This window comes from Triticum urartu, chromosome 1 (assembly GCF_003073215.2).
Source record: "Triticum urartu cultivar G1812 chromosome 1, Tu2.1, whole genome shotgun sequence".
NCBI lineage: Eukaryota > Viridiplantae > Streptophyta > Magnoliopsida > Poales > Poaceae > Triticum > Triticum urartu.
The window spans coordinates 360,876,731-360,943,416 of NC_053022.1; the positions used below are offsets into that span (position 1 = coordinate 360,876,731).

At 46.9% G+C, this 66,686-nt stretch overlaps 1 protein-coding gene across 1 annotated transcript; it reads right to left on the reverse strand.

Annotated features, from left to right (window-relative positions):
* Positions 1-42,592: 42,592 nt before the first annotated feature.
* LOC125533595 lies at positions 42,593-54,401 on the reverse strand. Its single transcript, XM_048696986.1, has 3 exons — positions 53,964-54,401; positions 52,685-52,759; positions 42,593-42,792 (listed from the first exon to the last, which is right to left on the reverse strand). Exons 1-3 carry the CDS (start codon positions 54,367-54,369, stop codon positions 42,692-42,694), a joined length of 582 nt encoding a protein of 193 aa, XP_048552943.1. The 5' UTR covers positions 54,370-54,401; the 3' UTR covers positions 42,593-42,691.
* Positions 54,402-66,686: the final 12,285 nt, after the last annotated feature.

Consider the following 66,686-nt stretch of genomic DNA (forward strand, 5'->3'; position numbering starts at 1 on the left):
TGAAGCGAGAAAGGCATCCTTTCACCGTCGCGGAAGAACAGGTGTAGATGACGTCGAACTCATCGTCGGTGATGGTTCTAACCTTGTACTCACCGCCGATCATGGAGATTAGGGACGCCATGGATTTGGGAGGAGGGTTAGGATTAGTGGAACTGCCGTAATGTGAATGGACGGGACGACTAGGAGCGAACCGCCGTAGTATTGAAGGACGTGCGGGGACGAGTAGGAGCGAACTGCCAGCGTGCGAACGACAGGGTAGTGGCTTTCCAATCTCCCATGATACGGGCTTCCGAGAGCCCTTGGATCTGAGATCGAATGATTGCATGGCGTGATTCTAGACCTATGGGTGAATATCCTATCCTGGAGGGTTATTCTGCAAATTTTTAGCAACTTAGCATGCGACCGTTTGATCTCAGATCCAAGGGCTGCCAGCAGCCCGTATCATGGTCGCGCCTACCACGACCGTCGCGTCGCTCGCGTGGTCGCGCCCTTAGAGATTTAATACGGTGTGTTAGGCTATTTGATGTTGGCATGTCATACATAGTCATCACTTAGTCACTCATACTACAACAAGGTTGGCTATAAGTGTATTTTTTGTTACTCCTCTCTATCTCTTTCTTCGTACTCAAGGAATAAACGGTGCTAGTAAGCGCGTGTATTTATTGCATTTGCCAAGGAGTGACCTCTTCCAATGAAATGATGTTGCTAAGTTTGCTTCATTTAATTAGCTATAGACTCAAAATTGTCTTTTCACCTAGGTACACGCGCTTAGCACCGTTTCTTCCTTGGGTCACCAAACTAGTCTCTCTCTTCTTGATTAACTTGCCACATCAGACTTTATGCCTATGTGGCAAGCTTAAGCACCTGTAGGAGCAAGTAAAAGTAAGTACAATAGTGCCCTTTACATGGCATTTTTGCATATGTGGAGGAAAGAGAGGCAATGAAAAAGTGGAGAAGTGGGCTCTCATGCAATAGCCAACCTCTACTATATGGTGGAACATTGGGAGAGGCACCTGTATGGAGGTGGTCAGGAATCTGGGAGACTCACGCCGGTCGTAGCGCCGTAGTTAAAATGATAATGGCAAGTCAAATCACGGGGCCCCACCTACCAGCAGTAACTCGCTGTCAAATCACACAGCCCTACGTTTGCAGCAGCTACTCCCTCATCTTCTCGCGTCTCTGTCGAACCGACTAGGCGGAACTGCCCCGTCGCCTACCGCGCGGGAAAATCCCCGCCCTCGACTTTTAAATACAACTACATCCGCTTAAGAATCCAATGATATACTTTTTGTGACATAGTAACTCCTATTTAGTTAGTCAAATGGATGACCTAGAACTACGTGCAGGCCTTATAAACCGAGACGCCTAAAAATAAAAAAACCGAGACGGAGAGGGTAGTTCAGCACGTATCTTTTTAGATCAATATAGTCGGGATTCACCAAGGAGCAAAACCAAGTGGTAGGCTGCTCCTGTCGTGTTGGCGTAGCACCTCAAGCAGGGTCAGTCCGCACACGAAATGGTGACACACTTAATAGGACCCCTTTGGCCGACATGTGGCTCATCCACCATCTTGTTCCACGTGCGATGCACCAAATTACAGTTCGAAGCAGCGGTTGGAATTGGAGGCACCCCGGTCGTAGCGCCGCAGTAGTAGAAAATGAGCGACGAGGGGTCAAATCACAAAGCCCCACCTTTCCCGCATTAAGCTGGACGAACGAAGCAACCATCATTTAACTCTAGGGCGCAAGAGCATAAAGAAAAGAGAAAACAATGATGCGTGTGGCAGCTACCTAGGGCACCCTAGGGTAGGGGTCTCCACTGTAGATCCTTTTTTTTTGAAAGCGCCTCCACTACAAATCGGCTTCTCCCTCGTCCTCTTGAAGAAAACCGATGATGAGTGCTGCGGTAGGGTTTGTAGGAGTACTACGGCGTGCGGGGCCACGTCGTAGTAAACGGGTTCGAGCCGACGCCTTAAATATGTGTGGGCCGCTTGGTTTTACGGGAACAAGGCAGCATTTTGGGTTCGGGGACCAGTGGAGATATAGTACGTACAAAAAATTGTGGACGTAGGTTTGACCGAAAGGCAATGATGCATGGGCCCTGCATTTTGATATACCCAGGGCCGCATGAAATTTGCTACTCTACTCAAAACTACTAGTAAGGTACTCCCTCCGTCCATGAATAAGTGTACTTCTAGCTTTTGTCTTAAGTCAAAGTTTTAAAACTTTGACCAACATTATAGGGAAAAGTAGCAGCATTTATGACACTAAATTAGTATCACTAGATTCGTTTTGAATTGTAATTTCATAATATATCAATTTTATGTCATATATGTTACTACTCTTTTGTATATATTTTGTCAAAATTTTAAAACTTTGACTTAGAACAAAAGCTAGAAGTACACTTATTTGCAGACAGAGGGAGTACACATGTATTGAACGCATGAGATTTCGAAACCAAATTACGAATAAATACACACTATAGCATGTAAAGCTTTGAGTCATATATGCATGATGTAGATGTTCGTTTAGTTCTTATAGTTCATCTCATTCAAAATCAATAAGTTTTATAAAAATGTTAAGATTCATGGGGTTGTGCATTGTACTCCCTCCATTCCAAAATAGATGACCCAACTTTGCACTAACTTTGAGATAGTGCAAAGTTGGGTCATCTATTTTGGAACGGAGGGAGTAAATCATAAAGTAAAAAACAAATAATGGCAATTCATTTAGAAAAAAAAATAATCAATTATGATACAGAAGATTCTAGAACAAAGGAGAAGTGCTTGTGTTTTGAGATTTGTGCATTATGCTTAAGTTCAACCATGGAGTCTTCTAAATTATACATGTGGCAGATCTGGTGGAATGTTGATGATATCCAACGGCCAGTAGTGCTCGGATTTGCCTATCTCTGCACTGTGGGGTTAGCTTCATCCAGCGACCATCTTTCAAAGTTATTGGCACACTATATAGTTCTTGTGCCATAGTTGCATGTTTTGGAAAAAAGCTACTAGTGGGTTGTACTATCTATTTAGGAATAGAAGATGTATACATGGAAGTTGTAGGGAAAGACATGACATGGAGCATCTCAATACCTATGAGTAGGGATTGGAAAAGAGATGTCATTTGGTTCACATCATAGGAACTTTTCTATTGAATCTAGAGATGACATGTATCTCAATTCCTATGAGGAGGGATTAGAAAAGAGATGTAATTTGGTTCATATCATAGGAACTTTTCTATTGAATATACACTAATGTTTATTTTCCTTTGAAATTAAGGGAGTATAGGAATCCATTCATATGAACCAAGTGGCTCTAAAGCTATAGAAATGATATCATGTTTATTTCCTTTGAAATGTGGAGTATATGAATATATTCCTATGAACCAATTGGCTCTAAAGGAAAAAATCCTATAAAAATCATATCATATAGAGTCCCTATGATATTCCTCGACACTAAAGGATGCTTGAAATTGCTGCGGGTGATACAATGGTCTTTCTTTGTAGACTCCTCACCCAACTTTATAGTTACCTCTCGAAGATGAATGAAATGACATATACATGGTATTCTACATGTGCAATTTGGTACACGAAAACTTGGTAAAAGTTTGCGAGGTTCGAATTTTCAATAAAGCTATATGCACTGCATTTCGGAACGGATGGAGCATACAACAGTTGCTAACAATCACGTGGAAGATTTTTGTGTAGGAGGAGTGGCTGTTCTGTTAAATGACATGGAAAAACTGACACTGTCGGATGCCGATCTAACGGTTCTTACGGCGTTCGTCGGGAAAAGGCTTGTGGCGAATGTTTGTCGGATAATGATTTACGGACACATGCATTGAATTGATACGTGCCCCCCTCTCTCTCACGCACATGCACCCTCACGAGTCACGACTCTCCCGAGTCCTCTCGCAGACTCGCACGTCGCACCCACCGTCTATCTGCAGGTAGACGTCATGCACATATGTGCTCTTCACACCCTACCCTCAGAACTTCTAAAAAACAAAAGACGGCGCGCACATTTTATTTTAGCTCACACGTCACACACTTGTACTATTACTCTTGCGGCGAACATTCTTTGGGCATAGTATATTGTACTCTCATGAAGAGAAGCGGTGCACGCACGCACTAGTTCTCTCACACCCACTCGCGGGTACACGTAGGAGCGCATTTTTTTGAAGCTGGTACAACAAAATCACTCCACTATATATAAAAGCAGGAGCCTTAGCGCTTGCTTTACTAGGGTTCCTCTCGTTCACTCTCTCATGCTCTCTAGATCTAAGCAACACATAGGTGGCCACACTCTCTCTCAGCTCACGGCTGGTCACAAATCCGGCCGGACAACCTCAACCGGGGCAGGGGTGTAGGTGCATCGTTCACGCTGTCGTCGGCGGCGAGGGAAGAGACCAACGGCTGCCCGCGCGTCCCGATCATCAGCCGTGCCGTTCTCTCCGAGAGAGCGCCGGCTCCGGAGGGCCTCCGACCCCTTCTTCCTCCCTGCGGTATTGTTGCCAAGATGCGGCCTCCCGACGCCGTCTTCGCGACATGCCGACGACCCTCAGGTATATATTCCTTCGAAACCTGCCTTGCTCTACTGCCCCAGCTCCCTTCGTGTGGATCCTTTTCTACTTCCGTCTGCTGTTCCAAAGCCAGCTAGACTTCTAATATTATTAGAAGTAAAGCTATTTCATACAGTCGACTCAAAGCGTTGGTTCAAACAGGGAAGAAAGTGGGAAAGCTATAGCATGAATCTAGGACTTGGTTCTAAGAGGAAACGGGGGAAAGTAGTAATATCTGTCACTGTTTAAATAAACGTAGTTCTTATTTGCGCAAATAGGGATGTCTGTCTCCATATCGTTTTGGGATGTCTGTCTCCGTATCATTTCTATCCTCGCAATCAAAAGCACACACCTCAGTTTTAGTACAACTGCGCAAAATGAGATGGCTATCCCTCATTGTCGTCGTCTAACCTCCCGTCTTCAAGGTATCCCTACATTGGTAGTAACTAAGGTAGAATGACCAACGCAATCTAAAAGAAGCTGATTCGTACATTTTACTTCCTGATTGCAGTGCACGGACGAGCGAAAACAACTGCATCCTAGTCCGGAATGCACTTTCTACCAGTTCATCCATGGACCGAGGACTAGCTGGCACGGCTGCACGGCGGTTTTCTGGACAGGTGCGCGGACAAGAGGCATTGTGGTCTGCTTATTTCTCCAAATAGCGGTGCTTAAATTTAGTGGAATGCACAAGAATTTCACATGGTTAGTACACTACATTGTTCAGTTCAGCATTCCAGCTGAGACCACAATTATAATTGGTTATTCTGGAATGAGAGACCTAACCCTGAATGGTGGCAACAAGAAAAAACCAGAGTGAACTCTAGGAAATTTAAGCCTGCCAGGAGGCCCTTCGCTCAGAGAGAAGCCTTGCTTGTTTTTCCTGATTTGTAAACCTTCTCACAACTTTGTCTTTTGCTGTGAACTAGTATATGTTTTATATGTTCTATGAATCATTGAGATGTATAAAATTGCTGAACTTATGCTTTTCAAGTTTTTTTATGAAGACGAGTTTAATGTGAGTGTTCCACATGAGCGCTGGACTAGCGTGTGAACGTTTGGAATTTATTACATTGTGGCCTCAATTAACTGCATGAACCACTGTAACAAGATACATAGTCGCTTATATGTCAGACAGCAGATTGTTGATTGTTAGCTGGTCAATAGCCTAGTGTTGAAGCGAGCTGAGCCAATGTGCCGTGTTTTGCACAACTGCTTACAAGTGGGGTAGCGCCAACAGTGTTTACAAGTACTTATGTATACGTCGGTGCACGGTTCTCGAACGAGTGCTCTATTTCATCAAAACACACACTGCTCGTATGATAAACCGTGACAACTTATGTCTTACCATGCCATATTCATGAAAAAACTAGTGAGGACGCATCTGTTTCGGCAACAATTACGATGGTTCTCACATGATTCACGGGCACACAAAAGTAGCAGCAGTTCCCATAGACGGATTGAAACAGAGTACTAGCCCCAGAGGGGTCGATAACAGGCAAGGTTCAGATAGTTAGACACAATCCAAACTACTATTAAACACTAGCTGGGGCAACTATTTCATGCCTTGGTCTAATTTGGGCTGGACACAAGATGGACCTTGCCATGAACATCATCGAGGACGTCCCGCAGCAGCTCAATCCTGTGAACCTTCATGAAGACAACCTTGTGGCCTTGCCACTGATAAACTTGTTTGTGGAGGCATGCCACGTTATCTTCTTGCGTAAGCTTGACAAGAACAGTATTCCGCACAAATGAAGGAGTAGCTTTGAACTTCTTGTGCTTCAGTACACCCTGGACAACACGCCTGACAACAGTGAGGCTGGAATACAACTCTTCATTGGTATAACCGCAAATGGCTTCCAGGATCCAACAGCCTAAGAACTCTGTTTTCCCAGTGCGTATATTCAGGTCGTCCGCCTCATAGCGAGTGACATGTACAACCACACAATCCTTGTCTGCATCAGGGCTCTAATTGAAATAGAAAAAATTCCGAATTACTTTTCAGTATAAGAAACATAAGTTATTTCAACCACTACGTATACCATGGCATCGAAGCTAATAAAATTTTGCATTATTAATCACCACATACTTCCTTTTCTAAAAAAAATCACCACATACTTAGATGAAAAACCACAATCGAGATCGGCAAAGAAGGAAATCACCTTGGGCAGCTCAGCGGGGGGGGGGGGGGACACACATCCTCGAAGGGGGGAAACTGCTCCTGCAGTGCCACGGGGGCTGTAACCTCAAACGGGGCGTTGACCATCTCAGTATCTAGGGTCGCCTCGGTGGTTGCCTCCATCTTCTTGGACCTCTCTGTCTCGTGGGGACCAGCCTCCCGCGTCTGCTCCAATATCGGTAGATCTTTGCCTGGTTCTCCTCGGTCCATCATGAAACTGACGAATACTAGGAGACCACTGAAAGGAAAACACAATCGCAATGACAATGAAACAAAAAAGAGAGTGAGGATCGGTTACTGCTTTGCAAAAGTTCTTTTTTTCCCTCTGAACGAAAATATACCAACATCACGGATCCGCTTACCTTCCCTTCGTTCGGAGAGAAGAACAGTGGCAGATGCAAGTGTTGCCTTTCTTGAAGATGGTGAGGGAGAAGAGGATTCAGCGAAGAGTGAAATGATGGTTGCTTCGTCTGTCAAACTTAGACTGCGGGGAGGTGGGGTTTTGTGATACGACGGCTCGTTACTGCCGCACTACGACCGGGGTGACTCTCCGCCTGCATACTGCCTTCTAATTTGGTGGATGGCATTTGGGCCCGCGCGCTGTATGGCCCGCATGTCGGTGAACTAAAGTATAACGACATTCAGTAGAGGGAGACGTTTCAATGACCTAGGAGGAGCCAGAAGCGGTAGAGTGTCTCCACTGTACTAGTAGTAATTGTTTTTCTGGGTAGCTGTAGAGTGTCTCCACTGTACTAGTAGTAATTGTTTCTCGGGTCCCAAGACCAAACAGCCCATCCACACTAGTAAATAGTAAAACCAATTCAAAAGCCCATATATTTACTGAATGAGATGCGCTACCCACACCCAGCACACCCCCCCCCAAAAAAAACCTGGGTGCTCTTCTTCCTCCTTGCTCCTACAGAAGACCCCAGCACCCCTTCTTCCTCACTCCTACAGAAAACCCCCAGCTCCCCTTCTTCTTCACTCGCACTACAACTAGGCTCGTCATTCGTTACTCTACTCAAATCCGTGAGCGCGACGCGACGCCCTCGAGGAAAATGGAGTTGGCTGACCCCAGCGCCAAGAAGATGAGGCTCCCGCCAGCGGCGACGCCTGTTGTAGATCCCGCACCCGGCAGGGCGGGGAGAAGCGGCGACCCCGCCCCCACCGGATCCCAGGAACCCGTAGAATCTCGGGTGGACCACATCATCGATCTCCCTGACTCCATCCTTGGGGAGATCATCTCGCTTCTCCCCACCAAGGATTGCTGCCGCACCCAAATGCTCTCAATTCGGTGGCGCCCTCTATGGTGTGCCGTTCCCCTTAATCTCGACTATCGCCAGCTATCTCTCTTCAATGATTTTGAAATCCCCAGAGCCATCATCTCCTCCCACCAGGGCTCCGTTCAAAGCCTCTGCATCCCGTCATGCTACCTGAGAAAGCATACCATGCCCTGCATGATGGACGCCTGGCTGGAATCCCCTGAATTCATAGAACTACAGCTGCTTGAGTTCTACTATTCCCGTAGAAATCACATACCACATACCGAACGCCATGAACTTGTGCCCTCAGCACCGATGTCCATCTCTGGGTTTTTGTCCTCTCTCCACACCGCCACCTTTGCGCAGTGCTACCTACCAGACAATCTGGTACTAAACCTTCGACTCCCATTTCTCAAGAAACTTTCACTTTTGCGGGTTCGTATATCGGAGGCCTCATTGCACAGCATCATCCACTCCAGTTGCCCTGCGCTAGAGTGCTTGGTGCTTGTTTTCACAGTTAGAATCGGTTGTCTCCAAATAAAGTCGCCTAACATTATAAGAATTAGAATTTCTTTTGACAGAAGGCAGCTCATCATCCAAGATGCCCCTTCACTTCAAAGGTTGATCCTTGATTCTAGTTATTCACCGTTGCAAATAACCGTCCTCTCTGCGCCTAAACTGGAGACCTTGGGTGTAATACATGATCTCTGTGCTCATTTCAATATGGTGTTTGGCTCCATAGTTCTTCAGGTACTTTATATTATCATCTACACTTGTAACCATAAGCTGCATTTTAAATTTCTGCACATAATTTATATATCATCTTGGAGTACACATTTTGTACTAATATTATGTTCTATGCTCAATGAAGAGTTTCTCCATGGATGGCCTATCAATGGTGCTGGATTCTGTCAAGATCTTATATATCCAAATGAATAGTTTTGATCTGAACAAGATTATTGTCTTGCTGCAATGCTTTCCATGTCTGGAGAAGTTGTATATAAAGGTGATAATTTCACGCACATTGGAAGCCCGCATATAGTGTACTAGAATTAACCGTTCAGCTGTTGCTCTTTCGACACTCTTCTTTTAGACCTTAACTGTTTTCAATCTTCATGTCTATTTAGGCAACAGGACGGGGTAAGAAAGTTATAACCAATCGGTGGATTTGTAAGCATCGGGATTTTCTCACTTCTCATGAGATTCGATTGAAGACAATAACGCTAGAACGATATGTAGCCAACCGTGCAAACACAAGATTTGTCACATTCTTCCTGCTGAATGCGAGTTTCCTATTGTCCATCAGGCTTAAGTTTATCAGCAGCATGGTTTTGACGGATGGGTATGTCGAAGAGCAAAAAAAGGAGTTTCAGGTGGGCAAAAGAGCTTCTGAACGTGTCGGGCTTCTATTTACAACATATTGTGGTCATAATCCAGTAAATTTTACAACCTAGGATGTTCATTCTATGGACCTGACCGATCCATTTGACTGTGACTGCTGAAAACAGTGCTGGAGTTAGATGTTGTTGCCCTTTTCAATCTGGTTTTTTTGTAAACCAGATGAACAATTAACCCTCGTGCTTTTGTACAGTTTGTAAGCTGGAGTTAGATGTTCCTGCCCTTTTCAACTCGGCTGTGACTGTCATATTTTCTTTGAAACAAGGCAAATGGCTTGCCATTCGTTTAATTTAGAGTGAAATATTGTAACAAATCCAAACCAAGGGAAATAACATCACTATCGCCGGCTGCTTGAGCTCACTGTGCATTACAGAAGCCAAGTGATTATCCCCCACCAACACCCACAAACTTATTTCGAACTAGCACATCAAATGGGCTCTAAATTTTCATAGGAAAGGCCGGACATCGGGGGCTCACGCCATTGTTCACGTAGTCAATACACGAGAGAATTACACTACGAGAGGCTGACACCAGGGACCTAGCAAGTCGCGTAGTTTTTTTTGAGGAACAAGCAGTTGTTATTTATACTAGTTTTAGCGACGGATCAGGGTAACAACGGGGCTGTGCGGGGGCTGTGGCCCGTCTAGCGAGGGTTTTATTTATGTTTACCACATCATGAGCCCGGTTGTGTTTTTTCTTGCTAAAAATGGCTAGCCCAGTTCTATTTTTTTTAAAGAAATACCCAAACAAGGCCTACTTGCTTTATCGGCCCTGCTGGGCTGCAAATCTTTGAAGACGAGGAGAGTTTCATTCGGTTTGCCCAGAAATGGGCTGTACATTTTTAAAGCACATCAAACCGGGAATTAGTTTCAATTTTTTTTTCATTACAAGATCTTAAATTCCATTGATTTTTATGCATGGACAATTATTTGGATTTTATATTTATATAAATTATTTTTCAAAATAGTTTGAATGTGAATTGATATTTCTGGATTAAAAACAGTTGACCGCACCGAAATATGCAAAATTTTGTATACTTTTTAACTGTGGCCACAATATGGGGTGTGATGCTAACAAAAAGAAGATGGGCTCCAAAAAAATTCTTAAGAATTAGCAAATGGGCTGTACATTATTAGAAATAATGGCAGATGGGTTGTATGCTGTTTTCCACAGATTTGAGGCTGACTTGTGCGCCTACAACAGGTTGACGCGTATGCTTTCAGAAAAAAAAAGGTTGACGCACATGCAACGCCCTGTCAACTTAGTCAACACACGAGAGCAATGACTGTTGGATGTCCATCCAACGGCTATCGTGCTTCTTCAATCTCTGCTCTTCATGCTCAAGCCGCTCAAACAAGCGCCGGCGGGACTGTCTGCTCCCTCCTCCGCGCAGCCGGCTGTGCTGCTGCGCAGGCGTCACCGCCCGACCGTACTCCCATCGCTGGCCTAGCCATCCCTCTACTCACCCACACCTGCTGTTATTCTCCGGCTACGGTAGACGAACCAGTAAACCCTCGTATAGTCGTACTCCCCTCCGCGTGGGAAACAACTGCCGAGTATTCCCTGGCTCCGTGTCATTCCCTTCCTAGGCCTCGCCGTCGTCCACTGCCCTGGTGCTCTCGGCGCGGCCTAGTCAACATGGTCAATGAACGACATCCATCGGAAGTGGACTGTACGTGGAGAGGCTGACAGCTGGGTCCATGGCCACACGCAAGGAAATGCCTCCTTATTACACGCAAAATAATGATTCCTCCACCTGATAGCTAGGACCCACAGGAAGGGCCTCTGTATTTCGCGAAAAAAACATTCCGCCCGCTGACAGGTCGGACCCACCAGCTATATCTTCGCACGCAAGGAAGTGCCTCCTTATTACGCCCAAAAAAATGAATACCCCCTACTAGCTGGGACCCACCATATTGTTGGGCTGACTTGTCGGCCTACTAAGTTGACAGGGACGGAGATCTTTGTCAACTTCGTCAATACTCCAGTGACCGTATGATGTCCATCCAACGGCCATAGTGCCTCTTCAACCTCTGGTCTTCTTGCTCCAGCCGCCCAAAGCAGCGCCGGTCGTGCCACCTGCTCCTGCCTCCCGTAGCCGGCTGTGCTACCGCGGAGGCCTCACCGCCCCCATACTACTCCCACCACTAGCCAGGCCATCCCTCCACTCACTCACACGCCCTGTTATTCTGCGGCGACGGTAACCTCACACCGCAGCCAAACCAGTGAATGCTCGTACTCCTCTCCGCGTGGGCATCCACTACCGCGTCTTGCACGGCTCTGCGTCGTCCCCTTCCTAGGCCTCGCCGTCGTCCACCGCCGTGGTGCTCTCGGCGCGGCGTGGTCAATGTGGTCAATGACCAACTTCCATCGGAAGAGTACTGTACGTGGAGAGGCTGACAGCGGGTCCACAGCAGCCGCAAGGAAGTGCCTCCTTATTACGCGGAAAATAATTATTCCTCCACCTGACAGCGGGGACCCACCGGACGGGCCACCATTATTTTGCAAAAAAATCATTTCCCCCTGACTGTTGGGACCCACCGGACGGGCCACCGTATTTCGCGAAAAAAACGTTCCCCCCGCTGTCAGCTCGGACCCACCGGAAGTGCCTCCTTATTACGCACAAAAAAATGAATACTCCCCCGGCTAGCTGGGACCCACCTTGCTGGGAGGCTGACTTGTGGGCCTACTAAGTTGACGGGGACAAAGGGTTTGTCAACTTAGTCAATATGAACGATTCTAGCTCCAGTGACCGTACGATGTCCATCCAACGGCCGTAGAGCTTCTTCAACCTCTGGTCTTCTTGCTCCAGCCACCCAAAGTAGCGCCGGTCGTGCCGCATGCTCCTGCCTCCCGTGGCCGGCTGTGCTACCGCAGAGGCCTCACCGCCCCCTACTATTCCCACCGCCGGCCAGGCCCTGCGGCGACGCAGCCTCACACCGCAGCCGAACCAGTGAACCCTCGTAGTCCTCTCCGCGCGGGCTTCCACTGCCGCGTCATCCCCTTCCTAGGCCCCGCCGTCGTCCACCGCCGTGGTGCTCTCCACGCGACGTGGTCAAGGAACGACTTCCATCGGAAGAGTACTATACGTGGAGAGGCTGACAGCTGGGTCCACGGCCACAGCCCAGTTTTTTTGTGATTTGCCAAGCAAGTCGCATTGTCAGGCCTGTTGGGCTGCAAATCTTTCAAGACGAGGAGAGCTTTCATTCGGCTGGCCGAGAAAATGGCCCATCAGTAATGAGAAATGGGTTGTACATTTTTAAAACACATCAAACCAGCAATTAGTTTCAAATATCTTTTTTTTTCATTTCAAGATTTTAAATGACATTAATTTTTATGCGTGGAGAATTTGTTGGATTTTATATTGATATACATTTACTTTTAAAATCAGTTTGAATGTGAGTCGAAATTTCGGGATTAAAAACAGTTCGGACCGCACCGAAATATGCAAAATTTCGTATAATTTTTTCACCGTTGCCACAATATGGGCTGTAATGCTAACAAAAAGAATATGGGCTCCAAATAAAACCTTAAGAATTAGCAAATGGGCTTTAAATTATTAGAAATAATGGCAGATGGGCTGTATGCTGTTTTCCACAGATTTGAGGCTTTCCTAAAAAAAGGTTGACGCACAAGCACTGACTGTTGGATGTCCATCCAACGGCCGTCGTGCTTCTTCAATCTCTGCTCTTTCTGCTCTAGCCGCTCAAACAAGCGCCGGCGGGACTACCTGCTCCACCTCCGCGCGGCCGACTGTGCTGCCGCGTAGGCCTCACCGCCCGACCGTACTCCCATCGCTGGCCTAGCCATCCCTCTACTCACCCACACCTGTTGTTATTCTCCAACGACGGCAGACGAACTAGTAAACCCTCGTACAGTCGTACTCCCCTCCGCATGGGAAACAATTGTCGAGTCTTCCCTGCCTCCGTGTCGTCCCCTTCCTAGGCCTCGCCATCGTCCACCACCCTGGTGCTCTCGGCGCGGCGTGGTCAACGTGGTCAAGGAACGACTTCCATCAGACTTGGACTGTACGTGGAGAGGCTGACAGCTGGGTCCACGGCGGCAGCAAGGAAGTGCCTCCTTATTACACGGAAAATAATGATTCCTCCACCTAACAGCAAGGACCCACCGGACGGGCCACCGTATTTCACGAAAAAAAATGTTTCCCCCCTGACTGCTGGGACCCACCAGCTACACCTTCGCACGCAAGGAAGAGTGTCCGGGCAAAAAAAATGATTCACCCCCCTGACTGCTGGGACCCACCAGCTACATCTTTGCATGCAAGGAAGTGCGTCCGGGCAAAAAAAACCAAAACAATTCGCCCCCCTGACTACTAGGACCCACCAGCCCCCCGACTACTGGGACCCACCAGCTACATCTTCGCACACAAGGAAGTGCGTCCGGGCAAAAAAACGATTCGCCCCCTGACTGCTGGGACCCACCAGCTACATCTTCGCAGGCAAGGAAGTGCCTGACAGTCGGGACCCACCTGGTCGAAGCGTACGTAGCATTGACATTCTGGTCGCGAACCTGTACGTACATACTAGTCGATGAGGCGCGCATGTGTCGTAGTAGAGGCGCGCACGTAGCATGTACATGTACGTACAGCGGCCAGGGTGCAAGAAAGAAAATACGGCCACGTATGTGTACATACGGGTGGGGTCTCGAACGCCTACTCACGCATACGTACGGCGAGGGCTCGTGTACATGGCTGGGTCAGAACGGAGAAACATCGTCGTCGTCGTGTTCATGGGTCGGAACGGAATGCGTGGTCGTGTTCATCGGGAGGGCTTGGACGGAAGAGGCGATGGAAACGAGGCCTGCCGTACCGCACAACGGAGGAAACGGACCTCCTACGGTCGAAACGGGGGTCATATTGATCGAGAGGGGTGTGGCGCACCGCAAAACGGAGGAAACGGACCTCCTACGGTCGGAACGGAGGTCCTGTTGATCGGGAGGGGTGTGGCGTACCGCAAAACGGAGGAAACGGACCTCCTACGGTCGAAACGGGGGTCCTGTTGATCGGGAGGGGTGTGGCGTACCGCAAAATGGTGGAAACGGACTTGTGTTGGAGCGCTACGGTCGAAACGGGGGTCCTGTTCATCGGGAGGGGTGTGGCGTACCGCAAAACGGGACTCCACGGGATACTGTTCATCTCCACCGTCGACCCCCTCCAGCCTCCACGAGCTACTGTTCATCCACCGTCGACCTCCTCCAGCCTCCATGGGCTCCTGTTCATCCAGCCTCCACCGCGCGCTACTCCATCGGCTACTGTTCAACCACCCCTCCACCGTCTACTGTTCATCTAGCCCTCCACACCACGGGGTCCTGTTCAACCACCCCTCCACGGGCACCCCTCCACCGTCTACTGTTCATCCTGCCCTCCACACCACGGGGGCCTGTTCATCCACCCCTCCACGGGCACCCCTCCACCGTCTACTGTCCACCCAGCCCTCCACCACACCACGGGGTCCTGTTCATCCAGAGGCAACGCCACCGCTCACTGTTCATCCAACCCCCCCCCCCCCGCAACACTCACTGTTCATCCCATCGATCGGCTTCAGTTAGCAGCAGTAGCCAAGGAATCGCTCGATCGGGTTCAGTTAACAACCATCGATCGATCACTCGGGTTCAGTAACGCGTAGCCTGCAGTGCAATCGCTCGAGTTCAGTTAGAGCCCAACGCCTCGCTTGGGTTCAGTTAGAGCCAACGCCTCGCACACACGCGCGTACGTGTACGAGAGAAACGCGCATCGCTCGGCCCCCGACCTCCCACCGTAACCGGGAACTCCCCGAAATTTTCCTCCCCCTCGCTTCTACCATGGTTTTTTCCGTCATGGACGGCCCGAAGAATGTCATGCAGCTGCGTCTCCGGCCCGCCCAGGACGAAAAGCCCATTTTCTGTCATGATTTTTTGTCATAGAAGTAGGAGCCCACCACATCTATGATGATACCGGGTTTTGTCACAATTATCTTCATAGAAGTGTCATATGTATGACAGGAAAAAAATTCGTTCGGCCCAAAATGTCACGGATGTGTTTTTTTTGTAGTGAATCTAGTAGGCCAAACCAAACTGATAATTCGAAGAGACTTGCAAAGATAAACCAATCATACATAAAAGAATTCAGAGAAGAATCAAATGTTGTTCATAGATAAACTTGATCATAAACCCACAATTCATCGGATCTCGACATACACACCGCAAAAGAAGATTACATCGAATAGATCTCCAAGAAGATCGAGGAGAACTTTGTATTGAGATCCAAAGAGAGAGAAGAAGCCATCTAGCTAATAACTATGGACCCGAAGGTCTGAAGTAAACTACTCAGACATCACTGAAGAGGCCGTGGAATTGATGTAGAGGCCCTTTGTGATCAATGCCCCCTCCGGCGGAGCTCCGGAAAAAGCCCATAGATGGGATCTCTCAGGTACAGAAGGTTGCGGCGGGGGAATTAGGTTTTCGTGGTGCTCCTGGATGTTTGGGGGTACGTGGATATATATAGGAGGAAGAAGTACGTCGGTGGAGCAACAAGGGGCCCACAAGGGTGGAGGACGCGCCCAGGGGGGTAGGCGCGCCCCCTGCCTCGTGGCCTCCTCGATTGTTTCTTGACGCCCACTCCAAGTCTCCTGGATCGAGTTTGTTGAGAAAATCACATTCCCGAAGGTTTCATTCCGTTTGGACTTCGTTTGATATTCCTTTTCTACGAAACGCTGAAATAGGCAAAAAAAACAGCAATTTGGGCTGGGCCTCCAGTTAATAGGGTAGTCCCAAAAATAATATAAAAGTGTGAAATAAAGCCCATTAACATCCAAAACAGATAATATAATAGCATGGAACAATCAAAAATTATAGATACGTTGGAGACGTATCAAGCATCCCCAAGCTTAATTCCTGCTCGTCCTCGAGTAGGTAAATGATAAAAACAGAATTTTTGATGTGGAATGCTTCCTAACATATTTGTCAATGTAATTTTTCTTTATTTTGGCATGAATGTTCAGATCCGAAAGATTCAAGATAAAAGTTTAATATTGACATAAAAATAATAATACTTCATGCATACTAACTAAGCAATCATGTCTTGTCAAAATAACATGGCCAAAGAAAGTTCATCCCTACAAAATCATATAGTTTGTTCATGCTCCATTTTCGTCACACAAGAATGCTCTCATCATGCACAACCCGATGACAAGCCAAGCAATTGTTTTACACTTTAGTAATCTCAAACTTTTTTCAACTTTCACGCAATACATGAGCGTAAGCCATGGATATAGCACTATGGGTGGAATAGAATATAATGAAGGGGGTTATTTGGAGAAGACAAAAAAGGAGAAAGTCTCACATCGACACGACTAATCAATGGGCTAGGGAGATGCCCATCAATTGATGTCAATGCAAGGAGTAGGGATTGCCATCTAACGGATGCACTAGAGCTATAAATGTATGAAAGCTCAACAAAAGAAACTGAGTGGGTGTGCATCCAACTTGCTTGCTCACGAAGACCTAGGGCACTTGAGGAGGCCCATTGTTGGAATATACAAGCCAAGTTCTATAACGAAAAGTTCCCACTAGTATATGAAAATGACAAAACAAGAGACTCTCTATCATAAAGATCATGGTGCTACTTTGAAGCACAAGTGTGGAAAAAGGATAGTAGCATTGCCCCTTTTTATTCTCCTTTTTTTGGCCTTCTTTTTTTTATTTTTTGGCCTTTCTTTTTTTGGGACAATGCTCTATTTCTGATGATCATCACACTTCTATTTATTTACAACTCAATGATTACAACTCGATACTAGAACAAGATATGACTCTATATGAATGCCTCCGGCGATGTACCGGGATGTGCAATGACTCATGAGTGACATGTATGAAAAATTATGAACAGTGGCTTTTCCATGAATACGATGTCAACTACATGATCATGCAGGGCAATATGACAATGATAATGCGTGTCATAATAAACGGAACGGTGGAAAGTTGCATGGCAATATATCTCGGAATGGCTATGGAAATGCCATAATAGGTAGGTATGGTGGCTGTTTTGAGGAAGATATAAGGAGGTTTATGTGTGATAGAGCGTATCATATCATGGGATTTGGATGCACCGGTGAAGTTTGCACCAACTCTCAAGGTGATAAAGGGCAATGCATGGTACCGAAGAGGCTAGCAATGATGGAAGGGTGAGAGTGCGTATAATCCATGGACTCAACATTAGTCATAAAGAACTCACATACTTATTGCAAAAATCTACAAGTCATCAAAAACCAAGTATTACGCGCATGCTCCTAGGGGGATAGATTGGTAGGAAAAGACCATCGCTCGTCCCCGACCGCCACTCATAAGGAAGACAATCAAATAACACCTCATGTTTCAAATTTGTTACACAACATTTACCATACGTGCATGCTACGGGACTTGCAAACTTCAACACAAGTATTTCTCAAATTCACAACTACTCAACTAGCACAACTTTAATATCACTATCTCCATATCTTAAAACAATCATCAAGTATCAAACTTCTCTTAGTATTCAATGCACTTATATGAAAGTTTTTATTATGCCTAAATGATAAAAACAGAATTTTTGATGTGGAATGCCACCTAGCATAATTCCCATGTAATTTTCTTTATTGTGGCATGAATATTCAGATCCGAGAGATTCAAGACAAAAGTTTAATATTGACATGAAAATAATAATACTTCAAGAATACTAACTAAGCAATCATGTCTTCTTCAAAATAATATGGCCAAAGAAAGTTATCCCTACAAAATCATATAGTCTGGCTATGCTCTATCTTCACCACACAAAATATTGAAATCATGCACAACCCCGATGACAAGCCAAGAAATTTTTTCGTACTTTTGATGTCCTCAAACTTTTTCAATCTTCACGCAATATATGAGCGTGAGCCATGGATATAGCACCATATGTGGAATAGAATGGTGGTTGTGGAGGAGACAAAAAAGGAGAAGATAGTCTCACATCAACTAGCCGTATCAACGGGCTATGGAGATGCCCATCAATAGATATCAATGTGAGTGAGTAGGGATTTCCATGCAACGGATGCACTAGAGCTATAAGTATATGAAAGCTCAACAAAAGAAACTAAGCGGGTGTGCATCCAACTCGCTTTCTCATGAAGACCTAGGGCATTTTGAGGAAGCCCATCATTGGAATATACAAGCCAAGTTCTATAATGAAAAATTCCCACTAGTATATGAAAGTGATATCATAGGAGACTCTCTATCATGAAGATCATGGTGCTACTTTGAAGCACGAGTGTGGAAAAAGCATAGTAGCATTGTCCCTTCTCTCTTTTTCTCTCTTTTTTTATTTGGGCCTTCTTTCTTTTTTTGGCCTCTTTTTTTTCGTCCGGAGTCTCATCCCGACTTGTGGGGGAATCATAGTCTCCATCATCCTTTCCTCACTAGGACAATGCTCTAATAATGATGATCATCACACTTTATTTACTTAGAACTCAAGATTACAACTCAATACTTAGAACAAAATATGAATCCATGTGAATGCCTCCGGCGGTGTACCGGGATGTGCAATGATGCATGAGTGACATGTACTAAGAATTATGAACGGTGGCTTTGCCACAAATATGATGTCAACTACATGATCATGCAAGCAATATGACAATGATGAAGCATGTCATAATAACGAAATGGTGGAAAGTTGCATGGCAATATATCTCAGAATGGCTATGAAAATGCCATAATAGGTAGGTATGGTGGCTGTTTTGAGGAAGGTATATGGTGGGTTTAAGGTACCGGCGAAAGTTGCGCGATACTAGAGAGGCTAGCAATGGTGGAAGGGTGAGAGTGTGTATAATCCATGGACTCAACATTAGTCATAAAGAAATGACATACTTATTGCAAAAATCTATTAGTTATCGAAACAAAGTATTACGTGCATGCTCCTAGGGGGATAGATTGGTAGGAAAAGACCATCGCTCGTCCCCGACCCCACTCATAAGGAAGATGATCAATAAATAAATCATGCTCCGTCTTCATCACATAACGCTTCACCATACGTGCATGCTACGGGAATCACAAACTTCAACACAAGTATTTCTCAAATTCACAACTACTCATCTAGCATGACTCTAATATCACCATCCCCATATCTCAAAACAATTATCAAGTATCAAACTTCTCATAGTATTCAATGCACTTATGTGAAAGTTTTTATATTAATGAAAATTTCCATGTTGTTCTAAAGGACCCTCAAAATAATATAAGTGAAGCATGAGAGTTCAATTATTTTTATAAAATAAAACCACCGCCGTGCTCTAAAATATATAAGTGAAGCACTAGAGCAAAAGCTATATAGCTCAAAAGATATAAGTGAAGCACATAGAGTATTCTAATAAATTTCAAATATTGTGAGACTCCCTCAAAAGGTGTGTACAGCAAGGATGATTGTGGTAAACTAAAAAGCAAAGACTCAAATCATACAAGACGCTCCAAGCAAAACACATATCATGTGGCGAATAAAAATATAGCTCCAAGTAAAGTTACCGATGGACGAAGACGAAAGACGGGATGCCTTCCGGGGCACCCCCAAGATTAGGCTTTTTGGTGTCCTTGTATTTTACCTTGGGGTGCCATGGGAATCCCCAAGCTTAGGCTCTTGCCACACCTTGTTCCATAATCCATCAAATCTTTACCCAAAACTTGAAAACTTCACAACACAAAACTTAAATAGAAAATGTCGTGAGCTCCGTTAGCGAAAGAAAACAAAACACCTCTTCAAGGTACTGTAATGAACTCATTATTTTTTTATTTTGGTGTTAAACCTACTCTATTCCAACTTCTCTATGGTTTACAAACTCTTTTACTAGCCATAGATTCATCAAAATAAGCAAACACCACACGAAAAACAGAATCGGTCAAAAACAGAACAGTCTGTAGTAATCTATAGGTTTCGACCACTTATGGAACCCCAAAAATTCTAAAATAAATTTTTGTACGTGAGGAATTTATCTATTCATAATCTTAAAAAAGAATTAACTAAATAGCACTTTCCAAATAAAAATGGCAGCAATTCTCGTGAGCGCTAAAGTTTCTTTTTTTACAGCAAGATCAAAAAGACTTTCCCCAAGTCTTCCCAACGGTTCTACTTGGCACAAACACTAATTAAAAAAACACAACCAAAACAGAGGCTAGATAAATTATTTATTACTAAACAGGAGCAAAAAGCAAGGAATAAAAATAAAATTGGGTTGCCTCCCAACAAGCGCTATCGTTTAACGCCCCTAGCTAGGCATAAAAGCAAGGATAGATCTAGGTATTGCCATCTTTGGTAGGCAATCCATAAGTGGCTCTCATAATAGATTCATATGGTAATTTAATTTTGTTTCTAGGAAAGTGTTCCATGCCCTTCCTTAAAGGAAATTGGAATCTAATATTCCCTTCCTTCATATCAATAATTGCACCAATCGTTATAAGTAAATGTCTACCAAGAATAATAGGACATGAAGGATTGCAATCTATGTCAAGAACCATGAAATCTACGGGAACATAGTTCCTATTTGCAACAATAAGAACATCATTAATTCTTCCCATAGCTTTCTTAATATTGGAATCTGCAAGGTGCAAGTTTAAAGAACAATCATCAAAATCACGGAATCCTAGCAAATCACACAAAGTTTTTGAAATCGTGGAGACACTAGCACCCAAATCACACAAAGCATAAAACTCATGATCTTTAATTTTTATTTTTATTGTATGTTCTCACTCATCATAAAGTTTTCTAGGGATAGAAACTTCCAACTCAAGTTTTTCTTCATAAGATTGCATCAAAGCATCAACAATATGTTTAGTAAAAGCTTTATTTTGACTATAAGCATGAGGAGAATTTAGCACGGATTGTAACAAGGAAATACAATATAACAAAGAGCAATTATCATAATTAAATTCCTTGAAATCATAGTGGGTTCATTGATATCTAAAGTTTTGACCTCTTGAATCCCATTTTACCAATTTTTGCATCAAGATCTAAAAACTCTGAATTTTTGGGACGCCTTCTAGGTAAAGGTGGCTCATCTTCAGTCCCATAATTATCAAGATTCATATTGCAAAACAAAGATTTAATAGGAGACACATCAATAACTTTTAGATCTTCATCTTTATTTTCATAGAAACTAGAAGAACACGCTTTCACAAAGCAATCTTTCTTAGCACGCATCCTAGCGGTTCTTTCTTTGCACTCATCAATGGAAATTCTCATGGCTTTGAGAGACTCATTGATATCATGCTTAGGTGGAATAGATCTAAGTTTCAAAGAATCAACATCAAGAGAACTCCTATCAACGTTCCTAGCCAATTCATCAATCTTAAGCAATTTTTCTTCAATCAAAGCATTGAAATTCTTTTGCGAATTCATAAAATCCTTAAGACTAGTCTCAAATTCAGAGGGCATCATATTAAAATTTCCATAAGAATTTTTGTAGGAATTACCATAATTATTAGAGGAATTACTAGGAAATGGCCTAGAATTAAAATTACCTCTATACGCGTTGTTACCAAAATTGTTCCTACCAACAAAATTCACATCCATAGATTCATTATTATTCTCAATCAAAGTAGACAAAGGCATATCATTAGGATCAGTAGGAGCACTCCTATTAGCAAACAATTTCATAAGTTCATCCATCTTTCCACTCAAAATATTAATTTCTTCTATCGCATGCACTTTTTTATTAGTACATCTTTCGATGTGCCATTAAGAATAATTAACCATAATATTATCTAGGAGTTTAGTAGCTTCTCCTAAAGTGATTTCCATAAAAGTGCTTCCCGCAGCCGAATCTAAAAGATTTCTAGAAGCAAAATTCAATCCGGCATAAAATTTTTGTATAATCATCCAAATATTCAAACCATGTGTAGGGCAATTACGTATCATTAATTTCATCCTCTCCCAAGCTTATGCAACATGTTCATGATCAAGTTGCTTAAAATTCATAATATCATTTCTAAGAGAGATAATCTTAGCGGGAGGAAAATACTTAGAGATAAAAGCATCTTTGCACTTATTCCATGAATATACTATTTTTAGGCAAAGACGAAAACCAAGCTTTAGCACGATCTCTTAGAGAAAACGGAAATAGCTTATGTTTAACAATATCATTATCCACATCTTTCTTCTTTTGCATATCACACAAATCAACAAAGTTGTTTAGATGGGTAGCGGCATCTTCACTAGGAAGGCCGGCGAATTGATCTTTCATGAAAGATTAAACAAAGCAGCATTAATTTCACAAGATTCAGCATTGATAAGAGGAGCAATTGGAGTGCTAAGAAAATCATTGTTGTTGGCATTGGTATAGTCACACAATTTAGTATTGTCTTGAGCCATCGTGAGAAGCAAGCAATCCAACACACGAGCAAACAAGAAGCGAGCGAAAAAAAGGCGAACGGAAAAAGAGAGGGCGAATAAAACAGCAAGGGTGAAGTGGGGGAGAGGAAAACAAGAGGCGAATGGCAAATAATGTAATGCGAGGGATAAGAGTTTGTGATGGGTACTTGGTATATCTTGAATTGTGCGTAGACTCCCCGGCAACGATGCCAGAAATGGCTCGTTGTCGGGAGTAAAATCTTGACTTGACTTGGCGCGAATCTCCCCGGCAACGGCGCCAGAAATCCTTCTTGCTACCTCTTGAGCATCGCGTTGGTTTTCCCTTGAAGAGGAAAGGGTGATGCAGTAAAGTAGCGTAAATATTTCCCTCGGTTTTTGAGAACCAAGGTATCAATCCAGTAGGAGATCACGCTTGAGTCCCACGCACCTACACAAACAAATAAGAACCTCACAACCAACGCGATAAAGGGATTGTCAATCCCTTCACGGTCACTTACGAGAGTGAGATCTGATAGATATGATAAGATAATATTTTTGATATTTTTATGATAAAGAGAAATAAAGATGCAAAGTAAAATAAACGGCAACAGAAATAGCTAAGTGTTGGAAGATTAATATGATGGAAGATAGACCTAGGGGCCATAGGTTTCACTAGTGGCTTCTCTCAAGAGCATAAGTATTACGTTGGGTAAACGAATTATTGTCAAGCAATTGATAGAAAAGAATAATTATGCGAATATCTAGGTATGATCATGTATATAGGCATCATGTCCGTGACAAGTATACCGAAACGATTCTGCATCTACTACTATTACTCCACACATCGACCGCTATCCAGCATGCATCTAGAGTATTAAGTTCATAAGAACAGAGTAATGCTTTAAGTAAGATGACATGATGTAGAGGGATAAACTCATGCAATATGATATAAACCCCATCTTTTTATCCTCGATGGCAACACTACAATACGCATCAGTTACCTTTCTGTCACTGGGATCGAGCACCGCAAGATTGAACCCAAAGCTAAGCACTTCTCCCATTGCGAGAAAGATCAATCTAGTAGGCCAAACCAAACTGATAATTCGAAGAGACTTGCAAAGATAAACCAATCATACATAAAAGAATTCAGAGAAGAATCAAATATTGCTCATAGATAAACTTGATCATAAACCCACAATTCATCGGATCTCGACAAACACACCGCAAAAGAAGATTACATCGAATAGATCTCCAAGAAGATCGAGGAGAACTTTGTATTGAGATCCAAAGAGAGAGAAGAAGCTAATAACTATGGACCCAAAGGTCTGAAGTAAACTACTCAAACATCACTGAAGAGGCCATGGAGTTGATGTAGAGGCCCTCCATGATCAATGCCCCCTCCGGCGGAGCTCCGAAAAAGGCCCGAAGATGGGATCTCTCGGGTACAGAAGGTTGCGGCGGTGGAATTAGGTTTTCGTGGTGCTCCTGGATGATTGGGGGCTACGTGGATATATATAGGAGGAAGAAGTACGTCGGTGGAGCAACGAGGGCCCCATAAGGGTGGAGGGAGTGCCCAGGGGGGTAGGCGCGCCCCCTACCTCGTGGCCTCCTTGATTGTTTCTTGACGCCCACTCCAAGTCTCATGGATCACATTTGTTGAGAAAATCACGTTCCCGAAGGTTTCATTCCGTTTGGACTTCATTTGATATTCCTTTTTTGCGAAACACTGAAATAGGCAAAAAAACAGCAATTTGGGTTGGGCCTCCGGTTAATAGGGTAGTCCCAAATATAATATAAAAGTGTAAAATAAAGCCCATTAACATCCAAAATAGATAATATAATAGCATGGAACAATCAAAAATTATAGATACGTTGGAGCGTATCACACCTCATCTAAGCACATTTGCATTGGGAGAGGTCTTAATTCCCTATAGTATCGTAATATGATACTCAACCATCTCTTTCTTCATTTAATTCTACGCCACCTCATCAAATTTTCCTACTAGTAGTTGGCATGCATGATACTACTTATAATACTCCCATTACAACCAGCCTGGTAGAATTAATATACCTAATCTAAATGGTCGCCCCCCAGATCTCTTTGTTCTACTCCAGCATCCAGCAAAAGAAGAAACATGCAAGACACCGGCTATATTCGCCGGCCTCGCCTCGGCGGTGGCCTTCATGGGATACAATCGGTGCCAGCCTCCCGTGTTCTGCTTCTCCTCGATGATGGCGGCGGGCGGGGACGTTTTGCCCGTCACCTCGTCGACATCCGCGTAGTCGTGTAACCTCGTCGACATCCGCGGCGGCTTCTTTTCTCTGCCTACATGTCGCGGCTATGCGCGCGTTGACGGCGGATGGCACAGTCGCAAACAGTGGAGGCGTCGTACGATGTGGCGGCGTCGAGGGCAGCAACGATGCCCATGCCACCGTGCTCCCTGACAAGCCGGCATCGAGCAAGTCGGCACTCTTCGTCGAGCTGTATTGGAGAGGCCAGCTGCGCAACCACATGCTGGCTTAGTGCGGCAACTGCCTCCGATGGGCTAGGCGAGGTAGGTGGAGAAGCGAGCTGCCCCGCTCGTAACTGTCGGGCTCGGCGGGCCACCCAGACGACTTTTATGCCGGAGAACTGCTCTTCCTGTTCATCGGATGCCGCCGAAAGAGTGGGTAAAATGGTGGAAGGAGGAGCTTGGCCAGTGTCCTTCTCCTGAACGGACGTGTGTGGCCGGAGTTGGTTTCTCGCATTCCACGCGGGTTTAAATGTAGGTTTTTGAATGCGACGAGGAGGCGGGTACAACTGGGAGTGCAGCGGGCGGCGCCCTGGGCCGGCGCGCCGCTTCAAATGGCGGACGCAGTGAGGGGTCGTGTCCGCCCTGACCCCCTTGACCGTGGACCTTGATAGTGTACGTCACCTTGTGTCCAGATCGAAGATGCCACGTGTACGAGATGAATGACTCCAAGTTCGACCACTGCGATGCTAGGTGCGAGCCAAGGAACACTCTTGGAGACACCCCCCTCATAATTTTCCTAGAGACTAGCAAGATGCCTGTGCGTTGGACAGAATATCAAGATCTTTTGGGATAAAAGGATGAACGAGGGAAGGCCTTATCTGCAAATGTGGAGAGGAGTGCGGGTAAATTGGCATAGTTTCCTTCCTATCCGTTAGATATAGATCGGATGGCCTATATTACAGGATGGCGGGAACACCATTATCACCAACTATGCTTTTTATAAGAGTAGAGATAAACATACTGATGGTCATTGAAGTTGAGGTCGAAGCACGATATAGTCATTGGACTTCACACATCGACCATTATCCAGCATGCATCTAGTGTATTAAGTTCATGGAAAAACAGAGTAATGCAATAAGAACAATGACATGATGTAGACAAGATGTAGCGACCAGACCTCAAACGGTCCAATCTCTGTGCTCCGGTGTCATCCCTGGATCAGTAATGCTGACACCACACAGTACTTGAAGGATTTATAACAGAGTAGCAATCACACACTTAATACATCAAGTGTCTCAAAAGAGAACTTATTACAATAAATATGGCTTAAGGCCATCTAATATCGATAACAGTGGAAGGCTTGGAAGATAAGTGAGTCCATCAACTCCAATGGCATCACTAAGTATAGAACCACAACCTAAAGGCACCTTACTCGTCGTTTGAAAAGTCTGCAACATGAACGTTGCAGCCCGAAACGGGTCAGCACATGGAATATGCTGGCAATGTAACACATAGAGAGCAATGAAAGAATAAGGCTATACTACATGCATATTTTGCTGGTGGAAAGCTCTATGGTTACAGTTTTGCGTAAAGCCAATTTTTCCCTACTGCAAAGGAATACATTTTATTTAACTAACATGGTGGTTGTTAAACATTGAGAGTGTAGAAACCCTCTCAATCCCAATTAAACATCATCATTAAAACCCAACAAGATTAATTAGAGTAACATGATGAGATTCACATGATAATCCAAGTACTAGATACTCAAGTTGTCCATAACCGGGGACACGGCTAACCATGATTAGTTTATACACTCTGTAGAGGTTTGCGCACTTTTCCCCACAAGACTCGATCTCCTCCGTTGGGATTCTCGCACTACAGGGTGTTTGAGAAACGGATGACCGAGACATAGTCTTTCAAAAGCGCTAGCACCTTACGATCGGGTAGACCGTTACACCTACTTTCCCCTACATCTGCTAGTCTACCACTGTAAGAGTTCGCACGACTTAATCAACTATGCTAGAGCCCATAGTAGCTTGTGGCTGCACACGGAAGATTCTAGTATGAATAATCTCATGATCCCTTTGAGCCTGGGTGGTGGTCCAAAAGAAAAACAGGCAACCGCTGGAATACCCAGGTGCCTCAATCCACCCAGATGTGTATTTAAGTTGCAACCTTAGATAAACCATTAATTTAACAATCTCACATCTGTCATGGATACACTCACCCAATCCACGTCTACTAGCATAGCATGGCATAATAAGCGAACATAGAAGTAACTCCCAAAGGTTTGATAATAAAACAGGTAATAGGTACTACCTCATCTACTTCCCAAAACCCACAATTTAATTAGATCCTAATCATGCAATGTGTGAGGATTGATCTAATTCAATAAAAACCGGCTAATAGGAAGTATGATCAAAGTGTTACTTGCCTTGCTGACGATCCGTGAAACCTAGAGATTCGAAGTAGCAAGTGGCGCATGTCGTGGTTCTAAGTCTGACAGTAGTGTAGGGGGGTAAGTATGGAGAGGCAAGATCTTAGCTATGGAGAAGTTGTAAGCACACAAGGTTTACGAGTTCAGGCCCTTCTTGGAGGAAGTAATAGCCCTACGTCTCGGAGCCCAGAGGCGGTCGACTGGATTATGTGAGTATGAGTTAGAGGTGCGAACCCTTGTCTCGGAGGAGGGGGGTGGCTTATATAGAGTGCGCCAGGACCCCGGCCAGCCCACGTTACAAAGGGTTCAATGTACATTAAGGCAGAGCGTTACTGGTAACGCTAGTAATAAAGTGCTATGATGACCATAAAAGCTACTTAATGACCGACCGTTAGCGTGCGGAGTGACTTCAGGTCTCCTGACCGTCGAGTGGTTGGATCTTGGTCTAGTGATTGTTTCTTGGTTGAGCGTCTTCGAGTCTGTCGAGTGGAACACCTCCAAGTTGATTGAAAGGTGGTTTCTTCTAGAGATGTCCTTGGGAAGGGCAGTTAGGACAGGTCCATGACCCTACCCTAGGTACATAGCTTCATCATTAGCCCCCGAATGGATCGAGGTTTGAGTGGGAAGGAGTTGAGAACCTCTCTGACTCGTTTTTCATGCCGTGAGCATATCTTGTTCCGGATCAATGGACCTGAGTGATGACAGCAACTTCCTTTTCAGTCGCCTTGATCTATTCGTAATTCTTCGTCGAGTGAGTTTCTTCACTTGTAAGGCTCCGAGTGACGGTGCGGAGGAGATCTTTTAGTCTGACGAGTTTGTTTGCTGCCCGCAGATTTCGTAGGATCCGAATTTTGGGAAGCGCGCGGGACGGGGGAGGCCGCAGTAATCGGATGGGATAGAGCGGAGACGCCTCGATCCCCGCGCCGCCTTTTTCACCACGTATCGAGCGCGCGATCGTTATGGGATTTGACAGAGCCACCTGGGCCTACCCGTCAGCCACTCGGAAGCGGCCTCATATAAACTGTTGGACCGGGGTCTCCCGAACAGTGCGTTCCCATTTCCTCTTCTCCTCTTCACGCCCCTCCGCTGCGCTCGCTCTCGCCCCAGCATCACCGCTCTGTACGCGTCTCGCCGGCTACAATGGGGAAGGAGAAGACGGCGGCTCTAGAGTGGGCAAAGAAGGCGGCGGCGAGGTCGAAGGGGAAGGCGACCAGCCGGGGCGGATCTTCCTCGCCGACCGGCCTGCCGAGGGGCTGGATCCACGGCGACTGGATCCACTCGAGGATCACCCAAGAAGACCTCGACGGCCTGGCCGAAGGGGGGCTGATCCCCTATGACTCGGCGCGGCTTCCGGGGAAGGAATCTGAGCCGCAACCTCGGGAGGGTGAGCGTGTTCTTCTTGCCACCCACGTCGACCGTGGATTTTCCTTGCCTCCTCACCCTTTCTTTCGAGGGTTTCTGAACTTCTTTGGGGCACAACTCCACTATTTTACCCCCAACTCGATCGTTTATGTCACCGCTTTCATTTCTTTGTGTGAGAATTTCCTGGGTTGCCGACCTCATTGGGGTCTTTTCAAGCATATTTTCACTTGTCGCTCCCAAACAGTAAAAAAGGCTAATCCGAGTGATGAGAGGACCCAAGTGATCCAGATGTGTGGGGGTCTTGGCATCCAGAAGAGAGGGAAAAGCTCCTTTCCGGCCATGATTCTTCCTGACTCGGTTCGCGGATGGCAGTCGACCTGGTTTTACTGTAAAGACCAGTCGACGCCAGGGCAATCGACTGGCCTCCCTCCCTTTACCATGGACCGAGTGGAGAAACCCTCCCCTTTGAAGGTGTTCCCGGAGGAGAAGGCGCACGTGAAGCTATTGGTCGATCGAGTGGTCCAGCTTATTCATGACGGGGTCACTGGTATGGATCTCTTGGAGGTCTTCCTTCAGCGGCGCATCCAGCCTCTTCAAGCTCGAGACCATCCGATGTGGATGTATTCGGGTCTTCAAGACTCCACTCGGATCCACCCGGAGGAGGTCGACGACGACACACTGGAGAAGTGGCTGTCGGGCATTACCGGGAACAAGGACAATCCCAGGGGAGCTAGGAGAGTTCCCCCATTCGACCAATCTCATGCACCAGAGCAGGTCTGATTCTGAGTTTTTGCTTGTAATCTGAATTCACTTGCGTAGCTGCCTATATTGCGTCGACTGACTTTGTTCTCCCTGCTTCCTTTCAGGCTATTATTGAAATGTATTCAATGCCCATCGGGGAGCAAGAGCAAGCACTGGAAGGCGAGGCGAGTGGCGGCGACAGTGGCGAGTGGACTTCCGATGGTGAAGGGGATGGAGGAAGCGATGGCTCAAGTGATGGAGAAGAAGTTGAGTCGCCCCCTCGCAGGGAGAGGCGATCCAAGCTCGACCAAGAACGGCCGAGTGCCCGCGACAAGGCAACTACTCAGGCTGGTCAGTCTTCGAAGCGTCCTCGGATCTCTTCACCAAACCCGACTAAGAAGGCGCCAAAGCACCCCAAAGTTGCAGAGCCGAGGACTTGGAAGGCGTTGCCAAAGATCAAGATTGATATCCCCGTCGCCTCCGCGTGAGTGTCTCTCTTTGTATTCACTCGACGCTCCGCGCTGTTTGTTTTTCTTGTTTTGACTGGACGAACTTTGGAATTGTCAGCGCTGCCACTTCCGGGACCTCAGCTTACAGGGATGATGATGAGGTGATGGAGGATGCGGTCACTTCTAATCCGGGTATGATTTCTGCCATACTATCTTTACTCGGTCGATTCAACTGCAATGTGCATCATTGGGTGACGTGATTTTGGCAATTGAACTTTGCACAGTTCCCAACATTATTGACCTCCCTGATGATGATGATGATGATGAGTCATAGAGGCCTTTGACGAGGAAGAATAGGCGAGCTCCTGTAAGTGAGGCGCTACAGTCGACGCCGAGGGCAGATCCAGTCATTCAGGACACTGGCGACTTCAATCGGGGTTCTGTTACCTTCGCCGAGGCACTGTCGAGTGCCTTGCCTTCTTCGTCGACTGCTCGACCCCTGTCGACCCGCCTTCACTTTTTGCGACCCATCATGTCCCAGAGGACGAGGCGAATGCTGCTAGGGAAGCCATACGCCAGGCGGGCATTATGATGGAGAAGATGAAGACGGTGCGGGATGCAAGCCAAGCCGCCTATGATGCTAGCTCGGCTCTCCAGAGCAACGTTCAGTTTAGTTGGTCGCCGCTTGTTCTGTTAGGATATGCTACCTGAAGATTCTTTCCGACTTTGCATCTTTACACCCACTGGGTGCGTCAATTGAATTTTTGGACTAGTGGGGGCACGCTGAGTGCACCCACTGGGTGTAGTCCCCGAGACTACGGTGGACTGCTGGCAGTCGACTGTAGTCTTTGTATTTTTCCGAATGTATAAACCAAACTGGTAGTTTGTCTCTTCCACTCGGTCTGGTCGAGTGGGATCAGAACCGGTGGGGGCACGCTAAGTGCACCCACTGAGTGTAGTCCCCGAGACTACGGTGGACTGCTGGTAGTCGACTGTAGTCTGAGTTCTACTTTCTCTCTTTCTGCCCCCTTTTTTTGGACTCGACTTCGGCGGGCCGGTCGAGTGGGATCAGAACCGGTGGGGGCACGCTAAGTGCACCCACTGGGTGTAGTCCCCGAGACTATGGTGGACTGCGGGCAGTCGACCGTAGTCTTAGTATTTATTGACTTTGTTGTTTTCTGCTGTAAAAATAACTTCTCCCCTTTGATTTCAGAAATCTTGTGATCTTGGAGCTCGCTTTGCTGACTTGGAGAAGTAGCAGATTCAACTGAACCTTGACTTAGAGCTGGCCAGGACAGAGTTGCAAAAGGTTAGAGACGGCGCCGCAGGTAAGACGAGTCTGTCGACTGGTCAGTTTTAGGCTTGAGTACCCTTCTGCTATTTCTGAATCAATCATCATTTCTTTGCAGAAAAACTGAGAGAAGCTCTGGCGAAGAAGGATCAGGATTTGGCCGCTGCTCGTAAGGAGGCTGATAACAAGACCGCTATGGATGAAGAGAATACCAGGATGAAGACCGCTCTGAATGACTCCAACAAGGAGTGCTCGCGCTGGAAGAAGGCAAATCTCATCCAGGGCGAGAAAATGGAAGGCATTGCTCGCAGGAGGGATGATCTGGAGAGCTATCTGAGAAGTCTTGCCAAGAAGTTGTTCATCAAGCTTGAAGGTGCACATTCTGTTTCGACTGATTTTCTTTGTGTCGACTCAGTGTACGAAAATTGACTTATCCTTGGATCGTGAATGTAGAGTTTTGCCAGAACTTTGAAGAGGAGACTGGGCGGATTGAACCAGGTTTGGATCCAATCAACTCTCCCGTGAAAGATGAAACTGCCATGAATCTGCTCCGTGTGGAATCTCGCATCGACAGTGTCGTGGACTACTTGGCTCGACTGAAGGTCGCCATGTCGCGGATTGACCCGGCACTTTGGCCAGAGGCTGTGCTCCAAAATGATATTGAGTCCCTGATGACTCGACTAAATGAAATCCCCGACCGAGTGCAGGAGTGGAAGAAGTCTGCTGCTCGGTGTGGCGCTGACGTTGCTCTGTCTTTGGTTCGTGTCCACTGCAAGGAGGTGCGACAGGACAAACTGGCAGCAATCAAGGTCGCCAACACCCAGAAGCATGACTTCCGAACCTTTATGGAGACTTTCATCGCTGCAGCCACTCGGATAGCCGACGGCGTCGACCTGGATGAGTTCATCGAGCCTGCCAGCCCTCCTCCCGCGGAGTGAACAAACTTTTATATCCCACCTTAAATTTGCCTCGGAATGCCGAGTGGTTTTTGTAACCGTTAAACTTTTTTGGGCTGCATGCCCGAGTACTTCGATCTGTGATCTGGAACCTTTGGAATTTACTCGAACTTGGTTTACCGTTGAATATATTTATGAATCTCCTGCTGAGTGAACCCATTCTTCATTCGAGACAACTTTTGCATTCGCAGCGTAGCTCCGAAGGAGAGGGAAGCAGTCGACCCATGTCTTGTATTTGTGGCGAAGCTCTCCAGGAGAAGGTGGCAGTCGACCCGCACTTCGTTACTGTAGAGCGGGATGAATCACGCATTGTATTTGTGGCGAAGCTCCCCAGGAGAAGGTGGCAGTCGACCTGCCCCTCGTCGTCCTTGGGGAATGAGATGTGTTTCGTACTTAGGCGAGTTCTGGACTACAGCTAAGCCCCCGAGTGGGAGGATTGCTCTCCACTCGGTAGGATTTTTTTCAAACTTAGGCGAGTGCCGGACTACAGCTAAGTCTCTAAGTGAGAGAACTTAGGCGAGTACTGGACTGCAGCTAAGCCCCCGAGTGGGAGGATTGCTCTCCACTTGGTAGGATTTTTTAAACTTAGGCGAGTGCCGGACTGCAGCTAAGTCTCTAAGTGAGAGAACTTAGGCGAGTACTAGACTGCAGCTAAGCCCCCGAGTGGGTGGATTGCTCTCCACTCGGTAGGATTTTTTCAAACTTAGGCGAGTGCTGGACTGCAGCTAAGTCTCTAAGTGAGAGAACTTAGGCGAGTACTGGACTGCAGCTAAGCCCCCGAGTGGGAGGATTGCTCTCCACTTGGTAGGATTTTTTTAAACTTAGGCGAGTGCCGGACTGCAGCTAAGTCTCTAAGTGAGAGAACTTAGGTGAGTACTAGACTGCAGCTAAGCCCCCGAGTGGGAGGATTGCTCTCCACTCGGTAGGATTTTTTCAAACTTAGGCGAGTGCTGGACTGCAGCTAAGCCCCCGAGTGGGAGAACTTAGGCGAGTACTGGACTGCAGCTAAGCCCCCGAGTGGGAGGATTGCTCTCCATTCGGTAGGGTTTTTTCAAACTTAGGCGAGTGCTGGACTGCAGCTAAGCCCCCGAGTGGGAGAACTTAGGGGAGTACTGGACTGCAGCTAAGCCCCCGAGTGGGAGGATTGCTCTCCACTCAGTAGGATTTTTTCAAACTTAGGCGAGTGCCTGACTGCAGCTAAGTCTCCCAGTGAGAGAACTTTAGGAGAGTACTGGACTACAGCTAAGCCCCCGAGTGGGAGGATTGCTCTCCGCTCGATAGGATTTTTTCAAACTTAGGCGAGTGCCGGACTGCAGCTAAGTCTCCCAGTGAGAGAACTTTAGGCGAGTACTGGACTGCAGCTAAGCCCCTGAGTGGGAGGATTACTCTCCGCTCGGTAGGATTTTTTCAAACTTAGGCGAAACGGATTCGCAGCTAAGCCCCCGAGTGGGAGGCTGGCTCGCCACTCGGTAGGAAACTGTTTTTACAAACTTAGGCGAAGCGGATTCGCAGCTAAGCCACCCACTGGGGGATTTCTTACGCAAACAAAAACAATAATAATCACTGGGAAAATTATAACGCTCTTGTCTTTGATAAATAAACTACATGAGTTTTTCTTATTACATCTCATCCGAGTGAGAATTCAAGTATAAAAGGGGCGGAGTAGCTCCGCATTCCAGGCTCGTGGCTCATCAATCTGGCAATCGACATTGTAGAGGTGGTATGCTCCATTGTGGAGGACTCTGGTGACTATGAAGGGGCCTTCCCAAGTAGGAGCGAGCTTGTGTGGTTTCTGCTGATCCACTCAGAGGACTAAGTCTCCTTCTTGGAAGGCTCGGCTCTTCACGTTTCTGGTATGGAATCGACGCAAGTCTTGCTGATAGATGGTCGATCGAATCAAGGCCATTTCCCTTTCTTCTTCTAGGAGGTCGACTGCATCCTGCCGGGCTTGTTCTGCTTCATCTTCTGAGTAGAGCTCGACTCTGGGAGCATTGTGAAGCAGGTCACTCGGTAAGACTGCCTCGGCTCCGTAGACCAGAAAGAATGGGGTTCTTTCGGTTGATCGATTCGGGGTTGTCCTCAATCCCCAAAGGACTGATGGAAGCTCGTCGACCCATGCACCTGCTGCGTGCTTGAGATCGCGCATCAATCGGGGATTCAGTCCTTTGAGAATTAGGCTGTTTGCCCTTTCTGCTTGCCCATTCGACTGGGGGTGAGCGACCGAAGCAAAGTCGACCCGAGTGCCCTGAGAGGTGCAAAAGGCCCTGAATTTGTCGGAATCGAAGTTTGACCCATTGTCGGTGATGATGCTGTGTGGAACTCCATATTTGAATATCAACTCTCTGATGAAACTGATAGCGGTGCAAGCATCAAGATTCTTGATAGGCTTGGCTTCAATCCATTTGGTGAACTTGTCGACTGCTACCAGCACGTGAGTGAAGCCGCTCCTGCTTGTTCTCAGTGGTCCAACCATGTCCAACCCCCAAACAGCGAAAGGCCAGACGAGTGGAATGGTTTTCAGGGCTGACGCGGGCTTGTGTGGCATATTGGAGTAATACTGACATCCTTCACATTTGTCGACTATCTCTTTGGCCATCTCATTGGCTCTTGGCCAGTAGAACCCCGCTCGGTATGCTTTAGCCACAATGGTCTGAGAGGACGCATGGTGACCACAGGTCCCCGAGTGGATATCGTTAAGGATCATCTGACCTTCTTCTGGTGTAATACACTTCTGGCCGACCCCAGTCGCGCTTTCTCTATATAACTGTCCCTTTATGACTGTAAAGGCCTTGGGTCGACGAACGATCTGTCGAGCCTCTTCTTCGTCTTCTGGGAGTTCTTTCCTTAGGATGTACGCGATGTACGGTTCTGTCCAGACGGGAGTGATAACCAAGACTTCCATGATCAGGTCGACCACAGCTGGAACTTCAACTTCAGTCGGATCCGTGGCACTTTTTGGCTGCGGGGCCTCTTCAGTGAAGGGATCCTCCTGGACTGATGGTGTGTGGATGTGTTCCAAAAACACATTGCTGGGAATGGCTTCTCTTTTGGAACCTATTTTTGCCAGATCATCAGCTGCTTGATTTTTCAGTCGGGTATGTGATGAAGCTCTAACCCCTCGAATTTCTTCTCTAGCTTTCTCACTGCATTGCAGTAACCAGTCATGGCTGGACTTCTGACGTCCCATTCCTTCATCACTTGATTGACCACCAAATCTGAGTCGCCATAGACCATGAGGCGACGGACGCCGAGTGAAATGGCCATGCGCAACCCATATAAAAGTGCTTCATGTTCTGCCTCGTTGTTAGAGGAATCAAAGTGGATTTGAAGAACATATCTGAGTTTATCTCCTCTGGGGGAGACCAACACCACTCCGGCTCCGGAACCATTTAGCATCTTGGAACCGTCAAAGAACATGGTCCAATGCTCAGAGTGAACCTGAGTCGGCAGTTGCTGTTCAATCCACTCGGCGACGAAATCCGTGATTGCCTGGGACTTGATAGCTTTCTTTTCCTCAAACTTGATATCTAGAGGAAGGAGTTCAATCGCCCATTTTGCCACTCGACCAGTTGCGTCCCTGTTATGCAAGATCTCTGACAATGGAGCGTCGCTGACGACTGTAATGGAATGACCAGAGAAGTAGTGGGCAACTTTCTTTGTGGTCATATAAATCCCATATACGAGCTTCTGATAATGAGGATATCTTTGCTTGGATGGGGTCAAGACTTCAGAAATATAATATATTGGGCGCTGAACTTTGAAAGTTTTCCCTTCTTCTTCCCGCTCGACCGTAAGTACCGTACTGACGACTTGTCCTGTGGCTGCAATGTAAAGCAGCAAAGGCTCCTTGCTGATTGGGGCAGCAAGCACCGGCTGGGTGGAGAGCAGAGCTTTGAGCTCTGCGAACGCTGCGTCAGCTTCAGGAGTCCACTCGAACTTGTCAGACTTCTTCATCAATCGGTAAAGAGGTAATGCCTTTTCACCAAGACGAGATATGAATCGACTTAGGGCGGCCAAGCAACCAGTAAGCTTCTAAACATCATGCACTCGCACAGGACTTTTCATTCGGAGTATAGTACCGACTTTTTCTGGATTGGCGTCGATTCCCCGTTCGGAAACGAGAAAACCGAGTAACTTTCCGCCAGGAACCCCGAATGTGCATTTTGATGGATTAAGCTTGATATCAAACCTTCTGAGGTTGGCAAAGGTTTCAGCAAGGTCAGTCGGCAGGTCGGAACCCTTCCGTGACTTGACCACAATATCATCCATGTACGCCTCCACATTCCGACTGATTTGGGTGAGCAAATACTTCTGAATCATCCTCATGAATGTGGCTCCGGCATTCTTGAGGCCGAATGGCATGGTAACATAACAGAAGCACCCGAATGGAGTGATGAAAGCTGTTTTGATCTCGTCAGGTCCATACAGACGGATCTGATGGTACCCGGAATAGGCATCTAAAAAAGACAGTCGCACACATCCCGCAGTCGAGTCGACTATCTGGTCGGTGCGGGGGAGAGGAAAATGATCTTTCGGGCAGGTCCGATTGATATGTTTAAAGTCAATGCACATGCGAAGTGACTTGTCCTTCTTGGGGACCATGACGACATTGGCGAGCCACTCGGAGTGGTAGATTTCTCGGATGAACTCTGCCGCTAAGAGCTGAGCTACCTCTTCGCCAATGGCCTTTCTCTTCTGGACGGTGGACCGTCGGAGATGTTCCTTGACAGGTTTTATTTTTGAGTCGACTCTTAGGCGGCGCTCAGCCAGCTCCCTGGGAACACCCGGCATGTCAGAGGGCTTCCATGCGAAAATGTCCCAGTTCTCACGGAGGAATTGGATGAGGGCTTGTTCCTATTTGGAGTCAAGTGTTGTCGAGATATGAGTTGGAGCAGCGCTGGGGTCGGTCGGGTGGACATGAGCTGTCTTTGTATTGCCAGTCGACTGAAAAGCTGACTCCGTAGTGGGCTTCTTGGCTCGCAACAAATCACTCGGGTCTGCAGTCTTCTGGTATTCCTGCAACTCCACCACTGCCATCTGAGCGTCGGCGATCTTCGAACCTTTCTGAAAACATTCTTCCGCTTTCTTCCGATTGCCCGTAATAGTGATCACACCTTTGGGGCCAGGCATCTTCAATTTGAGATACACATAACACGGTCAGGCCATGAAGCATGCATAAGCCGGCCTGCCCAAAATAGCGTGGTAGGCACTCTGGAAGTCTACAACTTCAAATGTCAACTTCTCTTTGCGGTAATTCTTGGAATCACCGAAAACCACATCAAGAGCAATCTGGCCGAGTGATTCAGCCTTCTTCCCAGGAATGACTCCATGGAAACTCATGTTGCTAGCACTGAGTCTGGACATCGGAATGCCCATCCCTTTCAACGTCTCAGCATACAATATGTTCAAACCACTGCCACCATCCATCAAGACTTTGGTCAGTCGAGTGCCTTCAACCACTGGGTCGACCACCAGAGCTTGCCTCCCAGGGGTGGCAATATGCGTTGGGTGATCGGACTGGTCGAACATGATGGCAGTCTGGGACCATTTCAAATAACTTGGTGTCGCCGGAGCAACCATATTCACCTCTCAGTTGATGACTTTCAGTCGACTTTTGCTCTCAACATCAGCAAAAATCATCAAGGTGGAATTGACTTGAGGGTATCCGTCATCACTGTCCTCTTTGTCCTCGACCTTGTCCGACTCCTTTTCCTTACTTTTGGGCTGCTTGCCCTGGAACTGCTGGATCAAGAGTCGACACTGTCGAGTGGTATGTTTCGGGTAAATGAAATTACCCTCTTCATCTTTCTTTGTGTGGACGAGACATGGCAAGTCCAACACATCATTTCCGTCCTGGTCTTTAACCTTTTTGGGGTTCCAAGGCCCTTTAGGTTTCCCTTTAAACTTTCCTTGGGTTAAAGCCAAGGCTTCCCCGGGAGCCGCTGGCTCGGCTTTCTGCTTCTGTTTCTGATTGGAATTGCCTCCGGGTTCTTGGGCGACTGACTTGAGTTTTCCACTCCTGAGTCGATCCTCATCTTCGCCATTAGCGTACTTGGTGGCAATCTCCATCATCCGATTCAGGGACATATCCCCGGTTCGACCGAATTTCAAATTCAGTTCTCTGTACTTGACGCCTTCCTTGAAGGCACAAACTGCTTGGTGGTCAGGCACATTCTCCACCGAGTGATGTAACGTGATCAACCTCTAGATGTAATCCCTCAAAGTTTCATTCGGCTTCTGTACACAAGACCGCAGTTCCGTCAGCCCTGCCGGTCGCTTGCACGTGCCTTCAAATGTGGTGACGAACACTCGGGAGAGATCCTCCCAAGTGTAAATGCTGCTAGGCGCTAACTGGTTCAGCCACGCTCTGGCCGACCCTCCAACATGAGAGGCAGGTGCTTCATGGCCACTTCATCATTGCCGCCGCCGATCTGGACGGCCACTCGGTAATCTTCAAGCCAAGTATCGGGCTTGGACTCGCCAGTGAACTTACTAACTCCAGTCGCTAACCTGAAGTTGGGAGGAATCACAGCGGCCCTGATGGCTCTACTAAAGCACTCTGACCCTGAAACATGTACTCTGCTGCTGGTGGGTGCATCTCTGTCGTGACCTTCTCGGTGAGCCCTGTTCCTATCGACAAAACCCTGGACGAGAATGGATCTCGCGTCAAAGCCTGGCCCTCTAGGGTCGACTGGAATCCTTCGCCCACCACTATGAGGGCGCCTGTCATCCTGCTGGCGAGGCACATACGACCCGCTCCTCGGGGGAGGCGTGGGCACTCGACGTCGACCGTCACGATCGACTCGGTGATCATACTGCTCATGGTTCCCATACTGGTCACACTGGTCTCCACGTCCCTCATGCCTCGGGGGCGATCTTGGGCTATGAGCCGACTGGACTGTGTCTGCGGCAACGGATCTGCTGTGAATCCTGTTCCGCGACTGAGAAACAGCAGAATTCTGATCTCCTGCTGCCCGGAGTAACGCTCTGATCTGCAGCAAGCCTCTGCCAGCCTCCGATTGGGAAGGCTGAATCGACTCCGCTATACGGGCCGCAGCTGCTAAATTCTGAATCGGAGTTCGATATACCTGCGGGGGCGGGAAGAGCTGACGTCGACTGGGTTCGGGAACCCGTTGTCACGCACGCTCGTCGAGTGCTCGCTGGAGGTTCTCCAGTTAAGTGCGCTCGGCAAAGTTTGCCAGGCGCGCGTCCTCCAAGGCGTGAGCCTCGGGGGTTTCTCCAACGATAGGAGTGTGCAGTGCATCCATGTTCCGGCGGCGAAGTTCTTCTCTCTGTAGCAACGTGAGAGACTCGGGAAGATACTCCTCATGGAGACGCGACGGGTCGCCTCCACCTGCGCCTCCGTCGGTGCGGGGAAAACCGGGAGGACTGGGTGGTCCATCGACCATCAGAACCTCCGCCGCCGGATCGCTGTTGTCGCACTCGGATGCGGTCTCTGCGGAGCCAGTCGACAGGTCGAACAAGCCGTAGAGGGATTCGTCGGGCTCAATTGCCGCGATTTGAGGGGTGGCCGACTGATGTGCCACTGCGTGCCTCACCCATCGCTGAAGTCTTGACCGACCGGAGCACTTGCGCCGGCGAGAAACGGGGAGGGAGGACAACACATGAGCCGACCGGTAGGGGGTCGACGGTTGCCGCAGGAGAACGCCGTGGACGCACGCGCTAAAGTGTGTTGCCCCGCGAGCAGGGAGTGCGTCCACGTCGAGCGGAGCCTCCTGGAGCCAAGCAGAGTCGTCGACGATGAACGTAAGCGCGCCGAGACGGATCTCGCGGCCCTCCACTGAAACTCCGCCGAAAACCATGATGATTCGGGTCGTAAAAGTCTGACAGTAGTGTAGGGGGGTAAGTATGGAGAGGCAAGATCTTAGCTATGGAGAAGTTGTAAGCACGCAAGGTTTATGAGTTCAGGCCCTCCTTGGAGGAAGTAATAGCCCTACGTCTCGGAGCCCGGAGGCGGTCGACTGGATTATGTGAGTATGAGTTACAGAGGTGCGAACCCTTGTCTTGGAGGAGGGGGTGGCTTATATAGAGTGCGCCAGGACCTCGGCCAGCCCACGTTACAAAGGGTTCAATGTACATTAAGGCAGAGCGTTACTGGTAACGCTAGTAATAAAGTACTATGATGACCATAAAAGCTACTTAATGACCGACCGTTAGCGTGCGGAGTGACTTCAGGTCTCCTGGCCATCGAGTGGTTGAATCTTGGTCGAGTGATTGTTTCTTGGTCGAGCGTCTTCGAGTCTGTCGAGTGGAACACCTCCAAATCGATTGAAAGGTGGTTTCTTCTAGAGATGTCCTTGGGTAGGGCAGTTAGGACAGATCCATGACCCTACCCTAGGTACATAGCTTCATCAGCGCACTCCGGGTACTCTATCGCAAATGAACAAGCATACAATAAGTACTAAACTAATGCACAGGTAAAACTCAAATAATAGATCTAACCAGAAAGTTTAACTTAAGAACTCCGGTTGACAAAGAGAATCAAATCAAATGAAGCAACGAAAGACAAACGGCAAAAGAAACAGGCTTCATTTACTATTCTGGATCTAGGTCAAATTTTACAGAGGCAAAAACTTGTTTGAGTTGGTTAAACAGAAAGAGGGTTTGGAGACGAAACTCCAGGCGCTTGAATCGCCTGATTCCGATAAACGAGCGAAAAAATATACTAAAACGAAAATCGGATCGGGAATCGCGATCAGAAAAATTGCGGATTTAATCCGAGAAAAGAAAAATGACGAACAGATTAACGAACGAACGTTCGTTATCTGGATCTAAACAATGAACGCGTTCATTAAAACGAACGAACGAGCGAACGCTCGCTAAATAACTAAACAGAGAAAAAAACGATCTATCTAAAAAATCGAATCTAAAAAACCGAAAAAAAAACGGCGGCGGGTCAACCTCGGCGGGCGGGTCCGGCGGCGGCGGCTGGGGCGCGGCGCGGCTAGGGTTTGGGGAGGCGGCGGGTGGGCTGAGGCGGCCCAGGACGGCGCTATATAAAGCCCCGGCCAGAGAGTCCTGACCGGATACGGCCCGTAGGTCGGTTCACGTTTTTTAATAATTACGCTCAGAAAAAAACAAAAGGAATACTAAACGGACTCCAAAAATCCCGAAATAAATTTTCCCCGACTTCTAAAATCAAGCCGCGCAGGATGAACATTTATTTGGGGCCTAAATGCAATTTTGAAAAACACGCATTTTTCCTAAATTCAAATAAAATAGGAAATAAAACCAAAATAAAATCTTATTTGATTTTTTATTAAATCCTCAATATTTCTTTATTTTGGGAAAGTCATGTTATTCCCTCTCTCATATTTTTATAATAGAAATAATTGAAGATAAAATAAATAAAATCAAATGATCCTATTTTCAAAATTTGAGAAAACTCAAATATGAAAATAATGAAATCCCCAACTCTCTCCGAGGGTCCTTGAGTTGCGTGAAATTTCTAGGATCAACCAAAATGCAATAAAATATGTTATGCAGTGATGGTCTATTGTATAACATTCCAAATTGAAAATTTGGGATGTTACACAAGATCTATTCATGTTGGAATAGACCCCATCTTGTTATCCTTAATACCAATGATACATACGTGTCATGTCCCCTTCTGTCACTGGGATTGAGCATCGTAAGATCGAACCCATCACAAAGCACCTCTTCCCATGGCAAGAAAAATCATTCTAGTTGTCCTAACTAAACCAAAGATTCGAAGAAGAAATACGAGGCTATAAGAAATCATGCATATAAGAAATCAAAACTCAAATAACTTTCATGGATAAAATAGATCTGATCATAAACTCAAAGTTCATCGGGTCCCAACAAACACACCACAAAAAGAGTTACATAAAATAGATCTCCAAGAGACCATTGTATTGAGAATCAAAAGAGAGAGAGGAAGCCATCTAGCTACTGCCTACAGACCTGTAGGTCTACAATGAACTAATCACGCATCATCGGAAAGGCACCAATGAGGATGATGAACTCCTCCGTGATGGTCTCTAGATTGGATCTGGTGCTTCTGGAACTTGCGGCAGCTGGAATTGTGTTTCGTCGACTCCCCTAGGGTTTTTGGATTTTCAGAGTATTTATAAAGCAAAGAGGCGGTGTAGGAGGCCACCGAGGTGGGCACAAACCACCAGGGCCCGCCTGGGTGTGACGCCCCCGATTCGACTGTACACTAATCATACACGCAAACGTGTACGATCAAGATCAGGGACTCACGGGAACATATCACAACACAAGTCTACAAATAAAAATAAGTAATACAAGCATCATATTACAAGCCAGGGGCCTCGAGGGCTCGAATACAAGAGCTCGACCATACACGAGTCAGCGGAAGCAACAATATCTGAGTACAGACATAAGTTAAACAAGTTTGCCTTAAGAAGGCTAGCACAAACTGGGATACAGATTGAAAGAGGCCCAGGCCTCCTGCCTGGGATCCTCCTAAACTACTCCTGGTCGTCGTCAACGGCCTGCACGTAGTAGTAGGCACCTCCCGAATAGTAGTAGTCGTCATTGGCAGTGGCGTTTGGCTCCCGGATTCCAACGTCTGGTCGCAGTAATCGGGTATAGGAAAGGGGAAAAGGGGGAGCAAGGCAACCGTGAGTACTCGTCCAAAGTACTCGCAAGCAAGGAGCTACACAACATATGTATGCATTGGTATCAAATAGAAAAGGGGGTAACATATGTGGACTGAACTGCAGAATGCCGGAATAAGAGAGGGATAGCGAGTCCTATCGAAGACTACGCTTCTGGTAACCTCCATCTTGCAGCAGAGGAAGACAGTAGATGGTAAGTTCACCAAGTAACATCGCATAGCATAATCCTAACTGATGATCCTCCCCTCATCGCCCTGTGAGAGATCAATCACCGGTTGTATCTGGCACTTGGAAGGGTGTGTTTTAATAAGTATCCGGTTCTAGTTGTTATAAGGTCAAGGTACAATTCCAAGTCGTCCTGTTACCGAAGATCACGGCTATTCGAAAAGATTAACTTCCATGCAGGGGTGCGCCACATTTCCCAACACGCTCGATGTTGGGGAACGTAGCAATTTCAAAAATTTCCTACGCACACGCAAGATCATGGTGATGCATAGCAACGAGAGGGGAGAGTGTTGTCCATGTACCCTCGTAGACCGAAAGAGGAAGCGTTAGCACAACGCGGTTGATGTAGTCGTACGTCTTCACGATCCGACTGATTCAAGTACCGAACGCAAGGCACCTCCGAGTTCAGCACACGTTCAGCTCGATGACGTCCCGCGAACTCCGATCCAGCAGAGCTTCACGGGAGAGTTCCGTCAGCACGACGGCGTGGTGACAGTGATGATGTTGCTATCGACACAGGGCTTCGCCTAAGCACCGCTACGATATGACCGAGGTGGAATATGGTAGGGGGGCACCGCACACGGCTGGGAGAGATCAACTGATCAACTTGTGTGTCTAGAGGTGCCCCTCTGCTCCTGTATATAAAGGAGCAAGGGGGAGGCCGGCCGGCCCTCTATGGGCGCGCCAGGAGGAGGAGTCCTCCTAGTAGGAGTAGGACTTCCCTTTCCTACTCCTACTAGGAGGAGGAAAGGAAGGAGGAGAAGGAGAAGGAAGGAGAAGGAGGAAAAGGAGGAAAGGGGGGCCGACCCCCTAGTCCAATTCGGTTTGGGCTAGGGGGGCCGCGCGCCCTGCCTCCTCTCTTCCACCACTTGGCCCATGAGGCCCATTACTTGTTCCTCGTATTCCCGTAACTCCCCGGTACCCCCGAAAATACCCGAATCACTCGGAACCTTTCCGATGTCCGAATATAGTCGTCCAATATATCGATATTTACGTCTCGACCATTTCGAGACTCCTTGTCATGTCCCCGATCTCATCCGGGACTCCGAACTACCTTCGGTACATCAAATCACATAAACTCATAATACAATCGTCACCGAAACTTTAAGCGTGCGGACCCTACGGGTTCGAGAACTATGTAGACATGACCGAGACATGTCTCCGGTCAATAACCAACAGCGGAACCTGGATGCTCATATTGGCTCCCACATATTGTACGAAGATCTTTATCGGTCAGACCGCATAACAACATACGTTGTTCCCTTTGTCATCGGTATGTTACTTGCCCGAGATTCGATCGTCGGTATCTCAATACCCAGTTCAATCTCGTTACCGGCAAGTCTCTTTACTCGTTCTGTAATACATCATCCCGCAACTAACTCATTAGTTGCAATGCTTGCAAGGCTTAAGTGATGTGCATTACCGAGAGGGCCCAGAGATACCTCCCCGACAATCAGAGTGGCAAATCCTGATCTCGAAATACGCCAACCCAACAAGTACCTTCGGAGACACCTGTAGAGCACCTTTATAATCACCCAGTTACGTTGTGACATTTGGTAGCACACAAAGTGTTCCTTTGGTAAATGGGTGTTGCATAATCTCATAGTGATAGGAACATGGATAAGTCATGAAGAAAGCAATAGCAACAAACTAAACGATCAAGTGCTATGCTAATGGAATGGGTCAAGTCAATCACATGATTCTCCTAATGATGTGATCCCGTTAATCAAATGAATACTCATGTCTATGGTTAGGAAACATAACCATCTTTGATCAACAAGCTAGTAAAGTAGAGGCATACTAGTGACACTCTGTTTGTCTATGTATTCACACATGTATTATGTTTCCGGTTAATACAATTCTAGCATGAATAATAAACATTTATCATGATATAAGGAAATAAATAATAACTTTATTATTGCATCTAGGGCATATTTCCTTCAGTCTCCTACTTGCACTAGAGTCAATAATCTAGTTCACATCGCCATGTGATTTGATACCAATAGTTCACATCACCATGTGATTAATACCCATAGTTCACATCGACATGTGACCAACACCCAAAGGGTTTACTAGATTCAATAATCTAGTTCACATCGCTATGTGATTAACACCCAAAGAGTACTAAGGTGTGATCATGTTTTGCTTGTGAGAGAAGTTTAGTCAACGGGTCTACCACATTCAGATCCGTAAGTATTTTGCAAATTTCTATGTCAACAATGCTCTGCACAGAGCTACTCTAGCTAATTGCTCCCACTTTCAATATGTATCTAGATTGAGATTTAGAGTCAGCTGGATTAGTGTCAAAATTTGCATTGATGTAACCCGTTACGACGAACCTTTTGTCACTTCCATAATCGAGAAACATATCCTTATTCCACTAAGGATAATTTTGACCAATGTCCAGTGATCTACTCCTAGATCACTATTGTACTCCTTTGCCAAACTCAGGGCAGGGTATACAATAGGTCTGGTACACAGCATGGCATACTTTATAGAACCTATGGCTGAGGCATAGGGAATGACTTTCATTCTCTCTCTATCTTCTGCCGTGGTCGGGTTTTTTTGAGTCTTACTCAACTTCACACCTTGTAACACAGGAAAGAACTCCTTCTTTGACTGTTCCATTTTGAACTACTTCAAAATCTTGTCAAGGTATGTACTCATTGAAAAACTTATCAAGCGTCTTGATCTATCTCTATAGATCTTGATGCTCAATATGTAAGCAGCTTCACCGAGGTCTTTCTTTGAAAAAAAACTCCTTTCAAACATTCCTTTATGCTTTGCAGAATAATTCTACATCATCTTCGATCAACAATATGTCATACATAAACTTATCAGAAATGTTGTAGTGCTCCCACTCACTTTCTTGTAAATACAGGCTTCACCGCAAGTCTGTATAAAACTATATGCTTTGATCAACTTATCAAAGCGTATATTCCAACTCCGAGATGCTTGCACCAGTCCATAGATGGATCGCTGGAGCTTGCATATTTTGTTAGTACCTTTAGGATCGACAAAACCTTCTAGTTGCATCATATACAACTCTTCTTTAATAAATCATATTAAGGAATGCAATTTTGTTTATCCATTTGCCAGATTTCATAAAATGCGGCAATAGCTAACATGATTCGGACAGACTTAAGCATAGATACGAGTGAGAAATTCTCATCGTGGTCAACACCTTGAACTTGTCGAAAACCTTTTTGCGACAATTCTAGCTTTGTAGATAGTAACACTACTATCAGCGTCCGTCTTCCTCTTGAAGATCCATTTAATCTCAATGGCTCACCGATCTTTGGGCAAGTCAATCAAAGTCCATACTTTGTTCTTATACATGGATCTCATCTCAGATTTCATGGCCTCAAGCCATTTCGCGGAATCTGGGCTCATCATCGCTTCCTCATAGTTCGTAGGTTCGTCATGGTTAAGTAACATGACCTCCAGAACAGGATTACCGTACCACTCTGGTGCGGATCTCACTCTGGTTTACCTATGAGGTTCGGTAGTAACTTGATCTGAAGTTACATGATCATCATCATTAGCTTCCTCACTAATTGGTGTGGTAGTCACACGAACAGATTTCTATGATGAACTACTTTTTAATAAGGGAGCAGGTACAGTTACCTCATCAAGTTCTACTTTTCTCCCACTCACTTCTTTCGAGAGAAACTCCTTCTGTAGAAAGGATCCATTCTCCGCAATGAATATCTTGCCTTCGGATCTGTGATAGAAGGTGTACCCAACATTTTCTTTTGGGTATCCTATGAAGATTTACTTCTCCGATTTGGGTTCGAGCTTATCATGTTGAAATTTTTTCACATAAGCATCGCAGTCCCAAACTTTAAGAAACGACAGCTTACGTCTCTTGCCAAACCATAGTTCATACGATGTCGTCTCAACGGATTTAGATGGTGCCCTATTTAACGTGAATGTAGATGTCTCTAATGCATAACCCCAAAACGATAGTGGTAATCGGTAAGAGACATCATAGATCGCACCATATCTAATAAAGCACGGTTACGACGTTCGGACACACCATTACACTGTGGTGTTACAGGTGGCGCGAGTAGTGAAACTACTTCACATTGTTTTAATTGAAGGCCAAACTCATAACTCAAATATTTTACTTCTGCGATCATATCGTAGAATCTTTTATTTTTGTTACTATGATTCTCCACTTCACTCTGAAATTCTTTGAACTTTTCAAATGTTTCAGACTTGTGTTTCATCAAGTAGATATACTCATATCTGCTCAAATCATCTGTGAAGATCATAGAATAACGATACCTGCCGCGAGCCTCAATATTCATCAGACCACATACATCAATATGTAGGATTGCCAACAAATATTTTGCTCGCTCCATTGTTCCGGAGAACGGAGTCTTAGTCATCTTGCCCATGAGGCATGGTTCGCAAGCATCAACTAATTCATAATCAAGTGATTCCAAAAGCCCATCAGCATGGATTTTCTTCATGCGCTTTACACCAATATGACCTAAACGGCATTGCCACAAATAAGTTGCACTATCATTATTAACTTTGCATCTTTTGGCTTCAATATTATGAAAATGTGTATCACCACGATCGAGATCGAACAAACCATTTTCATTGGGTGTATGACCATAGAAGGTTTTATTCATGTAAACAGAACAACAATTATTCTCTAACTTACATGAATAACCGTATTGCAATAAACATGATCCAATTATATTCATGCTCAACGCGAACACTAAATAACATTTATTTAGGTTTAACACTAATCCCGAAAGTATAGGGAGTGTGCATGATGATCATATCAATCTGGGAACCATTTCCAATACACATCGTAACTTCACCCTTAACTAGTCTCTGTTCATTCTGCAACTCCCGTTTCGAGTTACTATTCTTAGCAACTGAAACAGTATCAAATACCGAGGGGTTGCTACGAACACTAGTAAAATACACATCAATAATCTGCATATCAAATATACCTTTGTTCACTTTGCCATCCTTCTTATCCGCCAAATACTTGGGGCAATTCCGCTTCGAGTGACCAGTCCCTTTGCAGTAGAAGCACTTAGTCTCAGGCTTAGGACCAGACTTGGGCTTCTTCATTTGACAGCAACTTGCTTGCCGTTCTTCTTGAAGTTCCCTTTTTTCCCTTTGCCCTTTTCTTGAAACTAGTGGTCTTGTTAATCATCAACACTTGATGCTCTTTATTGATTTCTACCTTCATCGATTTCATCATCATGAAAAGCTCGGGAATCGTTTTCATCATCCCTTGCATACTATAGTTCATCACGAAGTTCTACTAACTTGGTGATGGTGACTAGACAATTTTGTCAATCACTATTTTATCTAGAAGATTAACTCCCACTTGATTCAAGCGATTGTAGTACCCAGACAATCTGAACACATGCTCACTGCTTGAGCTATTCTCCTCCATCTTTTAGCTATAGAACTTGTTGGAGACTTCATATCTCTCAACTCAGGTATTTTCTTGAAATATTAACTTCAACTCCTGGAACATCCATATGATCCATGACGTTCAAAACGTCTTTGAAGTCCCAATTCTAAGTTGTTAAGCATGGTGCACTAAACTATCAAGTAGTCATCATATTGAGCTAGTCAAACGTTCACGACGTCTGCATCTGCTCCTACAATAGGTCTGTCACCTAGTGGTGCATTAAGGACATAATTCTTCTGTGCAGCAATGAGGATAAACCTCGGATCACGGATCCAATCCGCATCATTGCTACTAACATCTTTCAACTTAGTTTTCTCTAGGAACACATATAAAACATAGGGAAGTAATAACGCGAGCTATTGATCTACAACATAGATATGAAAATACTATCAGGACTAAGTTCATGATAAATTAAAGTTCAATTAATCATGCAAAGACATCCCTCTAATCTTCTAAGTGATCACGTGATCCAAATCAACTAAACCATAACCGATCATCACGTGAAATGGAGTAGTTTTCAATGGTGAACATCACTATGTTGATCATATCTACTATATGATTCACGCTCGACCTTTCAGTCACAGTGTTCCGAGGCCATATCTGCATATGCTAGGCTCGTCAAGTTTAACCTGAGTATTCTACGTGTGCAAAACTGGCTTGCACCCGTTGTAGATGGACGTAGAGCTTATCACACCCGATCATCACGTGGTGTCTGGGCACGACGAACTTTGGCAACGGTGCATACTCAGGGAGAACACTTTTATCTTGAAATTTAGTGAGAGATCATCTTATAATGCTACCATCAATTAAAGCAAGATAAGATGCATAAAAGATAAACATCACATGCAATCAAAATATGTGACATGATATGGCCATCATCATCTTGTGCCTTTGATCTCCATCTCCAAAACATCGGCATGATTTCCATCGTCACCGGCATGACACCATGATCTCCATCATCTTGATCTATATCAATGTGTCGTCACATGGTCGTCTCGCCAACTATTGCTCTTGCAACGATTGCTATCGCATAGCGATAATTGTAAAGCGATTATTTGGCGCTTGCATCTTATGCAATAAAGAGACAACCATAAGACTTCTGCCAGTTGCCGACAACTTTAACAAAACATGATCATCTTATACAACAACTTATATCTCATCACGTCTTGACCATATCACATCACAACATGCCCTTCAAAAACAAGTTAGACGTCCTCTACTTTGTTGTTGCAAGTTTTACGTGGCTGCTACGGGCTGAGCAAGAACCGTTCTTACCTACGCCTCGAAAACCACAACGATAGTTTGTCAAGTTAGTGATGTTTTAACCTTCTCAAGGACCGGGCGTAGCCACACTCGGTTCAACTAAAGTTGGAAAAACTGACACCCGCTAGTCACCTGTGTGCATAGCACGGCGGTAAAACCAGTCTCGCGTGAGCGTATGCGTAATGTCGGTCCGGGCCGCTACATCCAACAATACCGCCGAACCAAAGTATGACATGCTGGTAAGCAGTATGACTTATATCACCCACAACTCACTTGTGTTCTACTCGTGCATATTACATCAACGCATAGAACCTGGCTCGGATGCCACTGTTGGGGAACGTAGCAATTTCAAAAATTTCCTACGCACACGCAAGATCATGGTGATGCATAGCAACGAGAGGGGAGAGTGTTGTCCACGTACCCTCGTAGACCGAAAGCGGAAGCGTTAGCACAACGCGATTGATGTAGTCGTACGTCTTCACGATCCGACCGATCCAAGTACCGAACGCACGGCACCTCCAAGTTCAGCACACGTTCAGCTCGATGACGTCCCGCGAACTCCGATCCAGTAGAGCTTCACAGGAGAGCTCCGTCAGCACGACGGCGTGGTGACGGTGATGATGTTGCTACCGACGTTGGGCTTCGCCTAAGCACCGCTACGATATGACCGAGGTGGAATATGGTGGAGGGGGGCACCGCACGCGACTGGCAGAGATCAACTGATCAACTTGTGTGTCTAGATGTGCCCCCTGGGGAGGCCGGCCGGCCCTCTATGGGCGCGCCAGGAGGAGGAGTCCTCCTCCTAGTAGGAGTAGGACTTCCCTTTCCTACTACTAGGAGGAGGAAAGGAAGGAGGAGAAGGAGAAGGAAGGAGAAGGAGGAAAGGGGGGCCGGCCCCCTAGTCCAATTCGGTTTGGGCTAGGGGGGCCGCGCGCCCTGCCTCCTCTCTTCCATCACTTGGCCCATGAGACCCATTACTTCTTTCTCGTATTCCCGTAACTCCCCGGTACCCCCGAAAATACCCGAATCACTCAGAACCTTTTCGATGTCCGAATATAGTCATCCAATATATCGATCTTTACGTCTCGACCATTTTGAGACTCCTCGTCATGTCGCCGATCTCATCCGGGACTCCGAACTACATTCGTTACATCAAATCACATAAACTCATAATACAATCGTCACCGAAACTTTAAGCGTGCGGACCTACGGGTTCGAGAACTATGTAGACATGGCCGAGACATGTCTCCGGTCAATAACCAATAGCGGAACCTAGATGCTCATATTGGCTCCCACATATTTTACGAAGATCTTTATCGGTCAAACCGCATAACAACATACGTTGTTCCCTTTGTCATCGGTATGTTACTTGCCCGAGATTCGATCGTCGATATCTCAATACCCAGTTTAATCTCGTTACCGGCAAGTCTCTTTACTCATTCCGTAATACATCATCCCGCAACTAACTCATTAGTTGCAATGCTTGCAAGGCTTAAGTGATGTGCATTACCGAGAGGGCCCAGAGATACCTCTCCAACAATCGGATTGACAAATCTTAATCTCGAAATACGCCAACCCAACAAGTACCTTCGGAGACACCTGTAGAGCACCTTTATAATCACCCAGTTACGTTGTGACGTTTGGTAGCACACAAAGTGTTCCTTTGGTAAACGGGAGTTGCATAATCTCATAGTCATAGGAACATGGATAAGTCATGAAGAAAGCAATAGCAACAAACTAAACGATCAAGTGCTATGCTAACTGAATGGGTCAAGTCAATCACATCATTCTCCTAATGATGTGATCCCGTTAATCAAATGACAACTCATGTCTATGGTTAGGAAACATAACCATCTTTGATCAACGAGCTAGTCAAGTAAAGGCATACTAGTGACACTCTGTTTGTCTATATATTCACACATGTATTATGTTTCCGGTTAATACAATTCTAGCATGAATAATAAACATTTATCATGATATAAGGAAATAAATAATAACTTTACTATTGCCTCTAGGGCATATTTCCTTCACTCGACCCCCTTTGTCCGGACACACTTTTCTGGGTCATACCCGGCCTCGGAAGATCAACACGTCGCAGCCCTACCTAGGCACAACAAAGAGGTCAGCACGCCGGTCTAAATCCTATGCGCGCAGGGGTCTGGGCCCATCGCTCATTGCACACCTGCACGTTGCGTACGCGGCCAGTGAGCAGACCTAGCAACCTCCATTACAAAGGAAGTTGCGTTACGCGGTCCAACCCGGCGCGCGTCGCTCAGTCGCTGACGTCACGAAGGCTTCGGCTGATACCACGAGGTCGAGTGCCCATAACTGTCCCCGCGTAGTTGGTTAGTGCGTATAGGCCAGTAGCCAGACTCAGATCAAATACGCAGATCTCGTTAAGCATGTTATTTTGAAGTAACCGAGAACGCCGACCAGGGCCAGGCCCACCTCTCACCTAGGTGATCTCCGCCTGCCCTGTCGCTCCCCTCAAAGTAACAGTCGGGGGCAGTCGGGAACCTAGGCCCACCACTACCTGGGTGGAACCACCTGCCCCTTCAGCCCCCAACATCGGAATCACTTGCGGGTACTCAACGAGCCGCCCCGACTTTAGTCATGACATTTATATGTATAAAGTATATAATATAATATACCCGTGATCAACACCCGACGTGATCACGGCCTGATAGTATAGCATGGCAGACTGACAAGAATGTAGGGCCACTGATGATAATCTAGCATCCTATACTAAGCATTTGGGATTACAGGTAAGATATCAACAGTTGTAGCAACAATGACAGGCTATGCATCATAATAGGATTAACGGAAAACAGTAACATGCTACACTACTCTAATGCAAGCAGTAGAGAGAAGAGTAGGCGATATCTGGTGATCAAGGGGGGGCTTGCCTGGTTGCTCTGGCAAGAGAGAGGGGTCGTCAACACCGTAGTCGTACTGGGTAGCAGCGGCGTCGGTCTCGATGTCTAGCGAGAGAAGAGGTGGAAGAAACAATAAATATTAAGCAAACAGATGCATAGCGATGCATGACATGACAATTAGCGGTGCTAGGGGTGCCCTAGCGCGGTATGAGGTGGTACCGGTGAAGGGGGGAAACATCCAGGAAAATATCCCCGGTGTTTCGCGTTTTCGGACAGATAAATCGGAGGGGGAAAGTTGTGTGTTCGCTATGCTAGGGATGTGTGGCGGACGAACGGACTGCGTATTCGGTTTCGTCTCGTCGTTCTGAGCAACTTTCATGTACAAAGTATTTTCATCCGAGTTACGGATATTTTTATATTAATTTTCAAAGCTTTAAACCATTTTATGAAATCTCTGGTTTTATTATTAAATCGAAATTAAAATAGGAAATACTCTTGTCACCTACTGCCATTCTAGCCACAGCGTATGACAGTGGGGCCAATGGGGATGGGTTGACCCATTCAAGGGTTGATTGGTCAACATATAAACAGTACCACGGGACCCAGCTGTCATTGAAAGTAACTAAATTGACTTTGGTTATTTATTTTAATCTCAGGGAACCCACATGTCATCTGTACTAACCTAACCACTAATTAGCATCTAGTCTTAAACAGGGCCCAAACCGGCCACTGGTGTGCTTGGGCACGCATGCACGAGAGTGCATGGTGGCCACGGCCAACAACTTGCAGTAGTGGGCAAGAGTAGCAAGCAACAGCTAGGGGCAGTATCACTATCACCACAACTAGCAAAGGAGCAGAGCAACTACAGAACACAGCGGCGGTAGAGCATCAGCTCAGCGGCAGAGGCAGCAAGCAGCAACGGGCAGTATCGGCAGCAGCTGCTGGCGGCCAAGCTAGCAGGCGCGGGCGGCCGAGCAAGGCATGGCCCCGGCAAGCAGCGGCCCCGGCCGGCCGGCGCGGGCAGAGAGGCGAGGCCACGCACAAGCAGGCACACGCGGAGGCGTCAGCAATGCACGCAGGGGCTTGGGCTCGATGTAGATCGAAGCCACGAGCACGCAGGTGACGCACCAAGGGCACGAGCAGCTTCTACGCAAGACCGCGAGCGGGGTGGCACACTTGGTTGGGCCAAAGGAGCACAATAGCAGTGACGGTTAACATGGTGGCGACACTGATCTCCGGCGACCATGGCAGCAGCAACAGGAGGCATGGAATCTATGCGCGGCAAGAGGGGAAGTGACGAGGAACTCACCATGAAGGCACACAGAGGCCCGTTGGTGGCTTAGGAGCTGCAGAGGTGACGGATCGGTGAAGAACAACGGCGACGGCCGAGGAAGATGATGGCGTCGATCGAGTCGATGTGGAGGCTCCGGGCTTGAGCTCGTGGGCGAGGAAGACGGAGCAGACGATGACGGATCCCCTAGACATATCAGCGAGGCGAGGAGGACTCGGTGGCCGCGGGATCGACGGAGACCATGGCGCCAGTGCTTCGGACTCGTGCGGAGGAGAGAGCGGGCGAGGGAGATGGCAGAATTGGGGGGGTCTCTAGGGTTCGTCCTGGGTGTTGTGGGGGTACTTATCCGTCGCGAGGAGGCAGTGGATGCTTGACACGGCGACGATCGGTGGCGTGGACGGCGTGCAGGCGCTGCCAGCGCCATGGATTTTTTTTAGAATCTCGCAAAACTTTATTACTGAATAAGAATGTTTATGGGTACAAAAACAAGGTCGTCGGGCTGGCCGAGCCAGGTGTGACAGCCAAATCCTAAAGATAAAGCATACTTTGCGAGATTATGGGCCTTCATGTTGGAGGTCCTATACTCATGACTAAAGAAACATGAAATAAAGGTTGTTGCTCTAGCCTTGATCTCCTGGACAATAGCACCGAAATTTGCTAGGCTTCCTTCCCTGATCGCATCAATCGCCACCTTGCAATCCGAGGCGACCATAATTTGGTTGAGATAGAGATCCTCTAAGAGTGCTAACGCCTCCCGAATAGCTAGTGTTTCGAGCACCTGAAGGTCACGAAGGCCCCTCAAGGTGAGTGACGAAGCTCCCATAAATAGCCCCCCTGCATCCCTGCAGATTACTCCAACTGCACCAAAAGTGCCCGAGCGAGACACAGCTGCATCCACATTGAACTTGAAGTGGTTAGCAGGTGGCGGCACCCACGTCGCCGGCCGTGATATCGCGGTCACATGTGTTCTCTCCTTCTTCTTCAAGAATTCTATATCTGATAAGTAAGATTTGATGTAATTGTCCGTGGCAAAAGGGGTCTGGAAGATCTCTTCCTGTATGGCATTCCGTCTTGAACTCCATATAGCCCATAAGGTGACGATCATCAAAGTAAACTGCTCTGTTGGAAGTGACACTCTCATGGCAAAAAGCTATAGTCTTGCGTCTGGCTCCGTTGTTGCTAACATATGCTCGACCAACTCGCCATCAGACAGAGCCCAAACACAGCGGGACGCACTACAATCCAGCAAGGAATGGTGCCAGTTGTCCTGCCCTCCGCAAAGTGGGCAAACACTCAAAGTTGCCATGTGCCGATGGTTTAGAACGTCACCCGTCGGGAGCGAGTGTTGCGCCAATCGCCATGTGAAAAATCTCAGCTTCGGTGGTACTGCCACCTTCCAGAGGGAGTTCCACCCCCTCATCTCAGCTTCGGAGTTTGAAGGATCCTCCCGTTCTTCTAGCCATGCCTCGCGCCCGATCTTGATTCTGACAATCATCCTGTAGGCTGACCGTACGGAGAAGCGTCCCTTGGGATCATCATTCCATGCCCAAAAATCTTCCACCTGCCGAGTGCATAATGGAATCTGTAAGATAGCCTCAGCATCAAGTGGTATGAAAACCTGTCTGACCAGGTCCTCCCGCCATTCAGCCGCAGTGTGATCAATCAACTCTGAAACCATCTGTGGTGGATCATCCAACAGAGACGTAATCGGCCGCATTAGTCCATTCCGAGGAATCCAACTTTGGTTCCATATGTGCGTGGACGCTCCATCCCCAATTCTTCTGATCGCCCCTTGGGTGATAACATCCCTCCCATCAAGTATAGAACGCCAGATCTGTGAAGGATGAGGGCCTAATTGAGCGTCTAGGACAGAGCCTTGTGGAAAATAAACTGCTTTAAGAATTTGTGCACTCAAAGAAGAGGGATCATTCAATAGTCTCCACACTTGTCCGGACAGAAGTGCCAAGTTGAAGATCTCGATGTCCCGGAATCCCAATCCTCCCAGACTTTTTGATCGAGTCATCAAATCCCACGCTACCCAACATGGTTTTCTCTTGCCCCTCTTGCTTCCCCATCAAAACTGATGGATAAGAGAAGTGATGCTATCACAAAGGCCCCTCAGAAGCCTGAAACAAGACATCGAAAAAACGGGTATGGCTTGGGCCACAGACTTTATTAGAACCTCCTTTCCGGCAACAGATAAAAGTTTCTCCATCCATCCTTTTATCCTTTCCTAGACTCTATCTCGTAAATATTTGAAAGTGCCATTCTTTGACTGTCCCACATCTGTTGGCATGCCCAAGTACTTCTCACCGAGAGATTCATTCTGCACATTGAGTATATTCTTTATTTCCACTCTAAGGGTCTCCGGGCACCCTTTACTGAAAAAATCGATGATTTATCATAGTTTACTCTTTGACCTGAAGCCAAGCAATAAGCATCAAGTAGGTTTGATACCTCATTTTCCCCTTGGACACTAGACTTGAAAAGCAGCAGGCTGTCATCTGCAAACAAAAGGTGATTCACTGCCGGAGCCGTGGGTGCCACCTTTATGCCACCGAGTACTAATGACTGAGAACTGTGTTTTAAGAGGCACGAAAGGCCCTCCGCTGCAATCAAGAATAAGTAAGGGGAAATAGGATCTCCCTGCCTAACACCTCTGGATGGTGAGAAGCTCTCCAATCTCTCTCCATTAAACAGTACCGAGAACGAAACAGAAGTGATCATACTCATCACAGTCTGGATCCATTCTGAAGCAAATCCAAGCTTACCCATGATGGCTTGTAGGTAAGGCCATTCCAATCTATCATACGCCTTCATCATGTCCATCTTGAGTGCACAAAAACTATTAGACTTGGATTTGTTTCTCTTCATAAAGTGCAAACATTCATAGGCACATATGATATTATCGGTGATTAACCTTCCTGGGACAAAGGCTGATTGCTCCTTTGAGATAATATCTGGCAATATCACTTTGAGTCTGTTCGCTACCACTTTTGAGGCAATTTTATAGATAACATTGCATAGACTAATAGGTCTAAACTGGGTGAGGAGAGTGGGGTTTTGTACCTTGGGGATCAACACAAGGACCATGTCATTAATACTGGATGCACTCTCCTCTCCTCGGATAATCCGAAGCACCACATTAGTAATCTCCTCCCCACAAATATCCCAATGGTGCTGATAAAAGTGTGCAGGGAATCCATCTGGGCCTGCGGCCTTTCCAGGAAACATCTGAAATAGTGCATGCTTCACCTCCTCATTTGTATATGGGGCACAAAGTGAAGCATTCATATCTGCTGTTACTTTACGAGGCACATGCTGAAGCACGTCATCCATCCCTTGCACTCCCTCTGTGGTGTACAACGTTCTATAGAAATATGTCACAAGCTGTTTCATCTCGGCCTTGTCATCTACACGTATGCCCAGCGCATTATGAAGGGCCCGGATCATGGTCTTCTTCCTCCTCATGTTTGCCCTCATGTGAAAAAAAATGTGTTTCTGTCGCCCGCTGCTAGCCACTGAATTCTAGATCTCTGCCTCCACATAATCTCTTCCCTATGATATAGTTCAACCAGTCGCTCATTCAGCTTCAACTCAATATGGTTTGGAGACGTCCTCGACGGAACACTTTGAAGCCTTCCTAGTTCACCTTTAGCCTTCTTGATTTCCTTTCTAACGCTCCCAAAGGTATCATCATTCCATGTCGTCAGGTTCTTTGAAAGTAGTTCGAGCTTTCTGCGAAGTGCTTCCACTCCTTCATCGCCTTGGTGCTCATTCCATCCCGAGGCAATAGTGTCACGCCAGGATTCATGTGATTCCCACATCACCTCGTAGCGAAAGCTCGGTTTTGGCTGTGCCACGGGTTCCTCATACTGCACCAATATAGGTCCATGATCCGAGGAGGCCGCTGTCAAGTGTGTTACATTAGCCATAGGGTATCACGCTGCCCAGTCCGTCGTAGCCAGCGCCCTGTCCAGCCTCACGCGGGTGTAAGAGCCCCCCGCCACTTTCTTCTCGAACGTCCAAAATCTGCCCTGATAGCCCAAATCCATCAACATGCAAACATCAACCGCATCACGAAAGCCATGAATTTGTGCATTACTCCGGTTAGAAACTCCATCATGTTCCTCCGAATGTAACACTTCGTTAAAATCCCCCATGCACAGCCAAGGGAGGTTATTCAAAGTTGATAACCCTTTTAAAAGGTCCCATGTCTGATGTCTCAGATGTGTCTGAGCCTCGCCGTACACGCATGTTAACCTCCATGGTTCTCGGCCTTCCTCTTCAACCTTCGCATCAATATGATAAACTGAATCACCCAAAATCTCAAGACTTATTGTATTATTCCAAAAAATTCCAATTCCTCCACTTCTACCTTGATTATCTATCGCGTACGCATTATCATAGCCCAAATTATTAGCTAAAGCTTCTACACGCGCACCCTTTATTTGTGTTTCAATGATACATAGCACGGTAGGGGTAAATTTCTTCGCCAGGTCGCGAAGTTCACGGACTGTCGCGGCTTTACCCGCATCGTGACAGTTCCAGCAAAAGGAACTCATTGTGCCCGGCGGCACTCCTCGAGGGAGCCCGCCGATCCTGCATTTGTGTCGTTGCCGTTATCCACTCCTTCTGCCTCCTTGCTCATCATCCCATCTATAGCTGCTGGTTAATCGAACAAAGCCCCTTTGTTAGCCGCATCCTTCTTAGGCCGCTTCACCTCTTTCCGTGGGGAGACATAGACAGGCGGCAAAGGGGGCACCCCAGAGGGTTTGTTTGTTACTACAAGCGCCGTAGGGCTCACGGGTGCCACAACATCATCTCTCCCATCGGCGGACTGGACTGTCCCCATGGATAGATTGTTTTCAAATGACTGTCTTTTGTTACTTCCAGTTGGTGCCCTCACTGTCATACTCGGCGCTTCGGACATCACACGGTTCTCACTCGGCCCTGATTCACCAGAAGACTGTGCAGTACCTGTCCTTTCATCCTGCGGGCCTTGCTCGCTACGGGGTTCCTGCTAGTATGCATTAAAGCACCAGCTCTGATTGGGATTGTATTGCTCTCGCCCTCTACCTCTTCCTCCTGCATTCCTTGGGCCACCTCACCCCCTCTGAGAACCAAAACCACCTCTTCCCGCTTGTCTGAAGCGAACATTATCTGCCAAAACAAAGTCGCCCCACTCAGACTTTGTTGCATCGTGAACGCCATCGCCGCACTCCTCATGCCAATGCCCACATTCACCGCAGTTAAAGCAAAACACTGGAAGTTTTTCATACTTAACTTGGTATCTACCCCTTTCATCTCCCTTCTTACCAGTAACAAACCTCTTGATTTTTTGCATTGATATCTATCTTCACCTTAACCCGGACAAATTCACCAAAATAGCCTGCCGGTAGTTTCAGCTGAACTTCCTCAACCTCACCAATGCGTGACGCCATCCCCCTGACTGCAGGCTCGATTAGGAAATTGTCAGGTAGCCTATGGATCTGCGCCCATACTGCCAGCTTGTCCAGTTTGACGCTATCAGGATTTCTAAAACCATCATATTCCACCATAATAATCGCCTGATCTCTAAAGAGCCACGGACCTTCAGCCATGGCCTTGTTCCAGTCCCCTAGACATCCGAATTGAGCTGTGAACAAGTTGTCCTTGATCTTCCTCCAAACCACCGGTTTTGCTGGGTTCCATGCGGCACACATGTCCCCATACAGAGCATTAGGACTGAAGGTCTTGGAAGTGTGTACCCTGGCTATAGCAAGCCACTTTGTCGGCGCCTCCAAGTCCGGCAGTTCCTCCTCCCACACGAAATCATCGTCTTCCTCCTCCTGCAGATTCAGCCTGGCAAGTAGTTCCTCCCTCATCTCCTTCCCCTGCCGTCCCTGAGAACTTGATTTAGCCGCCATGAGGAAATCGATCTATCCATCACCGTCAAACCCTAGATCGATCTGCCAGAAGAACCACGTGGACCAAGGCCGGGTAAGGTCGCAGGGAACCCCCCTTGATCAGCTCGAGTACGTCGGATTCGCTAGCAAAGATCTACCGGGGATAAAAGATAAAACCAGCGGCGGCGCCGGAGTACATCAAAACCCTAGGCAGTCGCCGTAGACGATCGGTGGCGTGGATGGCTTGCAGGCGCTGTCAGCGCCATGGATGAACAGGAGAGGAAGACAAAGTCGCTGGTGGGCTGGGCCTGCGCCTTATCGGTCTAAGGCCCAGGGGAAGCAGGGGGGTTTCCCTTTCTTTTTTATTCTACGTTTCATCTTTATTTATTTTTGTTTTACTTTTAGCTGCTGTTTTGCTATTTCTATTAAAGGCAAAGGATTTTTGGTTCAATAAGGTACTAGACACATAAATACTATGTAATGCTATGAGCTAGCACGACAAGTTCCAAGTTATTTTGAAACATGCAAATATTTATTTATATTGAAAAGGATCAATTAAAAGTTGTTGGTTGAATTTTAATTAGTTTAAGGGCATTTTAATTATTCATAAAATGTTGGTTTCTTTCAGGAAAATTGTTAGTGAATTTTTGCAACCCAGCGCACATTTTTGTTTTACAGTTTGAAGAAATAAAATTTTAACTTTCTTTTCAATTTGAATTTGAATTCGGTTCAGATCAAAGTGAGGTTTAGAAATTTAATTGCGATGACATGGCACCATTAGTGTGTGGTTACTGTAGCTTAACTACCGTGGTGTTACACTGGGCCCCCAAGCGCGCCCAGGTGGGTTGTGCCCCCCTCGGGGCACCTCTCTAGTACTTCTTTGGCCCATATTGTGTCTTCTGGTCCAGAAAAAATCTCCAAAAAGTTTCGCTGTGTTTGGAATCCGTTTGGTATTGATTTTCCGCGAAGTAAAAAACAAGAAAAAAATAGCAACTCGCACTGGGCACTATGTCAATAGGTTAGTCCCCAAAAATGATATAAAGTTGCTATAAAATGATTGTGACGCATACAAGAATGATAATATAACAGCATGGAACAAGAAAAAATTATAGATACGTTGGAGACGTATCAGTGGTCGCCGGGATGATGAAGATGGTCTCCGGTGATAATTTCCCCCTCTGACAGGGTGCCGGAACAGGGCTCCAGATGGTATTTTGAAGGTATAGAGGCATGCGATGGCGGAGTCAACGTTCTAGCATTATTTCTGATGGTTTCAATTTTTATAGGATTTTTTGGCGTCGGTCTCACGCTAAGAGGGGCCACGACGTGTCCACTACCTACGAGCCCACCACTTAGGCCCTTGGCGCGCCCTGATAGTTAGTGCCCACCTCCTTCACCTTCTGGTCCTCCCATGAAGCTTCGGGGGTCTCTTTTGTTCCAAAAAAATCGTCAAAACGTTTCAGCTCATTTGGAGAACTTTTATTTCTGCACAAAAAACAACTCCACAATAGTTCTGCTGAAAACAACGCCAGTCCGGGTTAGTTCCATTCAAATCATACCAAAACCATATAAAATTGTTGCAAACATGGCATGGATAATTTATAAATTATGGATACATTCGAGACGTATTAGTCTCCATGGTCGATACTTGAATGTACTTTCAATGTTTCTATGAAAATTCGTGTAGACTTCGCTATATGTACTTGGGCAACTTGTTGTTAGCTTGTTAATTGACTATGATAAAATGTTCTATTAAACTATGATACATGGTAATGCATATGATCGAATGTGTAAATTCTTGCTGCTAGTTATATTTTTAGTCATGGTGGATCTAGCTGGGCAGGCGCCGTAATATGACCGCCATAACTACAACATCTACCTATGACAGGTGGGTGGACATGCCCGCCATTGGAGGTGCTCTACTAGTCGTGGGCACACACCCGCCACTGATGGGGTGCTAGCAGTGGCGGGAGATCGATGGCGGGCGAGCCTGGGAGTCTGGCCCGCCACTGCCGGCCTTTTTGCGCCCGCCGCTGCTAGGCATTCCTACAGTAGTGGTTTTCCACTGAATCACGTATTCCAGGATCATAGCAGTTATAACATGGAATATAAACTCTTAATTATGAATCTGGAAATGTAATAATATAATATTATTTCCTCTAGGGCATATTTCCAACACATACAAGTGTGAATCATAGAGTGATATCATCTTGGATGACACACGAACCGATAGTCGGTTGTAGGAAAAATCTTTTTTCCGCACCGGGGCCCCAAATTCCTAGAAACGTCCATGGGACATAGTGTTGGGGATATAACTATTTATGTAAGCCGCCCAGGAGGGGCCGGGTTACGCAAACAGAAGCCCATCTGAAGCCCAAGACCAAGATGTGAAGATGGCGGTTCAGTAAAGGGTCTAAAGGCCCACAGGCGATTTATGGCCCATGGCAATAAACCGCCATGAGGGCGTGACTTGTATTGTAAGGTAGAAGTAACTAGTCACCGAGCCGGACACTGTTTATGAGCCGACCGGGACTCTGTAAGCCGTAGGGCGTCGACCCGTGTATATAAGGGGACGACCCGCTGGCGTCTTAGGACAAAAACACAACCAATCGAGAACCGGGCATAGTGTATCTCGCTCCCTGGTCATCGAAACCTCAAGCAATACCAACCCAACTAGACGTAGGCCTTCCTTCACCGCAAGGGGCTGAACTAGTATAAACCTCGCGTGTCCTTTGTCCCGATTAACCCCTTTAAGCTTCCTAGTTGCGATGGCTCCACGATTAAGTCCTTGCAAGAGGACATCTGCCGTGACAATTCCACGACAGTTGGCGCCCACCGTGGGGCCAGCGCACGGTGGATTTGAGTTCTTGAAGGGCGGCTTCGAAGGGCTCAAGGGATACGCAGTTGGCCGGATGACCAAGAGTCGTCGCGGCAAGATCTACATCAACGACGAAGGCTGGGGCCCCGACGCCGGCTCAATTGAGTATGGGTACCGGGTCCCCTTTGGTGGAATTCACGTCTTCATCGGCCGGATTGGTGAGCCGGGCCCTGAGCCGGACAGCTGCACCGATCTCGTTGAGAAGGCTCAGCGTGCGAAAACCGCCTGAGCTCAACCCATCGTGAAGCGTGCCTTTGTGGGTTGCATCCACGAAGGTGAACTTTCTGAAGGATCTGAAGGTGATGGTGAGCCGGCCGTCCTCTCTGACGGTGATTCGTCCGCCAGCTCAACAGATTCGCTGTATCAAGTTCAAGATGGTGTGCTTGGGGGTTGTTCCGATGGCAGCACTATTCTGGACCCCTCAGAGTCACCAAACTGGGCAGGAGTATTCATGGCTGGTACTCAACCCGGCCAAAATTCTACGGCTTCAGCAGCGATAACGTCCAGGTTAGGAGCAGCCGAGGCAGGAGGCCCTGTGCGCTCACCGGCTCAGGTACTGATGGATCTCATGGATAAGCTTACGGCCTTGTTAACTGCTACAGTCGTCCCTGCGAACCAATCTGAGCATGAGGCGGAGGTGGCACAGGTTCGCGATGAGATCGCCCGGGCCAAGGAAACCTTAGCAGCTGAAGATACTAGATTAGCCACAGAGCGGGCGGCTTTGGACGCATGGGCGCAGCAACTTCAGGCAGAGGCCTTTCAGCTCACGTTGAGTTTAAACGCATCTAATGAGGTAATGAGGAGGAGACATCAGAAAACTCAGTCCCGTTTACCTCAGATTTATGATCCTCGGAATCTCTTTGCTACACCCGGGGCCGGCCCAAGTAACCCGCCAGGTGCAAATCAGTTTATGACATCCAGAGCAGGAGGCCTAGTCCAGCCTCCGGTGACGGCGCCTCTTCACGGCAATATGGCACCGCCCCATCACGTACCGATACCACAGGGTCACTTCTCCAACCCCATGGAGAACTTAATCGCAGCATCAGCATGTTTGGCGGCTCTCCCAGTAGATGGTGATGATCCGACAGCGGTGGAAACCCGGAGGATCGGGGAACTTATCCAAACAGCCCTGGCTCAGCAAGAGACCTACTCCTACAGCCGGGATAGGATTCACTCAACTCCTCTGCCTTGGTTAGCTCCGCCTCGTCAAAACCGGAGCCCGAGTTACAGTAGACACATGGAGTCAGAGGCCTTGTCAAGTAGCGCTCAGCGCCGGAACCAGCCCGGCGGGTATAACCCGGTTCAGGATCGGATATGTGAGGAGGACGACCGGGCGGCTCAGCTAGCGGCTCAGCTAGCAGCCCAACAGGACTCACCGGCTTACCCGACGATTTTCGTTGAGGCGGGTATTGCTACTAGAACCGGAGGAGTTCCTTGTCTAGTACCGGCTCTACGTAATGTATGTCTGCCCAAGGATTTCAAGGGACCTCGAAAGGTGCCGAATTATACGGCTGATTTACAGCCTGGGGCGTGGATTGAAAGTTACGAGATGGCCATGGAGCTGCTGGAGGTTAGTGATAAAGCGATGGCTAAATACTTCACCATGATGTTGGACGGAACGGCCCGTTCTTGGTTAAAGGGTTTGCCACCCAATTCCATTAGTTCATGGGCGGAGCTAAAGACCCGTTTCATTCAGAACTTCAAGGACACTTGCAAGCAGTCTATGTCGATTGTGGACCTGACAAATTGTAAGCAGGAGGAAGGTGAATCTACGACTCATTGGGTGCGCCGGTCAAAGATATAATACATTCATCTGACAAGATGGATGCCGGTTCAGCAGTTCTCATGCTGGAGAAGAATTGCCGCTTTGAGCCTCTGAGACAGAAACTGGGGCGCCTGAAGCGTGATTGCAACGATATGGCGACGCTGATGGCGGCTTTAGTCAAGTATGCCGATTCTGATAGTACCAAGGATCCCGCGTCTGATGAGGAAAAGACAGGGAAGGGAAAGAAGAACGGTAATGGAAAGGGTCAACGGCATAACCCGGCGAGTCAAGGAGGCAATAAGCGTAAAGCGGACGGTAACCCGGAATTTGTGGCCAATGCACAGGGTAACAATCAGAAGCGCAAAGGAAAGCCACCCCCTCGGTTTGGCGGGTCAGGTCCATCTCTTGAGCAACTACTCAATGAGCCCTACCCGAAACACGGCACCCGGGAACGACCAGCGACTCATTTATGGAAGGATTGCGCAATCATGAAGGCTTTCAAGAATTCTAATACGTTTGATGGCAATCAAGGCCCAGGCGGCGGCTCAGGAGCTGGCGGCTTTCATGGCCCGGGCGGTGGTTCAGGATCCGGTTTTCAGGGAAGCCAGGGTGGTTATAATCAACAACAGTCTGGTCAAGGAGGTCAGCAGCAGCAGCAGTCGGGTTATCAGAGCCATCCAAAACAGCTAAACAGTGGGCAGTATCACGTGTTCACCACAAGTTTGTGTAAACGTGATCAGAAAGTTCATAGGAGGGCGGTGAATTCTGTTGAGCCGGCAGTCCCTCGTTACTTGAGGTGGTCGGAACAGCCTATTGTCTGGAGCAGGGAGGATCACCCTCCCCAGGTTGATAATCCGGGTCAACTGGCCCTGGTAGTGGCACCGCAGGTTGGTGGTTATAAATTTACTAAGGTGCTCATGGATGGAGGTAGCAGCATCAACATCCTCTATTACGAGACCTTTCGGCGTATGGGCTTAACTGACAAAAATTTAAAGGCTTCCAACACCGTCTTCCATGGAGTGGTGCCTGGTAAGTCGGCGTATCCTGTGGGTAAAATCGAGCTAGAGGTGGCCTTTGGAGACGAGCATGATTCTAGGGCGGAAAAGTTAACTTTTGAAGTGGTCAAAATCAAGAGTCCATATCACACTTTGTTCGGGCGGCCGGCTTATGCCAAGTTCATGGCGCGGCCGTGTTATGTTTATTTACAGCTCAACATGCCAGGTTATAAGGGTACCATCACTGTGCATGGAAGCCGAAAGGTGGCCCTGGAATGCGAGGAAGGCGATGCGGCTTATGCCGAGTCTGTCTGTGCAGCAGAGGAGCTCAAATTTTATCAAGATAACGTTGACCCGGCGGATATGACCTCCCTCAAGAAGCCGACTACGGAGCATGACCCGGCCATGAAGTTTAAATCGGTTGCAGAGACTAAGCTTGTTGATTTTACTCCGGGCGATTCGTCTAAGCAATTCAGCATCAGTGCCAACTTGGATCCTAAATAGGAAAGCGCGCTCATCGAGTTCATCCGTAAGAACCGGGACATCTTTGCATGGAAGCCTTCTGACATGCCGGGTGTACCGAGAGGACTCGCTGAGCACACTCTTAATATTGATCCAAAGTATAAGCCGGTCAGGCAGTTTCTGCGGCGATTCAATGAGGAACGACGAAAAGCTATAGGAGAAGAGGTCGCCCGGCTCTTGGCGGCTGGGTTCATTGTCGAAGTTTTTCACCCGGAGTGGTTGGCTAACCCGGTGCTCGTGCTCAAGAAAAACGGCACCTGGCGGATGTGTGTGGATTACACGGACTTAAATAAGGCTTGTATGGCTGATCCTTTCGCTCTCCCCCGGATTGATCAAATCATTGATGCTACGGTGGGTTGTGCGCGTTTGAGCTTTTTGGATGCTTACTCTAGTTATCATCAGATAAAGATGGCAGTTAAGGACCAGGAGAAGACGGCTTTCATCACTCCGTTTGGAGCCTTCTGCTATGTGTCTATGCCTTTTGGGCTCAAGAGTGCCCAGGCGACTTATCAACGGTGTGTACAGAATTGTCTTCACAATCAGATTGGGCGCAATGTTCATGCTTATGTGGATGACATAGTGGTGAAATCCAGAGAGGCGGAAACCTTGATATCTGATCTCAGAGAAACCTTTGACAATCTCCAGGTTTACAAAATGATGCTTAACCCGGAGAAGTGTGTATTTGGTGTGCCT

Excerpts from the sequence above, each read along its gene's own strand:
- LOC125533595 (XM_048696986.1), bottom strand. The coding sequence starts at position 54,369 with ATGGCGCTGGCAGCGCCTGCACGCCGTCCACGCCACCGATCGTCGCCG. Across the intron at positions 52,760-53,963 it reads GGCCTCTGTGTGCCTTCATG|ACATCGAGACCGACGCCGCT; the intron begins GTGAGTTCCTCG and ends TTCTCTCGCTAG. Across the intron at positions 42,793-52,684 it reads TCTCTTGCCAGAGCAACCAG|ACGTTGGAATCCGGGAGCCA; the intron begins GCAAGCCCCCCC and ends TACTGCGACCAG.